Source organism: Coregonus clupeaformis, chromosome 24 (assembly GCF_020615455.1).
Source record: "Coregonus clupeaformis isolate EN_2021a chromosome 24, ASM2061545v1, whole genome shotgun sequence".
Classification (NCBI taxonomy): domain Eukaryota; kingdom Metazoa; phylum Chordata; class Actinopteri; order Salmoniformes; family Salmonidae; genus Coregonus; species Coregonus clupeaformis.
Window position 1 is genome coordinate 29,623,478 of NC_059215.1, and position 72,089 is coordinate 29,695,566.

At 42.1% G+C, this 72,089-nt stretch overlaps 2 protein-coding genes, 1 long non-coding RNA gene and 1 pseudogene across 4 annotated transcripts; 1 reads left to right on the forward strand and 3 right to left on the reverse strand.

Moving 5' to 3' along the window:
- Positions 1–9,051: 9,051 nt before the first annotated feature.
- Positions 9,052–33,202, reverse strand: LOC121537260 (annotated as a pseudogene).
- Positions 33,203–34,268: 1,066 nt separating this feature from the next.
- LOC121538346 (MRG/MORF4L-binding protein) lies at positions 34,269–38,232 on the reverse strand. Of its 2 annotated transcripts, XM_041846251.1 has the most exons (6): positions 37,823–38,232; positions 37,062–37,183; positions 36,851–36,932; positions 36,687–36,761; positions 36,376–36,531; positions 35,455–35,543 (listed from the first exon to the last, which is right to left on the reverse strand). In XM_041846251.1, exons 1-5 carry the CDS (start codon positions 37,956–37,958, stop codon positions 36,422–36,424), a joined length of 525 nt encoding a protein of 174 aa, XP_041702185.1. In that variant the 5' UTR covers positions 37,959–38,232; the 3' UTR covers positions 35,455–35,543; positions 36,376–36,421. The 2 variants fall into 2 exon arrangements, with proteins under 2 accessions (XP_041702184.1, XP_041702185.1); XM_041846250.1 differs by lacking the exon at positions 36,376–36,531 and having other exon boundaries at positions 34,269–35,543; positions 37,823–38,213.
- Positions 37,948–44,236, forward strand: LOC123481842. Its single transcript, XR_006657390.1, has 2 exons — positions 37,948–38,032; positions 43,678–44,236. It is a non-coding gene; the product is annotated as an uncharacterized LOC123481842 (long non-coding RNA).
- Positions 40,223–41,481, reverse strand: LOC121538348 (DNA-binding protein inhibitor ID-1). Its single transcript, XM_041846252.2, has 2 exons — positions 40,953–41,481; positions 40,223–40,802 (listed from the first exon to the last, which is right to left on the reverse strand). The coding sequence occupies exons 1-2, from the start codon at positions 41,295–41,297 to the stop codon at positions 40,767–40,769; spliced, it is 381 nt and encodes a 126-aa protein (XP_041702186.1). The 5' UTR covers positions 41,298–41,481; the 3' UTR covers positions 40,223–40,766.
- Positions 44,237–72,089: the final 27,853 nt, after the last annotated feature.

A 72,089-nucleotide genomic window follows, 5' to 3' on the forward strand; every position in this document is an offset into this window, starting at 1 on the left:
GTGTGTGGACCAGCTCAATTAAATTAAATCCAATAATATGTTATGCTTTATTAAGTTATTTACCCTCACTAACAGATTTAACTTTCTATATAGCTTTCAAAGATCAACTGCTGTGCTTTCTATACCGAGATACACAAATGTATAAATGCCATCTCGATGAAATATGTCAAACAGATGAGGACTTTGTTTGCCTCAAAGGCAAACAAACGCTAGTGTCCTCTGATGTCACATTTTGAAACAGCCAAGAGAAAATGAAACATTTAAAGTAAGAAAAAGCACAAGATCACAGAATTTGGGAGTCTAAAAAAGTTTGACATTTAATTTATCGAGTGCACATTCACATCGAATGCACATCAAGTTAGTATTCAACATTTGCGCATGCAAAGGTTTCTCTGAGTGAAACAAGTTAGGGCTCTGTTCAATCCGTATTGCGGAAGTTCAGCTTTACAGCATGATTGAAATTTAAAGGCAATTTCCCGCATTAGGGGAGACTGCATTCACGGTAAACACTGCATATGTAGGCTCAATCGGAAATTACCTTAACATTTCTATCGCGCAATCTGTAATTCTTCAGCAATATAGATTGAATAGAGTCCTTATACCATGTTTATGAAGCATAAGACACAGTAGAATGTGGGAGTCATAGACAGTCAGAGAACTGCCTCACAGGTTTTCAATAACAATAAATATCAATGTTAATTATAATTCCAAACCCCTTTCTCAGAGTACTGTTCTTGTCACAAGCTTCCCCTCAGAACCAAAGAGTAAGGGAGATTAAGAGGGAGAGTAGGTCTCTCAGGAGTATCATGCATGTTTTAATGGACAGAGAGAGTCCATGTGTTGGAGTTCCTTGTACACTGTAATTAATTATTTAATAAATAAGGCATGAGCTACCTGATCGTGGTTAATATGCTCTCAACACACACTCAGCTCTGAGAGATTGGCCAGGGTAAGTCTGTCCTTTTGTGCACTGATGATAGAATTAAAATAATATTTCAAAAGGCCCTTCTTCAAAAGAGCAATCTCCTCCAGCCTCCTGTGTTATTTTTATTGTTCACTCTCAACAGATCCAAGTTTCCTGCCCACCGTATGTTCACTTTGATTTATTTCATTATTTAAATTTTTTGGGATGGCCTGAGTCTAACTGCTGTCCCTTCTGGAGTGAAACGAGACAGAGAGAGAGAGAGAGAGAGAGAGAGAGAGAGAGGAGACAGAGAGAGAGAGAGAGAGAGAGAGAGAGAGAAGAGAGAGAGAGAGAGAGAGAGAGAGAGAGAGAGAGAGAGAGAGAGAGACTTTAAGTCGCCGTTCTTAAGTGACATGGCCACACCATCAGAAATGTTTCCTGGCTGCTCTATCCCTGCCTGTTGCTGCCACCAGTACCTACTACCTACTCCAACCTGACAGCCATAAAGAGGAGCGGGCAGCATGCCAGCAAGGAGACCTGTAAAATTGCCATGAAAACTAATTTGCCCCATGACTGGGCTGCTTATGAGCGATGCTAAAAAAAAATTTAAGCTAAAAAAATAAATAATCAAAGCCAGGAGCTGTAGCGTTTAGGCTAATCACTATTGCAACAAGCCAGAGGATAGAACACAGTGTTCGATGGGTAGGAACATGAATGCAGTCTTCTGGCCACAGGGGTATTATTTATTCCTGTATAGTACAGTCTGCTGTGTTTTAAATGGCCTCCAGTCAATATCAGAAGACTGAGAGGCAGGGCAAGGTCACTGGACATAAAGACTGGTTGTCAGATTAGGACTCCATTAATGTGCCTGACTGTCTTTTCCCAGGAGAGGTCCAGGACTGTATCATGTTTCAGGCATTATATCATGTTTCAGGCGTCAGCGCCAACCCATAACCAATCTTCACACCCATTCACATGATGGTTTCATATGTTTGTGTGAAGAAAAAAAGAATAACTTTTTATCCCAATCTCTAGCCATGATCCACTCTTATGCCTGTCTCTGTATTGCAGCAACAGATCCTTGGCGTTGTGTAAAGAAATGTGTTAATGACCGTAAACAGTGTTATTATCTCACCAGTTATTAATGATATTGATTTTCTTAGAAGCGGTTTGAAGCGAGAGAAACGCCCATGAACCACAAATGCCATTAAAGAGCAACTGAAGGCAATACACAACTTCTCTGGTACGGCCTATGTGGCATCGATATTAGACAGTAAGTTCAGCCCCCCCTTTAAGGTTCTGGCTCCGTCTTTCCATAAACAGTAACACCCAAATGACTGAAGCCCAGATCCAATTACATCAGCAGAGAGATACAGTATGTCCAACCAGATAACTGTTGCCTCCTCACCTAGTCTTACTCAGAGAGCAGAGCACGCTTCAATTCTTTGTCTTTAGAGTTATTCTCATAAGAACCGCACAACATAAATATACACTACAACATCTGTTACGTCTTTGTGTGTGTGTGGTGGCAGAGTGCTGGTATGGTAATAGAAATGGTGTGGTGGTGGTGTATGTGTTATGTGTGTGAGCTCATCGGCTAGTTGGAAGGGGTAGTGTGTGTTTGTGATTGTTAAATCAGTGGTAATGTGTGTGAGGTGTGTGCGGGATGGCATATACAGTGCTTTGGAAAAGTATTCATCCCCCTTGGCGTTTTTCCTATTTTGTTGCATTACAACCTGTAATTTAAATTGATTTTTATTTGGATTTCATGTAATGGACATACACAAAATAGTCCAAATTGGTGAAGTGAAATGAAAATAATTCTAAAAAATAAATAACGTAAAAGTGGTGCGTGTATACAGTGGGGAAAAAAGTATTTAGTCAGCCACCAATTGTGCAAGTTCTCCAACGTAAAAAGATGAGAGAGGCCTGTAATTTTCATCATAGGTACACATCAACTATGACAGACAAATTAAGAATTTTTTTTCCAGAAAATCACATTGTAGGATTTTTAATGAATTTATTTGCAAATTATGGTGGAAAATAAGTATTTGGTCACCTACAAACAAGCAAGATTTCTGGCTCTCACAGACCTGTAACTTCTTCTTTAAGAGGCTCCTCTGTCCTCCACTCGTTACCTGTATTAATGGCACCTGTTTGAACTTGTTATCAGTATAAAAGACACCTGTCCACAACCTCAAACAGTCACACTCCAAACTCCACTATAGCCAAGACCAAAGAGCTGTCAAAGGACACCAGAAACAAAATTGTAGACCTGCACCAGGCTGGGAAGACTGAATCTGCAATAGGTAAGCAGCTTGGTTTGAAGAAATCAACTGTGGGAGCAATTATTAGGAAATGGAAGACATACAAGACCACTGATAATCTCCCTCGATCTGGGGCTCCACGCAAGATCTCACCCCGTGGGGTCAAAATGATCACAAGAACGGTGAGCAAAAATCCCAGAACCACACGGGGGGGACCTAGTGAATGACCTGTAGAGAGCTGGGACCAAAGTAACAAAGCCTACCATCAGTAACACACTACGCCGCCAGGGACTCAAATCCTGCAGTGCCAGACGTGTCCCCCTGCTTAAGCCAGTACATGTCCAGGCCCGTCTGAAGTTTGCTAGAGTGCATTTGGATGATCCAGAAGAGGATTGGGAGAATGTCATATGGTCAGATGAAACCAAAATATAACTTTTTGGTAAAAACTCAACTCGTCGTGTTTGGAGGACAAAGAATGCTGAGTTGCATCCAAAGAACACCATACCTACTGTGAAGCATGAGGGTGGAAACATCATGCTTTGGGGCTGTTTTTCTGCAAAGGGACCAGGACGACTGATCCGTGTAAAGGAAAGAATGAATGGGGCCATGTATCGTGAGATTTTGAGTGAAAACCTCCTTCCATCAGCAAGGGCATTGAAGATGAAACGTGGCTGGGTCTTTCAGCATGACAATGATCCCAAACACACCGCCCGGGCAACAAAGGAATGGCTTCGTAAGAAGCATTTCAATGTCCTGGAGTGGCCTAGCCAGTCTCCAGATCTCAACCCCATAGAAAATCTTTGGAGGGAGTTGAAAGTCCGTGTTGCCCAGCGACAGCCCCAAAACATCACTGCTCTAGAGGAGATCTGCATGGAGGAATGGGCCAAAATACCAGCAACAGTGTGTGAAAACCTTGTGAAGACTTACAGAAAACGTTTGACCTGTGTCATTGCCAACAAAGGGTATATAACAAAGTATTGAGAAACTTTTGTTATTGACGAAATACTTATTTTCCACCATAATTTGCAAATAAATTCATAAAAAATCCTACAATGTGATTTTCTGGCGAAAAAAAATATCATTTTGTCTGTCATAGTTGACGTGTACCTATGATGAAAATTACAGGCCTCTCTCATCTTTTTAAGTGGGAGAACTTGCACAATTGGTGGCTGACTAAATACTTTTTTTCCCCACTGTATGTATTCACCCCCTTTGCTATGAAGCCCCTAAATAAGATCTGCTGTAACCAATTACCTTCAGAAGTCACAGAATTAGTTAAATAAAGTCCACCTGTGTGCAATCTAAGTGCCACATGATCTACCACATGATCTCAGTATTGTAGTGTATTCGACTGAGCCCGGTGAAGCACGAGGCTAGCTAGCTAACCCACTACCTGGACCATTAAAGCTAGCTAGCTAGCGGGTAGCAACACCGCAGCCACTGCTAGCTGGCCATCTATACCAGCTAGCAGTACTGTAGCAACTAAATACATTTCAGTGGAACGATTTGATTAGTGTAAAGTTAGCTAGCTACATAGTTGTCTTGATATCAAAGACAAATGTGTAATATAGAGAAACTATCGAGGTTAGCTAGCCAGCTACATTTTCAAACAGTCAACACCGCAGCCACTGCTAGCTAGCCAACATTACCAGCTAGCAGTACTGTATCATTTTAGTCAATGAGAATTTTGCAACATAAGCTTCACTTTCTGAACATTCGAGATGTGTAGTCCACTTGTGTAGCTAGCATGACTGACTTTGTGCTAGCTAGCCAACGTTTAATTACTTCTGCGTTATGAAAGGAACTAGACACGGACATGAATGATCCATTGGTAGTTTGTTGTAACCAAGTATTGGTGCTAAACTGTGTGTTATTGGTTGCTAGCATGCTAGTTAGCTATGGCGTCATAGGATACGGTGCCCTGGGTGGTTTTCACAGAAGAATACTGTACCAAGTTAGCTAGCTGAATAAACTAAGTTAGTCTATTCCTGGAAACATTGAACTACTGTAGATTACAGCAATTATAATTTCTAAAGTGGAAGTTGGAAGAGTTGTATTTGAGTGTTTCAGTGAAAGGTTAGTGAGGGAGGCCTCGTTTCCCCAGATGTTTAGTTAATTTCATTCCGATCTCCTTTGCATTAGTGTAGCCTTTTCTGTAGCCTGTCAACTATATGTCTGTCTATCCCTGTTCTCTCCTCTCCATACAGGCCATACAAACGCCTCACACCGCGTGGCTGCTGCCTCTCTTTCCACTCCTCTCCTCTTTTGACCTCACCCTCTCACCATCTCCCCCTACTCACAAGGCAGGCAATACGCTTGACCTCATCTTTACTAGATGCTGTTCTTCTACTAATCTCACTGCAACTCCCCTCCAATTCTCTGACCACTACTTTGTATCCTTTTCTCTCTCGCTCTCCTCCAACACTACTCACTGTGCCCCTACTCAGATGGTAATGCGCCGTCGCGACCTTCGCTCTCTCTCTCCCGCTACTCTCTCCTCTTCCATCCTATCATCTCTTCCCTCTGCTCAATCCTTCTCCCTACAATCTCCAGATTCTGCCTCCTCAACCCTCCTCTCCTCCCTTTCTGCATCTTTTGACTCTCTATGTCCCCTATCCTCCCGGCCGGCTCGGTCCTCCACTCCTGCTCCATGGCTTGATGACTCATTGCGAGCTCACAGAACCGGGCAGCCGAGCGGAAATGGAGGAAAACTAGACTCCCTGCCGACCTGTCATCTTTTCACTCCCTCCTCTCTACATTTTCTTCCTCTGTTTCTGCTGCTAAAGCCACTTTCTACCACTCTACATTTCAAGCCTCTGCCTCTAACCCTAGGAAGCTCTTTGCCACCTTCTCCTCCCTGCTGAATCCTCCTCCTCCTCCCCCTCCCTCCTCCCTCTCTGTGGATGACTTCGTCATCCATTTTGAAAAGAAGGTTGACGACATCCGATCCTCATTTATTAAGTCAAATGACAGCGCTGGTCCTGCTCACACTGCCCTACCCTATGCTTTGACTTCTATCTCCCCTCTCTCTCCAGATGAAATCTTGCGACTTGTGACGGCCGGCCGCCCAACAACCTGCCCGCTTGACCCTATCCCCTCCTCTCTTCTCCAGACCATTTCCGGAGACCTTCTCCCTTACCTCACCTCGCTCATCAACTCATCCTTGACCACTGGCTATGTCCCTTCCGTCTTCAAGAGAGCGAGAGTTGCACCCCTTCTCAAAAAATCTACACTCGATCCCTTCGATGTCAACAACTACAGACCAACAACTACATGACCTTCTTGATCCAAACCAGTCAGGTTTCAAGACTGGTCATTCAACTGAGACTGCTCTTCTCTGTGTCACGGAGGCTCTCCGCACTGCTAAAGCTAACTCTCTCTGCTCTGCTCTCATCCTTCTAGACCTATCTGCTGCCTTTGATACTGTGAACCATCAGGTCCTCCTCTCCACCCTCTCCGAGTTGGGCATCTCCGGCGCGGCTCACTCTTGGATTGCGTCCTACCTCACAGGTCGCTCCTACCAGGTGGCGTGGTGAGAATCTGTCTCCGCACCACGTGCTCTCACCACTGGTGTCCCCCAGGGCTCAGTTATAGGCCCTCTCCTATTCTCTCTATACACCAAGTCACTTGGCTCTGTCATATCCTCACATGGTCTCTCCTATCATTGCTATGCAGACGACACACAATTAATCTTCTCCTTTCCTCCTTCTGATTACCAGGTGGCGAATCGCATCTCTGCATGTCTGGCAGACATATCAGTGTGGATGACGGATCACCACCTCAAGCTGAACCTCGGTAAGACGGAGCTGCTCTTCCTCCCGGTGAAGGACTGCCCGCTCCATGATCTCACCATCACGGTTGACAACTCCGTTGTGTCCTCCTCCCAGAGTGCAAAGAACCTTGGCGTGACCCTGGACAACACCCTGTCGTTCTCCGCTAACATCAAAGCGGTGACCCGATCCTGTAGGTTCATGCTCTACAACATTCGCAGAGTACGACCCTACCTTACACAGGAAGCGGCACAGGTCCTAATCCAGACACTTGTCATCTCCCGTCTGGATTACTGCAACTCGCTGTTGGCTGGGCTCCCTGCCTGTGCCATTAAACCCCTACAACTCATCCAGAACGCTGCAGCTCGTCTGGTGTTCAACCTTCCCAAGTTCTCTCACGTCACTCCGCTCCTCTGCAGACTCCACTGGCTTCAAGTTGAAGCCTGCATCTGCTACAAGACCATGGTGCTTGCCTACAGAGCTGTGAGGGGAATGGCACCTCCTTACCTTCAGGCTCTGATCAGTCCCTACACCCAAACGTGGGCATTGCGTTCATCCACCTCTGGCCTGCTGGCCCCCCTACCTCTGCGGAAGCACAGTTCCCGCTCAGCCCAGTCAAAACTGTTCGCTGCTCTGGCACCCCAATGGTGGAACAAGCTCCCTCACTACGCCAGGACAGCGGAGTCACTCACCACCTTCCGGAGACAGGATTTTTTTAAAATATATATATAAAAATATATATATTGTAAAGTGGTTGTCCCACTGGCTATCATAAGGTGAATGCACCAATTTGTAAGTCGCTCTGGATAAGAGTGTCTGCTAAATGACGAAAATGTAAAATGTAAATGTCTACACCTGTTCTGAAAGGCTCCAGAGTCTGCAACATCACTAAGCAAGGGGCACTACCAAGCAAGCGGCACCATGAAGACCAAGGAGCTCTCCAAACAGGTCAGGGACAAAGTTGTGGAGAATTACAGATCAGGCTTGGGTTATAAAAAAATATCCGAAACTTTGAACATCCCACGGAGCACCATTAAATCCATTATTAAAAAATTTAAAGAATATGGCACCACAACAAACCTGCCAAGAGAGGGACGCCTACCAAAACTCACGGACCAGGCAAGGAGGGCATTAATCAGAGAGGCAACAAAGAGACCAAAGATAACCCTGAAGGAGCTGCAAAGCTCCACAGCGGAGATTGGAGTATTTGTCCATTGAACCACTTTAAGCTGTACACTCCACAGAGCTGGGCTTTACGGAAGAGTGGCCAGAAAAAAGCCATTGCTTAAAGAAAAAAATAAGCAAACACGTTTGGTGTTCGCCAAAAGGCATGTGGGAGATTCCCCAAACATATGGAAGAAGGTACTCTGGTCAGATTAGACTAAAATTGAGCTTTTTGGCCATCAAGGAAAACGCTATGTCTGGCATAAACCCAACACCTCTCATCACCCCGAGAACACCATCCCCACAGTGAAGCATGGTGGTGGCAGCATCGGCAGGGACTGGGAAACTGTAGAGAATTGAAGGAATGATGGATGGTGCGAAATACAGGGAAATTCTTGAAGGGAAATCTGTTTCAGTCTTCCAGAGAAGACTGAAACTAAAGCAACACTTGAGTGGTTTAAGGTGAAACATTTAAATGTCTTGGAATGGCCTAGTCAAAGCCCAGACCTCAATCCAATTGATAATCTGTGTTATGACTTAAAGATTGCTGTACACCAGTGGAACCCATGCAACTTGAAGGAGCTGGAGCAGTTTTGCCTTGAAGAATGGGCAACAATCCCAGTGGCTAGATGTGCCAAGCTTATAGAGACATACCCCAAGAGATGTGCAGCTGTAATTGCTGCAAAAGGTGGCTCTACAAAGTATTGACTTTAGGGGGGTGAATAGTTATGCACGCTCAAGTTTTCAATTTTTTTGTCTTGTTTCTTGTTTGTTTCACACAAAAATATATTTTGCTTCTTCAAAGTGGTAGGCATGTTGTGTAAATCAAATGATACAAACCCCCAAAAAATCCATTTTAATTCCAGGTTGTAAGGCAACAGAATAGGAAAAATGCCAAGGGGGTGAATACTTTCGCAAGCCACTGTAGGGCAGTAACAAAGGCTCTCTACTTCTGGCAGTCTTTGGCCATCTTCTCCACTGTGCGGCGTGCCCTAGCTCTGCTGATGTTGTTGGAGCTCAGTCTCGACTGTTCTGCACCACATTGCTTGGGCCTTCCCGTCTTCCCACAGAAGCCTATACAAATAGGAGAGATTACATATGTTTGTAAAATGTAGACAAACTTAAACAGGCGCTGACTTCTAAATGAACTTTTTTAAATTGGTAGAACCCAACTTTAAAAAGTTAAGCACCAAACAGTATTAAGGATTACCAGAAAATAAATTGATTTAGATCTACATTAAGCCTTGTCTATATGAATCCTGGTCATTTTCATGTAAAAGGACCCATGAGCATCAACGTGAAGATTATAGGAGCATATCAAATTTGGTGTGACATGAAAGCTAAGTGTCTGTATTTTTGGGATACATACATTTTTCAAACATTTCCTATCCTAAACATTAGGAATAAGCACACAGATGGAAAAGGGGTATTGAAAAACAACTTCTAGAAAAAGTATTTTAAATAAAATTAAAAATGAATTTTGATTGGCATATTTTATCATCTCAACCAATGCCATTTAGTAAAATTATCATGTGGTTTTCATTATCGGACTCCTGTATTTTTTTTAACACACATTCAAAGATGGTTGAAAACCAGGAAGTGAACGTTAGCATAACCGAACCTCATTAATCACACATTTTCAGTACTAATTGTGAATGAAATTGGAAATTACAAGACAGTCAAATGTCTTTGGAATGTTGTTGTTTTATATTTTTAAGAACTCTTAAAAAATATGCTCTACCAGGCGGTTGAGTTGCCAATTAAAGGAATGCAATTTAGTCAAAGCTAGCTATTATGGACAATGGAGAAATATTGTTAAGGGATTTTTTTGTCTGTGCAAATAAAAACATATTTTCATATTCATATCGGTATTTACTGTCTGCCTGCTATCTTCAATATGTTTCACAATATTATTCAGTACATGTCATTTTACAGATATTATGAGCATATAAACAGTAAACGCATTAATTTCCATATATTTGAACATTCATATTTTGACACACAAATGTATCATATTTCATAAATATTTGATATCAGTTCTCATTTAACTAGGCCTGTCTTCCATTATAAGTAACTGAAGCAGACATGATGTTAATTCATGTATCATTTTTTTGATGATTAAAAAGTCTATGCAAATTCTAATACGAAATTAGTTCACCCTAATACAACATTTGTTTACCCTAATTGGGCAACTCAACTGGCTGGTTGAGATGTTTGTGATGCGTTATCTATTTTAAGTCATGCAAATAAAAAATATTAATGTATGGCCTATATTAAGGTGAAATACACACATATACATTTATTGTTTTTGTTTTTATATGTATTTATTGGTGTGCCAGTTAAAGGGTTAAAAGGTATTTGAAATACATCAAAATTCAATCATGTTGAAGTAAAGGACCCTGCCAACTAATATCAGCATTTATATTTGGTTTTGCAGAAATGATTTGCCTTCTGTAAGTTTGAGAAATATTGCCTAGTGTCTTGTCATTCTGTTACCAAAAACCTTATAGCTTCAAAGCTAGAATCCTTAGTTGCTACATTGATTTTTGAACTGATAAATTAATTATATATACACACATTGATTCTTGAAGAATATAACTTACAAATGCCTAATGAGCTTAGTTCAACTGGCGTACCCCATGAGAACCAAAAATATAAGTTTGTTTTACTCCAATGTTTGTAAACAATGTAAATGTAAATAAACACTGTATAGCCTCAAAATATGGTTAAAACTATCATGTTGATATCATGGTCAGTCCTTGCATCCATAGCTCTGTCTATGAACTTGAGAGTGGTTACATTTCTCCAGGCCCATCACTCAGCTTTATACCAAAACAGAGGTAGGGTGAAGGCTTTGTTATTGTTTCAATTAAGGATTCTAGCTTTAAGTTATTTTATAATTTCTCTCCATCAAGCAGAAGGAGGATTATGAAATTTCACATAAGTAACAAGTAAAGGTAGACTTAACCATTAGTAATAGGGTTTTAACTGATAACAATAATTATTAAGTTATTAAAATGCGTCTGTGTTACCAAATCATTAACAGAGTGACAGCAATTGAATTGGCCACAATGGGAAATCATAGTAGTTACAAACCACAGTTTTAGTAGAGCCCATTACAGCACAGTCCATACAGTACAGCACAGTGCAGTACAGACAGTAGAGCACAGTAGAGTTCAGTACAGTAAAGTAAAGAAAAGTAGAGTATAGTTCAGTACAGTAGAGTTCACTAATGTACAGCAGAGCACACATTAGTAGAGTACAGTATAATGTAATATACTCTACTGGACTGTGCTCTACTATACTGAATTATACTCTACTTTACTGTACTTCATGTACAGTCATGGTCAAAAGTTTTGAGAATGACACAAATACTAATTTTCACAAAGGCTGCTGCCTCAGTTTTGATGATGGCAATTTGCATATACTCCAGAATGTCATGAAGAGTGATCAGATTAATTGCAATTAATTGCAAAGTCCCTCTTTGCCATGAAAATGAACTTAATCCCCAAAAAACATTTCCACTGCATTTCAGCCCTGCCACAAAAGGACCAGCTGCCATCATGTCAGTGATTCTCTCGTTAACACAGGTGAGAGTGTTGACAAGGACAAGACTGGAGATCACTCTGTCATGCTAATTGAGTTAGAATAACAGACTGGAAGCTTTAAAAGGAGGGTGGTGCTTGAAATCATTGTTTTTCCTCTATTAACCATGATTCCCTGCAAAGAAACACGTGCTGTCATCATTGCTTTGCACAAAAAGGGCTTCACAGGCAAGGATAATGCTGCTAGTAAGATTGCACCTAAATCAACCATTTATCGGATCATCAAGAACATCAGGGCGCCCAAGAAAGTCCAGGAAGCGCCAGGACCGTCTCCTAAAGTTGATTCAGCTGCGGGATCGGGGCACCACCAGTGCAGAGCTTGCTCAGGAATGGCAGCAGGCAGGTGTGAGTGCATCTGCACGCACAGTGAGGCGAAGACTTTTGGAGGATGGCCTGGTGTCAAGAAGGGCAGCAAAGAAGCCACTTCTCTCCAGGAAAAACATCAGGGACAGACTGATATTCTGCAAAAGGTACAGCGATTGGACTGCTGAGGACTGGGGTAAAGTCATTTTCTCTGATGAATCCCCTTTCCGATTGTTTGGGGCATCCGGAAAACACCTTGTCCGGAGAAGACAAGGTGAGCGCTACCATCAGTCCTGTGTCATGCCAACAGTAAAGCATCCTGAGACCATTCATGTGTGGGGTTGCTTCTCTGCCAAGGGAGTGGGCTCACTCACAATTTTGCCTAAGAACACAGCCATGAATAAAGTATGGTACCAACACATCCTCCGAGAGCAACTTCTCCCAACCATCCAAGAACATTTTGGTGACGAACAATGCCTTTTCCAGCATGATGGAGCACCTTGCCATAAGGCAAAAGTGATAACTAAGTGGCTCGGGAACAAAACATCGAAATTTTGGGTCCATGGCCAGGAAACACCCCAGACCTTAATCCCATTGAGAACTTGTGGTCAATCCTCAAGAGGCGGGTGGACAAACAAAAACCCACAAATTCTGACAAACTCCAAGCATTGATTATGCAAGAATGGGCTGCCATCAGTCAGGATGTGGCCCAGAAGTTAATTGACAGGTCTTGAAAAAGAAGGGTCAACACTGCAAATATTGACTCTTTGCATAAACTTAATGTAATTGTCAATAAAAGCCTTTGACACTTATGGAATGCTTGTAATTATACTTCAGTATACCATAGTAACATCTGACAAAAATATCTCATAACACTGAAGCAGCGAACTTTGTGAAGACCAATACTTGTGTCATTCTCAAAACTTTTGACCACGACTGTACTGTACTGTGTCCTACTGTACTGTACTGTGATGTACTATATTCTACTCAAGTATTTATTTGTTTTTTACCCCTTTTTCTCCCCAATTGGTAGTTACAGTCTTATCCCATCGCTGCAACTCCCGTACAGACTGGGAAGAGGCGAAGGTCAAGAGCCATGCGTCCTCCGCACTGCTCCTTGAAACACTGCTCGCTTAACCCGGAAGCCAGCCGCACCAATGTGTCAGAGGAAATAACATACAGCTGGTGACCGAAGTCAGCGTGCATGCGCCCGGCCTGCCACAAGGAATCGCTAGAGCGCGATGGGACAAGGACATCCCAGCTGGCAAAACCCTCCACTAACCCGGACGACGCTGGGCCAATAGTGCGCCGCCTCATGGGTCTCCCGGTTGCGGCCGGCTGCAACACAGCCCGTGATCGAACCCGGGTCTGTAGTGATGCCTCTAGCACTGCGATGCAGTGCCTTAGACCAATAAGTCACTCGGGAGGCATACTCAACTTTTCTTTACTTTACTGTACAGTGCTCTACTGTACTCTATTGCATTGTACTGTACTGTACTGTGCTGTGCTGTGCTCTACCGTGCTGAACTGTGATGCCCAAACTTTTGAAACATAGACGTCTATGATTGGTACAGATTTGGTTTGTCTGGACCAACCAAATTTGGTCTTGTTTGGGGGCGGAATAACAGCCAGTGTGTAGAATAATAGCCAAACATACAAAGGAGGATATTACATTTTTCTACCTTTGTGTACCTATTCAGGATACATCACCATGAATAGAAAGACATTCATAAGTATGCATTTCTGTGTAGTACAGATCAAGGACCCATGATGTAATTCTGTTACCGTCATTCTGTTACCAGATGTTGATCCACTTCACTAACTGTAGTTCAATAACCCCCCCAAAAAGAAATCTAACTCAAGATGTCATATCATAGCTGACACCCCATTCCTTCTGCAGACATCTTTTAATCTTAATTCGGAGTAGATATTTTAGAGTTTTTGGAGAACGTGGTCACATAAAAAACTGAGGGAGATTTTACTGTCATTCTGTTACCAAATTTCGCATCTGCACTGTTCCTCAAATAAATGTGTTTTAGTAAAATTGTAATTAAAAGTAGACTTCTGCGTATACTGTAGGTGTATGGTTTGTTAAACTTTGCAATCAATGTTTTTTGCTTGGCATACATTTTAAAACGTGAAAAAGTGAGTCTCAGCGTCACTCTGTTACAGTGGAATTGCCCTCCTACTTTTGAAACATCTCCTAGAGCAGGGTTGCCCAACCCTGTTCCTGGAGAGCTACCCTCCTGTAGGTTTTCGCTCCAACCCCAGGTGTTACTAACCTGATTCATCTTATCAACCTGCTAATTATTAGAATCAAGTGTGCTAGATTAGGGTTGGAGCAAAAACCTGCAGGACAGTAGCTCTCCAGGAACAGGGTTGGGCAGTCCTGTCCTAGAGTAACCAGGAGGCCCTTCCCTTCCTTCCAGTACCATCTTAAACCATAGGCCTACTGGTTAAATGACTGTGTAGGTTGTTAGCTAGCTAGATAGCATGACTGGACATGGGTGTCGAGTAGCCTAGTTTTAAATGGCCCGCGACGTGGTTTATGATTTTTTTAAATTAAATGTGCCTCTCTAATCGGTGATATCATTTTTTTTGTTGTTGCTCCGGTTATATAAAATATATTTTGAACAGTTTGGGCTTAAGACAAGCAGTTTTCTGCATTGTAAAGGTGCAACCATGAAGGTCTGATGCTGTGGTACAACAAAGCCAATCAGACTTGCCCATACTCATTGTTCTCACAACAGGTGAGTGCAAATGGAAGAACACTGACATTACCCCGCTCTCCAACCAAGGTGTATGAATTGAGGTGCAAACTGAAGTGAAGATGAATTCAGCAACTCTGGAGGACATTGAAGTCCTTTACTGTTAAAAGTAAAAACGTGTTTCCGCCTGCATCCTTCATCATCAGATTTCACAGTTTTAATGAAAACTGAGGAGGGTTTTATTTATGGTTTTATATAGCCTAGGTCTACTTTAAATGGCATCCTATCAGTTCAGAGACAAAAACATGATGTGATTGGTAATTTTTAAAATATGACCAATGGGAGGCCATTTTGAAATATATAAATTCTTTTTCAAACTGTAAAATCTTAATGAAGGGCGGAAAATGGGTTTGTTTTACTTAGAAAAATGAAGCACTTTTATCAACTTCCACTGTACTCTAAGAAATGATCGGCAAAGTTGTGTATTACAAATCAGTGTAGATCAATAACGCCACTGTTTATTGCTTATGAAGCGTAAACTGCAAATGCAATGACTGTAGCCTATAATATTCCATTGAAATCATCTGTTTTTGTAGCCGAGTCGTTCCACCTCAAAAAGCACAAGAAAGATGGGTAACAACCACCATCTCAGATTGTTCTGAAATTGTTTCTGTAGTTAGAAACAGATAAGATAATCATTCCTGCAACATTATTTTGTTGAATGATATCCAAAATAAATAGACAAAAGCCACCCATGGACCCCCCAAATCCCACACCAAGCCCACCTCAATGACTAGTATACAGTATCAGTTCTCTATGTTTGACAAGTAGTATGACGCTGCGGCTTGGAGTAATGTTTATTCATACTATGTGTTGTGATCCATTTTATTAACCCAACAGACCAGCGAAATTGATAAATGTGTGTGGCAGAAGCAGGAACAGCGGCATCTAGTGGGCAAAACCTGGTACTTTCACACTCATTTATGGGGAAAATGCAAGCGACTTCAATGGCTAATTTCTCTGAACAGGGGGAAAAAAATGTCACCAAATTCACTGTGAATACATTACATACATTAGGATGAATAAACAATACTCCAAGCCGCAGCTTCATACTACTTGTCAAACATAGAGAACTGATACTGTATACTGGCTGTTGTGGTGGGCTTGGTTTGAGGTTTGGGGTGGTCCGTGGGTGGCTTTTGACTATTGATTTGAAATCCTCGCTTCTTAATTATTTTTAAGAAGAGGTTTGGTCCAAATTGGATGTTGGGTACAATATATATGAATATTATTGTAAGGTTCTGTATTTATTTTCTTAGTTCACCTTGTGTTCTTGTATGTAGCCCTGTTTCTTTGTGTTCTATATTTTTTTTTTTTTTTTTTTTTTTTTTTTTTTTTTTTTAGGGGGTAGATCAGCTTTAATATTGCAGATATATTGTAACTTCCATCAATGTAATTGTTTGCATTACTTCCAATCGCCCATATGTTTTTTTTTCTCGCAAATATATATTGTGGCGTACAGCAGGTCAGCCAACAGGGGGAGACTCGTTGAGGCCTGGTAACAAATGGAGTATACATCACGAGGCAGTGGCTCCATCTGCTGGACATGCCAGGTCTCGACGGGCTCCCCGGACAGGACTAATTGGGGCTGATTGAGAGCTGGTGAGTAATTAAGGGCGGATTGCTCACCAGCTGTGCAAGGCCCATAAAGACGGTATCGTGGAGAGGGTCTCATGGGGGAGACCTAACCTTTTCTTTTGATTATTTTATTAATAAACACCCTTGAAACCGAGCTACTCATACTCTGTCCGTGTCTGATCTGTGTAAACATCTTGACCCAACCCCCTGATCTGCCACAATATATACACATACATTCATACATACATACATACATACATACATACATACATACATACATACATACATACATACATACATACATGCATATATACATTTCCTTTTAAAAAAGATATTTCCCTTTATTACTTTCCAACCCCACCACCCATTCCCTAATTGGAGTAAACTACTGAACAACAATGCTTAGGCCTCTACTTCCAGCTCATACATACTATATACATTTTATGGACACAGTCAATTTTACAATAATTATATTATGTTTGTTTTTACTCCTGAACGTCCTCTACCCTCAGTCTCTCCGATCATTTTCATGATGTCCATCTGGTTTGCTTCTATATGCCATATCTTTCTAACTGTGCTCTTTCACAAAAGCTCTCAACCTATAACCTATATACTTATTATGGACACAGTATGCTTACATTATTAGTTATCTTGTTGTTATTAGTTGTTGTTAGTTGTTATTAGTCCCATCCTTCAACACCACCCATCTATCTCTTAACACCATCCATATTGGATTTCTATTTGCCATATATTTTTCAACTGTACTGTGATGTTTTACAAAAGTTCTAAACCTTTCTATTCTCATTGTTTCTACAGATTGAAAATAATTTTTTTTGCTAAAAGTATTATTATATTATTGATCAATTGACTATGACTTTTCAGATCACCCAGTAATGCTATCTGCAAGGTTAGCTCCAGGTAAATATTGCAATCCTTTAGCCATTCCTGGACATGTGTCCAAAAACAAGCTACAAATGGACAGTACCAAAACAAATGATCTAATGATGCTCTCTTCGCAGCAAAATCTGCAGAGCTGGGAAGATGGTATCCCCAATATAAATAACATTCTATTGGTAGCAAGAACTTATATAATAATTTAAATTGAAAAATTTAAGTTTTGAATCCGGCGTCGTTTTGCGTATCAGTTCATAAACACTATGCCATGGGATCGGTACGTTAAAAATCTCTTCCCAACTATTTTGCTATCTATATGGGATGGCTGTCAATCCTTTGGTCCTTAAATGAAACTGGTATACTTTTTTATTTATCACAGTTTTCTTTAACCAACTTTTGTTCTTTAATGCAAGGCCGACAGACAATTTTTGTGGTAATGCTGCAATTATTTGGTTGTAATTTTGGGTAGAGCAGACATTTCCATATGTTTTTGTTAGCTGCATGTGCGACATAACTCCACCAGTCCTACCGATGATATAATTTACGAAGATTATACCTTTTTTAAACATTTTGTCAAAAAAAATGTTTTTTATCAATTAGTATATTTGAGTTCAACCACAATTTTTGTTGTATTATTTGTTCTGCCATTTCTGGAGGATTCAATTGAAATTGCAACCAACTTTCTATGGCTTGTTTTAGAAATAGTGATATTTGGGAGATTATTTCCTTTTCAAATAACTGAAAGTGTGAGGTTGTAATCTGAATAAAGGGAAAAAGGCCATTCTTGAACATTGGGTGAGACAATCTTACTAATTTGCTAGAGAACCAGTTTGGATTTAAGTGTAACTTTTGTATGACTGAAGCTTCTGTCTCTCACTGTTCAAATAAACCTACCATTAAAATTATAGACTGATAATTTCTTTGTCAGTGGGCAAACGTACAAAACCAGCAGGGGATCAAATACTTTTTTCCCTCACTGTAGTACATTTATCATAATTTGGTTGTAATACAGAGATTTTAGAAAATGTATCTAGATCCTCTATGAGGCTGTGGAGGGATTCAAGTTGTGGATTTAAAAGAAACTGTCGTATCGGATGAATGGTGGCCATTATTGCTGTCAACAAAGAGTCCGTTATGCTGCATCGTGTTAGAGGCTTTTATTAAAATCACGAGGTTACAGCATAAATGACAGGTGACATGACACCCGGGGAGCGACGCCTCCGAATGGCTGCTCGCTCTGTCTTCTTCTTCGTTTAACCCCCCTATTTATAAACAATGAAGCTCCCTCTTCTGGCCAATCCCCAGTCTCCCCTGTCTACAAGACACTTCCGGTCTGTTGGATGTGGCGTTACACCTAAAACATTCCCTCTTGATACTAACATAAACACCATTCCATTTCTTCATGAAAAACATTTAACAAAGGCATAATCTTCAGATACGATAAAACCATGAATCATCAGCGTACAATGACACTTTCGTTTTTAAGCCCTGGATTTCTAATCCTTTGATATTATTGTTGGTTCTGATTTTAATAGCTTACATCTCGATGGCCATAATAAATAGATATGCCGATAGTGGACAACCTTGTTTCGCTCCTCTTGACAGTTTAAAACTTTCTGAGAAATAGCCATTATTTACTATTTTACACCTAGGGTTACTATACATGATTTTAACCCATTTTATAAGAGATTCTCCAAAATTGAAAGGCTCCAGGCATTTATATATAAACCCCAGTCGTACTTTATCAAATGCCTTTTCGAAGTCTGCTATGAATAGCAGGCCTGGTTTCCCAGATTATTCATAGTGTTCTATTGTTTCCAGTACTTGCCTTATATTATCTCCAATGTATCTTCCATGTAAAAAACCTGTCTGATTAGAATGAATAATGTCCGACAATACCTTTTTAATTCTATGAGCAATACATTTTGCTAGAATCTTTTGCATCACAACACTGAAGTGTAAGGGGCCTCCAAATGTTTTAATGGACTGGATCTTTGTATTTTCCACTTTGTATCCTGTTTCAGTAATAATGAAATCAGAACTTCTTCTTGAGTGTCTGATAATCTACCATTTACATAGGAGTGGTTAAAACATGCTAATAACGGTCCACTGAGTATATCAGAAAAGGTTTGGTATACCTAGACTGGTATGCCATCCAACCCTGGAGTTTTCCTGGACATAAAGTCTTTAATTGCATCCAGAAGTTCCTCCTCTGTAATTTCACCTTCACATGAGTCTTTCTGTATGGCTGTTAATTTTACATTATCAATAGAAAAAAAATCTCTACAATTAGCTTCAGTTAGAGGAGATGGAGGCGACTGAAACGAAAACATATGCTTAAAGTACTTTGTTTCCTCCATCAAAATATCATTTGGTGAATCATGGGTGACTCCGTCATTTGTAACCAGTTTCAGTATATTCTTTTTAGTAGCATTCCTATGCTGAAGATTAAAAAAGAATTTGGTGCATTTTTCCCCATATTCAATCCAGTTTGTTTTATTTTTATAATATATTACACTTGATCTTTCTTGAATAAGTTTCTCCATTTATTTTTGTTTTTCCTCTAATTTATTCTGAGCCTCTATGTTACAGTTTTTATTGCTATCTACAGTGGGGGGAAAAAGTATTTAGTCAGCCACCTATTGTGCAAGTTCTCCCACTTAAAAAGATGAGAGAGGCCTGTAATTTTCATCATAGGTACACGTCAACTATGACAGACAAATTGAGATTTTTTTTCTCCAGAAAATCACATTGTAGGATTTTTAATGAATTTATTTGCAAATTATGGTGGAAAATAAGTATTTGGTCACCTACAAACAAGCAAGATTTCTGGCTCTCACAGACCTGTAACTTATTCTTTAAGAGGCTCCTCTGTCCTCCACTCGTTACCTGTATTAATGGCACCTGTTTGAACTTGTTATCATTATAAAAGAAACCTGTCCACAACCTCAAACAGTCACACTCCAAACTCCACTATGGCCAAGACCAAAGAGCTGTCAAAGGACACCAGAAACAAAATTGTAGACCTGCACCAGGCTGGGAAGACTGAATCTGCAATAGGTAAGCAGCTAGGTTTGAAGAAATCAACTGTGGGAGCAATTATTAGGAAATGGAAGACATACAAGACCAATGATAATCTCCCTCGATCTGGGGCTCCACGCAAGATCTCACCCCGTGGGGTCAAAATGATCACAAGAACGGTGAACAAAAATCCCAGAACCACACGGGGGGACCTAGTGAATGACCTGCAGAGAGCTGGGACCAAAGTAACAAAGCCTACCATCAGTAACACACTACGCCGCCAGGGACTCAAATCCTGCAGTGCCAGACGTGCCCCCCTGCTTAAGCCAGTACATGTCCAGGCCCGTCTGAAGTTTGCTAGAGTGCATTTGGATGATCCAGAAGAGGATTGGGAGAATGTCATATGGTCAGATGAAACCAAAATAAAAAAAATTGGTAAAAACTCAACTCGTCGTGTTTGGAGGACAAAGAATGCTGAGTTGCATCCAAAGAACACCATACCTACTGTGAAGCATCGGGGTGGAAACATCATGCTTTGGGGCTGTTTTTCTGCAAAGGGACCAGGACGACTGATCCGTGTAAAGGAAAGAATGAATGGGGCCATGTATCATGAGATTTTGAGTGAAAACCTCCTTCCATCAGCAAGGGCATTGAAGATGAAACGTGGCTGGGTCTTTCAGCATGACAATGATCCCAAACACACCACCCGGGCAATGAAGGAAGAAGCATTTCAAGGTCCTGGAGATCACATTGTATGATTTTAAAGTAATTAATTTGCATTTTATTGCATGACATAAGTATTTGATCACCTACCAACCAGTAAGAATTCCGGCTCTCACAGACCTGTTAGTTTTTCTTTAAGAAGCCCTCCTGTTCTCCACTCATTACCTGTATTAACTGCACCTGTTTGAACTCGTTACCTGTATAAAAGACACCTGTCCACACACTCAATCAAACAGACTCCAACCTCTCCACAATGGCCAAGACCAGAGAGCTGTGTAAGGACATCAGGGATAAAATTGTAGACCTGCACAAGGCTGGGATGGGCTACAGGACAATAGGCAAGCAACTTGGTGAGAAGGCAACAACTGTTGGCGCAATTATTAGAAAATGGAAGAAGTTCAAGATGACGGTCAATCACCCTCGGTCTGGGGCTCCATGCAAGATCTCACCTCGTGGGGCATCAATGATCATGAGGAAGGTGAGGGATCAGCCCAGAACTACACGGCAGGACCTGGTCAATGACCTGAAGAGAGCTGGGACCACAGTCTCAAAGAAAACCATTAGTAACACACTACGCCTTCATGGATTAAAATCCTGCAGCGCACGCAAGGTCCCCCTGCTCAAGCCAGCGCATGTCCAGGCCCGTCTGAAGTTTGCCAATGACCATCTGGATGATCCAGAGGAGGAATGGGAGAAGGTCATGTGGTCTGATGAGACAAAAATAGAGCTTTTTGGTCTAAACTCCACTCGCCGTGTTTGGAGGAAGAAGAAGGATGAGTACAACCCCAAGAACACCATCCCAACCGTGAAGCATGGAGGTGGAAACATCATTCTTTGGGGATGCTTTTCTGCAAAGGGGACAGGATGACTGCACCGTATTGAGGGGAGGATGGATGGGGCCATGTATCGCGAGATCTTGGCCAACAACCTCCTTCCCTCAGTAAGAGCATTGAAGATGGGTCGTGGCTGGGTCTTCCAGCATGACAACGACCCGAAACACACAGCCAGGGCAACTAAGGAGTGGCTCCGTAAGAAGCATCTCAAGGTCCTGGAGTGGCCTAGCCAGTCTCCAGACCTGAACCCAATAGAAAATCTTTGGAGGGAGCTGAAAGTCCGTATTGACCAGCGACAGCCCCGAAACCTGAAGGATCTGGAGAAGGTCTGTATGGAGGAGTGGGCCAAAATCCCTGCTGCAGTCTGTGCAAACCTGGTCAAGACCTACAGGAAACGTATGATCTCTGTAATTGCAAACAAAGGTTTCTGTACCAAATATTAAGTTCTGCTTTTCTGATGTATCAAATACTTATGTCATGCAAGAAAATGCAAATTAATTAATTAAAAATCATACAATGTGATTTTCTGGATTTTTGTTTTAGATTCCGTCTCTCACAGTTGAAGTGTACCTATGATAAAAAATTACAGACCTCTACATGCTTTGTAAGTAGGAAAACCTGCAAAATCGGCAGTGTATCAAATACTTGTTCTCCCCACTGTATATATATGTCTTATCATCAGGTGAATGATAATGGCAAGTAGAAGTATTTCATTTGGAATCAATAAAATGTATAGATTTGGTAGACAGTTTCATTATTTTGACCTCCCAACAGTTGATGGGAGAGGAAGTGTAAACTCTAACATAGCCTATTAGCTAGAAAGGTATCTTGCCAGTGGAGAGAAAATGTTGCTGTTGTAAAGAAAATGTCCTGCGATTATATTTTTTATTTTTTTATCCATTGAGCTGAGAGAAAATATTGCAGATTTGAAGGACATTTTCAGCACTTCTATACAGTTTGGCATGGAGTTGAGAGACAATTTTGCAGGTTTAAAGCTAATTTCCTGCTATTGTATGCATTTTTCCATGGCTAATGCTGTGTTCCTCTGCTCAAACATTATAACAAAATCAATGGGCCTTGAATGCCATTTTATTATTTTTTATTTTATTTTTCTGACTGTCTAGCTTTTATTTGATAGTTAGTTCTCAAAGATGGTATTATTAAAATATATATATATACAGTATAGTTCAATATCTTTTCTGCATGCTTTCTATCTGGTTTTGATCGTTTAAGTTGACCCTGGAACTGTTTTTCCATCCCGAAAATTACCACTAAGATGGCTCGCCTAAAAAAATTATATACAGAAAAAACCCTGTAATTAGCTCCAATGACTGTAATTTCCTCCATATTAAAGGGATAGTTCGAGATTTTGGTAATGAAGAGTCGTATGAACAGGAACAGCTAGCATGCTAACTGTTCCTGTAGTATTACTGTAGACTTCCAGTCAACGCTAGTTAGCATTGGTTCACGAAACTACCTCTAACTTCCTTCATACTGGACGCAGAGACATAAAAGTATCCACGATGGTATTCTGTTATAGCTAGCGATATTCATAAAAATCATTATTTCCCCCATTAAAAAACCCAATAAAATATTTTTCCCAAAAGAAATTAAAAACATTGCGTTACCTCAGATCCCAGTGATTTAATATCCAAATTAAACACATTATCACTTGGCTCTACCTTCAAGTACACAAAATGTGGAAACATAATGGTGATAACTTGGTGAGCCCTTCCCTCTACTGGCCAGTTAAACACATTGCACTATACTGACAGACCACCAACATACAGTAAGTAGGCCTTTTTCTGACAGAAATGTTTATTTGGCTGAGTCCCACCTCTGGTTTTAGACCTGTAGGGCCTATGTTTGCTTGTTAGTATCTGGAATAACATTGGAAAAAGAAGCACAGGAATTAGTAGGAATTTGTCCAGCTTATTGGTAAGTTATATATACCGGAGTTGGGGTCAATTCCATTTCAATTCCAGTCAATTCAGAAAGTTAACCAAATTCCAATTCCAAATTTACCTAATTGAAAAGCATTGAAGAGAATTGGAATATCAGTGTACTACTTCCTGAATTGACTCACAGGGATGCTGACCCATGTTGACTCCAATGATTCCAACTTGTGTCAAGTTGGCTGGATGTCCTTTGGGTGGTGGACCATTCTTGATACACACGGGAAACTGTTGAGTGTGAAAAACCCAGCAGCGTTGCAGTTCTTGACCCACTCAAACCGTTGCACCAATACCATAACCCCTTCAAAGGCACTTAAAACTTTTGTCTTGCCCATTCATCCTCTGAATGTCACACATACACAATCCATGTCTCAATTGTCTCTAGGCTTACAAAAATACTTATTTAACCTGTCTCCTCCCCTTCATCTACATGGATTGAAGTGGATTTAACAAGTGACATCAATAAGGGATCATAGCTTTCACCTTGATTCACCTGGTCAGTCTATGTCATGGAAAGAGCAGGTGTTCATAATATTTACACTCAAATCAAATCCAATCAAACTTTATTTACGCAGCACATTTCAGACATGGAATGCAACACAATGTGCTTCACAAAAACAATGAAAATAAAAAAGGAAATGTTTACTACACAACAAACATGAGGATATAAAACAAAAGAATAACAATACAAACTGAAGGACTAAAAAGCACCCTAAGGAAAAGCAAAACTAAAAAAGTATGTTTTAAGATCTCTTTTAAAAATGTCCACAGTTTAGGCCCCCCACAGGTTCTCTGGCAGGCTATTCCAGAGGCTGGGGGCATAGTAACTAAAGACTGCCTCTCCATGCCTCTTGGTCCTAGGCTTTGGGATAGTTAAAAGGCCAATGCAAGAGGACCTGAGGGACCTACTGGGTATATAACTTAAAAGCATGTCTGACATGTATTGGGGTGCACAATCGTGGATTGATTTAAAAACCAATAGAATAATCTTAAATGTAATTCTACAACTCACAGGCAGCCAATGCAGAGACCTTAAAACCGGTGTAATATGTGCTCTCCGTCTGGTCTTGGTCAGTACCCGTGCTGCAGCATTCTGTATGTTTTGCAGTTGACCAATGGCTTTCTTGGGTAGGCCAGACAGGAGAGCATTACAGTAGTCAAGCCTGCTTGTAATAAAAGCATGGATGAGTCTCTGTATCAGCCAGTGTATACAGTCATTGATTGGTACAGTTCATAAGTGACCTTACAGATGTGGACACGTGCTGCCTTTCTCTCAAGAACTTCCATTGCCACTGGCTGACAGATAATGTGTTACTACAGCGTATATGATCATGCCCAGACAATAGGTGATGATGCTACACTACAGTATTGGTTGTATTATGGAAAGGAAGGTCTGGCTGGAGATAAAGATGCCACCAGTCACTGGGATCTTCCACGGCTTGGTTGATTTGATTTTCTGACCCTTCTGGGCTGACCTGCCAGTACAACCCGTTTTCTTCTCCATGTTTTTGATGACGCCAACAGCAACAGTCTGCCACATGTCCCGGACAGCAAAACGACCTGTTTGCACACAAAGATAAGCAATGCACGCAAGCACGCACACACAGTGAAACAGATATTACTCATATTGTTGTTTAACATCACAATAATGTTAACTTTCACAACGATTCTATTGGCTCCTCGTCCTTAGTATTTAACATTGTTTCAGTATTCTGCTCTTGTCTTGCATGAGCTCTGATACTAAGCAGGCCTGTTGAAACCCAGCCATGCAAAAGGCTGCTTGTACCCAGGTACCACTCACAAACAGTACTCCCTCACTCCACCATTCTGGGCCTAACACACATGGGAGGCCACAAAACAGTCGTTTCACAGAGGACTGTGATTTCACGCTTCAAAAACACATGCAATTATTTCCTCCATTGTTTGCACACAGAACCGCGGCAAATATTTCCAATCAGGTCCAGAGAAATCCACCAAACCACTCCCTGGACTGCGGTATGTTACTACCTCACAATCATCAGAGAGAGAGAGAGAGAGAGAGAGAGAGAGAGAGAGAGAGAGAGAGAGAGAGAGAGAGAGAGAGAGAGAGAGAGAGAGAGAGAGAGAGAGAGAGAGAGAGAGAGAGAGAGAGAGAGAGAGAGAGTGTTTGAGATGAACCAGATGTCCAAGGGGGCTTCACCTTGGTGTGTGTAACCAAAACAGCCTCCCTTATGGAACTAGAACAAGATGTGGAAGACTTCACACACAAAAGGTGGATTCTTACAAGTACATCAGTCCCTGAGATTTGATTACAACCAATGTATTGACCACACATGGGCTGCAGAGGGACGTGAACGAATTAGAGGGCAGCTAGCCAAGCAAGTCTGGAAGAGGGAGGTATATGCATAGAAATATTGTCTCCCGAGTGGCGCAGTGGTCTAAGGCACTGCATCGCAGTGCTAGCTGTGCCACTAGAGATCCTGGTTAGAATCCAGGCTCTGTCGTAGCCGGCTGTGACCGGGAGACCCATGGGGCGGCGCACAATTCGTCCAGGGTAGGGGAGGGAATGGCTGGCAGGGATGTAGCTCAGTTGGTAGAGCATGGCGTTTGCAACGCCAGGGTTGTGGGTTCGATTCCTACGGGGGGCCAGTATGAAAAATAAAAAAATAATGTATGCACTCACTAACTGTAAGTCGCTCTGGATAAGAGTGTCTGCTAAATGACTAAAATGTAAATAGAATCCTGCTGAGGACAGTGGATGTTAGTTAGGCTGAACAGTTACGGTTACCAGGTGGATGTATACTAACCCTGGGGTGGGTATTTGGAGAAGCTCTCCACACACATGGGCACCCAGGAACCATCTATACGATGACAGCATCCCCAGACATTAGGGCCTTGGGGTTGTCTTCCATCTTTTTCAGAGAGCGGCGGATTATCTTCTCTCTGAGCTCAGCGAACTTACAGGCGATCGTGTGGCAGTCAATGACCGGGGAATAGCCTGCACTGGGTGGCTCAGGATAATCACCTGAGAGAGGGAGAGACAGAGAGAACAAATTAATTCATGTAAATAGGTAAATGAAATATTTATACCAGGCTTTAGTACTGCATGTGTCTGAGATGTCCAGAGGGATGACCTTTGACCCTGACCTGTGAACCCAGCGGCCTCTTGGGGCGGGTCAGACTTGCTGTCCCCACACATGTTCCCTCTGCGGATGTCCTTCACAGATACAGTGCATTCGGAAAGTATTCAGACCCCTTGACTTTTTCCACATTTTGTTACGTTACAGTCTTATTCTAAAATTGATTAAATAAAAAATGTCCCTCATCAATCTACACACAATACCCCATAATGTCAAAGCGAAAACAGGTTTTTAGACATTTTAGCAGATTTATTAAAAATAAAAAACAGAAATACCTTATTTACAAAAGTATTCAGACACTTTGCTATGAGACTCGAAACCGAGCTCAGGTGCATCCTGTTTCCATTGATCATCCTTGAGATGTTTCTACAACTTGATTGGAGTCCACCTGTAGTAAATTAAATTGATTGGACATGATTTGGAATGGCACACACCTGTCTATATAAGGCCCCACAGTTGCATGTCAGAGCAAAAACCAAGCCATGATGTTGAAGAAATTGTCCGTAGAGCTCCGAGACAGGATTGTGTCGAGGCACAGATCTGGGGAAGGGTCCCAAAAAATTTCTGCAGCATTGAAGGTCCCCAAGAACACAGTGGCCTCCATCATTCTTAAATGGAAGAAGTTTGGAACCAACAAGACTCTTCCTAGAGCTGGCTGCCTGGCCAAATTGAGCAATAGGGGGAGAAGAGCCTTGGTCAGGGAGGTGACCAAGAACCCGATGGTCACTCTGACAGAGCTCCAGAGTTTGTCTGTGGAGATGGGAGAACCTTCCAGAAGGACAACCATCTCTGCAGCACTCCACCAATCAGGCCTTTATAGTAGAGTGGCCAGACGGAAGCCACTCCTCAGTAAAAGGCACATGACAGCCCACTTGGAGTTTGCCAAAAGGCACCTAAAGGACTCTCAGACCATGAGAAACAAAATGATCAGGGTCTGATGAAACCAAGATTGAACACTTTGGCCTGAATGCAATCGTGGCGTCTGGAGGAAATTTGGCACCATCCTTACGGTGAAGCATGGTAGTGGCAGCATCATGCTTTGGGGATGTTTTTCAGCGGCAGGGACTGGGAGACTAGTCAGGATTGAGACAAAGATGAACAGAGAAAAGTACAGAGAGCTCCTTGATGAAAACCGGCTCCAGAGCCCTAAGGACCTCAGACTGGGACGACGGTTCACCTTCCATCAGGACAACGACCTTAAGCACACAGCTAAGACAACGCATGAGTGGCTTCAGCTCAAGTCTCTGAATGTCCTTGAGTGACACAGCCAGAGCCCGGACTTGAACCCGATATATCACCTCTGGAGAGACCTAAAAATAGCTGTGCCGCGACGCTCCCCATCCAACCTGACAGAGATTGAGAGGATCTGCAGAGAAGAATGGGAGAAACTCCCCAAATACAGGTGTGCCAATCTTGTAGCGTCATATCCAAGAAGACTCAAGGTTGTAATCGCTGCCAAAGGTGCTTCAACAAAGTACTGAATAAAGGGTCTGAATACTTATGTAAATGTCATATGTCTAAAAACCTGTTTTTGCTTTGTCATTATGGGGTATTGTGTGTAGATTGATGAGGGGGAAAAACGATTTAATCTATTTTAGAATAAGGCTGTAACATAACAAAATGTGGAAAAGGTGAAGGGGGGTGGGTGCAAATCAATATTAGGAAGTGTTCTTAATGTTTTGTACACTCAGTATATATACAGTGAGGGAAAAAAGTATTTGACCCCCTGCTGATTTTGTACGTTTGCCCACTGACAAAGACATGATCAGTCTATAATTTTAATGGTAGGTTTATTTGAACAGTGAGAGACAGAATAACAACAAAAAATCCAGAAAAACGCATGTCAAAAATGTTATAAATTGATTTGCATTTTAATGAGGGAAATAAGTATTTGACCCCTCTGAAAACATGACTTAGTACTTGGTGGCAAAACCCTTGTTGGCAATCACAGAGGTCAGATGTTTCTTGTAGTTGGCCACCAGGTTTGCACACATCTCAGGAGGGATTTTGTTCCACTCCTTTTTGCAGATCTTCTCCAAGTCATTAAGGTTTCGAGGCTGACGTTTGGCAACTCGAACCTTCAGCTCCCTCCACAGATTTTCTATGGGATTATGGTCTGGAGACTGGCTAGGCCACTCCGGGACCTTAATATGCTTCTTCTTGAGCCACTCCTTTGTTGCCTTGGCCGTGTGTTTTGGGTCATTGTCATGCTGGAATACCCATCCACGACCCATTTTCAATGCCCTGGCTGAGGGAAGGAGGTTCTCACCCAAGATTTGACGGTACATGGCCCCGTCCATCGTCCCTTTGATGCGGTGAAGTTGTCCTGTCCCCTTAGCAGAAAAACACCCCCAAAGCATAATGTTTCCCACCTCCATGTTTGACGGTGGGGATGGTGTTCTTGGGGTCATAGGCAGCATTCCTCCTCCTCCAAACACGGCGAGTTGAGTTGATGCCAAAGAGCTCCATTTTGGTCTCATCTGACCACAACACTTTTACCCAGTTCTCCTCTGAATCAGTCAGATGTTCATTGGTAAACTTCAGACGGCCCTGTATATGTGCTTTCTTGAACAGGGGGACCTTGCGGGCGCTGCAGGATTTCAGTCCTTCACGGCGTAGTGTGTTACCAATTGTTTTTTTGGTGACTATGGTCCCAGCTGCCTTGAGATCATTGACAAGATCCTCCCGTGTAGTTCTGGGCTGATTCCTCACCGTTCTCATGATCATTGCAACTCCACGAGGTGAGATCTTGCATGGAGCCCCAGGCAGAGGGAGATTGACAGCGCTTTTGTGTTTCTTCCATTTGCGAATAATCGCACCAACTGTTGTCACCTTCTCACCAAGCTGCTTGGCAATGGTCTTGTAGCCCATTCCAGCCTTGTGTAGGTGTACAATCTTGTCCCTGACATCCTTGGAGAGCTCTTTAGTCTTGGCCATGGTGGAGAGTTTGGAATCTGATTGATTGATTGCTTCTGTGGACAGGTGTCTTTTATACAGGTAACAAACTGAGATTAGGAGCACTCCCTTTAAGAGTGTGCTCCTAATCTCAGCTCGTTAACTGTATAAAATACACCTGGGAGCCAGAAATCTTTCTAATTGAGAGGGGGTCAAATACTTATTTCCCTCATTAAAATGCAAATCAATTCATAACATTTTTGACATGCGTTTTCCTGGATTTTTTTGTTGTTATTCTGTCTCTCACTGTTCAAATAAACCTACCATTAAAATTATAGACTGGTAATTTCTTTGTCAGTGGGCAAACGTACAAAATCAGCAGGGGATCAAATACTTTTTTCCTTCACTGTATATGTATTTCCGGGGGCGTACAACAGGAGGGCCACGGGCTGCATGTGACCCGCCAGTTGCCCATCCCTGCGAGAGTAGCCTATTACTTCTGTTTAGTGTTAGAGTAGCAACTCTACCTCGTATCTTGTAGACGTCTTGCAGGGGCAGGCGGAGGGTTTTGTCTGTGGGCCGTGTCGGAGGCATGACGGTGTCTAGAGCCTCCAGGAGACTCACCCCGTTGGCATGGTGCTCCTTCCTGTCCAGCGTCCAGCTTTTGAACCAAGGCATCTGGACAGAGTGACAACACAGAGTAACAACATAGATTTCTGTGTGATGAATTTGTTTGGAAGTTGGTGTATCAGTTGATTGAGCAACAGGAAAATGCATTTTATATGGGCAGGAGGCCATCTTGTGGAGCATTGAGGAACTACATACTGTCTAGGGACTATAGCTTTGAGAATAGACCGGGAGTTCAGGACAACCAATGTTTTAATGCTAAATAAAATAGTTAACACAATGTGATGTAATTCAGGCCTATAGACAATACTCACATTTGGGGAGGGCTCCAGCATGTTGTCCTCATGCCAACCGGAGATTGGCATAAAGGGCACAGCATTGGGGTTGTAGCCAATCTTCTTGATGTAGGCACTGACTTCCTTTACTATCTCATCATAGCGCTTCTCACTCTAGAGCGGCTCTGTGGAGTCCATCTTGTTGAGCCCTACAATGAGCTGCTTGACCCCCAGAGTGTAGGACAGGAGGGCATGCTCCCTTGTCTGACCGTTCTTGGAGATGCCCGCTTCAAACTCTCCCACTCCAGCTGCCCCATGATCAGCACTGCACAGTGTGCCTGTACAACACTGCAGGCATGGGGATTATTCAGGCTCAGTGACATCAATGAGTTTGGGTTTAGAAGAATGGTTAGGGTGAGGATGAGGAATGGTAACATTAAGGTGAAGGTTTTAACCTCCTTACCTGGGAGGTTCCTGTGATCATGTTGTTGATGAAGTCTCTGTGCCCTGGGGCGTCAATGATAGTAATGTAATCCACTGAGTGTACAAAACATTAGGAACACCTTCCTAATATTGAGTTGCACCCCCTGTTGCCCTCAGAAAAGCCTCAATTCATCGCAGCATTAACTCTAAAAGGTGTTGGAAGCATTCCACATCTTGACTCCAATGATTCCAACTTGTGTCAAGTTGGCTGGATGGCCTTTGGGTGGTGGACCATTCATGATACACACGGGAAACTGTTGAGTGTGAAAAACCCAGCAGCGTTGCAGTTCTTGACACACTCAAACCGGTGCGCCTGGCACCTACTACCGTACCATGTTCAAAGGCACTTAAATATTTTGTCTTGCCCATTCACCCTCTGAATGGCACACATACACAATCCATGTCTCAACTGTCTCAAGGCTTAAAAATCCTTCTTTAACCTGTCTCCTCCCCATCATCTACACTGATTGAAGTGGATTGAACAGGTGACATCAATAAAGAACCATAGCTTTTACCTGGATTCACCTAATCAGTCTACAATACATTACCAAAAGTATGTGGACACCTGCTCGTCAACATCTCATTCCAAAATTATGTGTATTAATATGGAGTTGGTCCCCCGTTTGCTACTATAACAGCCTCCATTCTTCAGGGAAGGCTTTCCACTAGATGTTGGAACATTGCTGCGGGGACTTGCTTCCATTCAGCCACAAGCATTAGTGAGGTCAGGCACTGATTTTGGGCGATTAGGCCTGGCTCGCATTCAGTGTTCCAATTCATCCCAAAGGTGTTCGATGGGGTTGAGGTCAGGGCTCTGTGCAGGTCAGTCAAGTTCTTCCACGCCAATCTCAACAAACCATTTTTCTATATGGATCTCGCTTTGTGCACGGGGGCATTGTCATGCTGAAACAGGAATGGGTCTTTCCCAAACAGTTGCCACAAAGTTGGAAGCACAGAATCGTCTAGAATGTCATTGTATGCTGTAGCGTTAAGATTTCCCTTCACTGGAACTAAGGGGCCTAGCCCGAACCATGAAAAACAGCCCCAGACCATTGTTCCTCCTCCACCAAACTTTACTTGGCACTATGCATTCGGACAGGTCGCGTTCTCCTGGCATCCGCCAAACCCAGATTTGTCCGTCGGACTGCCAGATGGTGAAGCATGATTCATCACTCCAGAGAACGCGTTTCCACTGCTCCAGAGTCCAATGGCGGTGAGCTTTACACCACTCCAGCCGACGCTTAGCATTGCGCATGGTGATCTTAGGCTTGTGTGCGGCTGCTCGGCCGTGGAAACCCATTTCATGAAGCTCCTGACGAACAGTTCTTGTGCTGACGTTGCTTCCAGAGGCAGTGTTGCAACTGAGGACAGACGATTTTTACGCGCTACGCACTTCAGCACTCGGCGGTCCAGTTCTGTGAGCTTGTGAGGCCTACCACTTCGCGGCTGAGCAGTTGTTGCTCCTAGACGTTTCCACTTCACAATATCAGCACTTAGAGTTGATCTGGGCAACCCCTTGTTATAATAACAGTGAAGCATAGATGGACAGGCTTCCTCCTCATTGTGTGGTTTAGCAGAGCTGTCAAGCACTGATTATGCAGAGATACTAATCCACACAGGCCTCACCTCTGCAGTCTCTTTCTCAAACTTCTCAGTGGTCCTCTTGTCGATGCCCCCACACTTGTAGATGAGGTGTCCAGTGGTGGTGGACTTCCCTGAGTCCACATGACCAATCACCACAATGTTGATGGGACTTTCTCCTTTCCCATCCTGGAATGTCAGGGGATGGACTGCAGTAGGGGAAAGAATGGATAGTGAACACATCAAACATTACAAATGCTTTTTTTGGTGAAACTTGGTTGAATTATGTGTCTTGCGATAGAGATCCGGGATTTACAAAATGACATTGATTGGCCCAAGGCGGGAGCTATAGTAATTAACTGAAATTAAATTACTGATACTATCTGAGTGCTTCTAAACCTCACTTTGCAGTTGGTCAGTAGGTCATTTAAGGACATTGTGATGCAAGATGTCATGCAAGATGTTAAACAGGGTCATATGAGGACACCAGTGACATCACTGTGTTTATCAGATGCTCTTAGGGATTGAACTGTCATTAAAAGCAATTATGTATTTTTTATATTTTTATTAAAAACATTACACAATATCAGACATTGTGTAATAATTTGCATGTTCTAATCTTATTGGAGAAAGACATTTTAGCATTTCAATGAAGCATATCTTTAAACTATCATGCTCATCTTTATGCGAATGAAAACACTGATTAGACATGGCAACCCTCAATACGCCACTCAAACGTGAGCCGTAAAAGGCAGGTAAACACATATTGTCCAGCTTCTTACCTATAGCAGTAGCTGCCGACAGAGAAGACTGCTTACTTCTGCCCTGCTGCTGTTTTGCTTGAAGGAGTTGGCAGAATTGGGCTATGCTGCCCGTTCAATTTGGGCACCCCCTCCCTACCACTTTGGGTACAGCAATGTGGTAGGAGAGATGGAGGGAGAGGCACAGCCTGCAGAGAGGCACTTGTCTGCAGCAGCTCAAAATGGATTAGAGTGGACAGGGAAAACGAGAGAGAGAGATTATAGAGATAAAAAGGAGAGGAAAGAGGAGCAATAAGACAGGGAGAGCAGCCAGCAAGAGGGAAAAGAGAGGGGGTGATACCAGATATCATACTGGAAAGAAACTCAAAAAACTGTGTAATTCCTTATTAGTCATGTAAAATCAGTTTTGAATTAGTATCAATTCATTACAATGGTATGGCACACTACAATTAGAGTCCCAACAACCAAACCTACTTAGATATTCTGCTGCAAGTTGATGTGGTATCAAAGATTCATGTGTGGTACAGAGAAGTGTGTAGTCACTGGCCTATCACTCTGACAGATACTTGTTCAATAAAAACACAGTCATGTTGCTTAGTAAATGCCTCCCGAGTGAGCACCGGGAAGTTCAGAGCCAAGACATACTAAGGGAAATACTTTTTGGGAGATATCAATGAACAAATACTACACATCATAACACTCCATTAGAGTACACTGTTGAATTAATGAACCATTCACAAACTTAGTCAAAACTCATATTTAATGGGAATTATGCCTTAAAATGGAATAGGTCAAATAAATAGACAAAAAACGAATAAATCTCACATGGAAGGATACTACAGCTACACCTACACATCGTTTTATTTTATTCTGAAAAGTCAGTCATTGAGACAGACAGAAAAATACATTTGAGCAATTACCAAAAAATGCAGATTCGATAATCCCTAAGGACAAAATTACGTAAAACAATTACTGTAGAAAAAAGGGGGAAATTACCAACATTTTGCACCACTGGCAACTACAGTTTATACAGATATAACGAGGCACAATGACAATCTGGTTGGCAATAACTGGAAGAGGTGGACAAGGTAAGCTACCAGAAATAGCTCTATACATGTGTTTATAACCACTTGTAACAGTTCAGAACTAGAAAAATGACAATCAATTAATACAAGCGTCCAGCCAGTCACATACAGCGTATTGCTGTGATTTAGTGGTCCAGCATTTCTCCAACGCCAAACAAGAGAACTTCACATAACACAAGCCTGAACACAAGCATTAGTACCATTACACTTATTCTGATGTCAGTGCAGAAGCATTGATATGCGTCAGCTTGAATTGTGTCAATATTACTAAACTGGGATGCTGGCCTCTGATCCACAGCACAGCTGAGGACAGGAGGGAGGGGATGGTCCAAATATACCAGATGCTGTGACAGTATATTGATCATCATGACCGATACGATTCAGTGTTGTAGTCATCGCATTGCTATTGCGGTGTGGCTTTCAGAGATTGTGTGACAATGGGGAATGCTACATATTTCTAGTTGTTCTGAGAAAACACAACATACGTCTAAAATTGCAGCTTCCATGGGGATAAAAGTTCTTCATGAGGTATCCTGGATACCTGTCCACAAATTCAGCATTGTCCAAATAGCTCTATTATCTATTACTCATAAAATGTCACTCTCCTGTCATTCTCTCCCCCACGCTTCACAGATGAGTCTCTCCAGTCCCAGGTCTCTCCTCCTCCCCCTGGTGTCTCCTGCTCTCTGCAGTGGCTGATATCTCGGGGGCACCTCCTGGTGGCTTGGCCTATGTCCTTCTCCGCTTGGCTCCACCGGGGCTGGAGGGGTTGCTGCTGGAGTTGAGCACCTTCTCAGTGGCACGGTTCCTCTTCCTCTTGTCTGCTGCCTCCTTCCCTGGGCCGCCCTCAGCGGAACCCTTCTCTCGGTCTCTTTCTCTGTCCTTGTCTTTGCTGACCGCCCTCTCTGTCATCTTCACCGAGGAGTTGCTGCCTGAGAGAGACAAGAAGGAGAGAAAGAGAAGATGAGGGGGAGTTTTCAGGTAAGGGGAGGGAGGTTTTGCAATTGATTGACTGTTTAAAAGATTCTGTATCACTCAGTCCAAGGCATAAAGTGACTGCTACTACTAGGGCCGGGACAATACCAGTATTACAATATTTTTTCCATGGTAAAAATGAAAACACAAAGAAAACCAAACTCTTTGGCCCTTTAAAAACCTGCTGTATGTAAAATATTGTGTGCTATAGCTTGGAAAATAAATAAATGGGACACTGGATGACAACATAATTATATTTGTTTGCAACATTAGTGCTGTTATCCTAAAGAAGTTAAATCTGCTTCGTGTTTTATTTCCTTGCAACGATACTATTGCGATACTGGTATCGTCCCGGCCCTAGCTACTACAGTGACTTGGTAGGGTATGGTGGACTCAAATTAAACCAGTTGTTATTCTAGTGTCAGGCGGTACTGTTTGCTGGGTACATCCATTAACGATATCATGTACAATAGACCAGGGGCATAGTGGTGGATAGAGGACCAGAGTGGAGTTCAACAGAGAGATGACATTCAAATAGTCTTAAGAAAAGGATAGATGATAGAAGAGAGAAAAGGCTGGTTCAAGAGCACTAAGTGATAGCCTCCATTTCCCATCACCACCCATTTGAAGCATGCAATTATATCTTCTGTCTTATGTAATCAAATTCCATCAAAACAAAACAATATAGAACTATAACAAAAATCGACATGCCATGCTTGAAAATGTCCTCAAAACAAAACAAAAGTTAAAAGGAGAGAAAAAGAGAAACTGAGAAAAATAGAGACGCACATTTTTCTGTGCACTAGGCGGGTGGTCACTCTAAAGAAGCCTCTGGTTATGAGCTGGTCTGTACTGGGGTCAAGCTGGAGTTTTGGAACAGATCGAAAGAGTCCTTCTGTCCATACCTCTCAAAATCCTGGCCAGCAGCCATACTGGGACTCAGACCTTTAAAAACGAGACACAAACGACCAGGGTGAGGGATGTCGCTTTTTGTGCCAGAGGAGAAGAGATGCATGGACTCACGTCAGAGAGAAAGAGGAGAGTAAGAGGGGAGCATAGGAGGTGAAATATAGCTAATGTAATTGAATGAGGGAGAGAACCTTCTTCATGCATGGCTGGGGGGTCTCGATCTTCTTTAAAATCGTCTTTCATGTCGTCCTCGGATACCAGTTTACCTGTTCGAGGCAGAAAGAGAGATAGTATGGACTTTCCAGTAGTTCAGCATTTTGGTAAGTTTAGTGGATTCTGAAAAAATAGACTTTACCTTCTTTTACCGCTTCAATAATCTCGTCTGGAAGATTGAAGCTCTTCTCTGAGTTGGGAAACGGCAATATTTCGGACTCATGCTGCAGTGGACAGAATGTGTGACTTTATCATTAGTATTCAGTGTTACATAAAAACAAAGATTATGGCTGACTGTGACTCTATAACAATCTATTACATATGCCAGACAAAGATTATGATGCTCTCCTCACCAAGGCTGACATGTCATACATAGTTCCCAGGTGGTCCCAGATCACCTTTGATGACACTTGCCTCCCAATATTCTGGCTGAATTTATCCCGAATGCAGATCATGTGAAAGTGACGATTTACCCCTGCAGAAAGAAATTCCAGACACAGTGGTAGGTTGACAATCTGATTCAATATTCCATACGCAGACCATTCAAATCCAGTTATAGATCATGACAAAGAACCCTGCATTACCTAAGCTAATTAGGCAATATGTTGCCCAAAAGTAAAACTAGAGATCGCTAGTTTACTTCTTCTGTAGCTAATACAATAAGCTAACGGCAGATAAAAAAAGATAATGCAATTGATTTTGGCAGAAGAAGGTGTTTGTGTTATGATTTCCAGATGTTTATGTCAGACCGGAAGTTCAATTGGCTCGCTAGCGAACGCTATCTCAGTGAAAACATTTTACCAACAGACTTTGAGACAATAACATGCAGACGTTTAGCTAGCTAGCCAGCAAGCTAAAATGGTCAAGGATTGTGTGAGTTCATTGAGATGTGTCATTGTCTGGCTATGAGTAGATAGCTAGCTGTTAATAGCTGGCTAGCTAACTTGTTGGGGGGTTGTTGTGCTTGTGGATGGCGGGCTCTTGTCTCGTCTTCCGCGTCACGTCTCCACTACAACCTGAGGCTTTCAGGCCTACATGATCAACACACAGCTCGTTAGCTAACGTTTGGTTAGCAAGCTACCATACGATTAGCTAGCTAACTTTATATTCTTACCTACAGGTTTGTGACCTAGCATTGCATGGAACAGGCACACCTCGACTTCTTGACTCCATACCACCGAGTTTTCGATGGGATTGATCCCCGAGTCTGCCTGTTTTTCGTCGGCTGGAACAACCTCGGCTTCCCCCATGCTGTTGTCCTCTTTCAATAACAGAACACTGCAACCAGGACAGAGAACAGCGCCCCTATCACTCTGCTAAAACGGTTAGCCAACTGGGATGCTCTTTCACCCAGATGTTTGATAGAATACTTTGATAGGCTAGCTATAATAATATAGTTTTTGTCATTTATTCTATTGCAGGTGCACAAACTGAGGTAAAGTGGGCCTAAAATGTGTCTCTGTGACTTAGATACACCAGGCTACATTTAGACAGGGCATTCCATATTTGAGGCCCTCCTCGTGCACACAAACTGTGGACTGAGGGCATGTCATGGGTAGCAGCATGCCCCTGCTTACGGTTACAATGTTGCACTGTGTCCAGTCTAGACTCGATACATTGTATCACTCACTTTATTACCAAATGATTGGCTATGGAAAGAAGATAAGGGGCTGCCTGTACAATCCATGTATCACCACAAGAGAGCACTATACGACCTTGCATCTTCTTGCTTCACCAGGCCTATGAGTTTCAGCGCAGTAGAATTAAATACAATGGAATTGACACTATTGAATAGCACGACTCATAATAAGGTAGTATGAGAAAATTACTATTGAACAGAGAAAAAATACTATTGAAAAGAGGACCTGCATGTCAGATGTATTGAATAATGTATAATGATTTAGTCTTAATGCCACATTGCTTTTTATTTTAGATTGATAATTGGCTACATTTCTTAGTTATGTTCATAGAGTAATGTATAGCCTACAAAGAGTAAAGAGTTATGCCAAGTGTAAAATTATCATGAATTCCCAAAGTCTCATGGTTGGCATTAGATAAACTAACAAACAAGGTTAACTTGTAATAGGTTAGGCCTACTATTGCTCAATTGGATATTATACAGTAATACGAGATGACAAGTCATTTATACGGATTATTTTTCACTGTTTCAGCTTTTGACAGTACATTATAATAACACATTAGTTTGTCATGTTCATGGCTCATTCATGGAATTCAGTAACACAAGTTAAAATAGCTCAACATAACTCGGGAGACAGGACAAATCTATGGTAGATAGTAGGCTCTATTCAACAGTTGTATTTATTTCCACTCCCAGATGTAACGCGGCTCTAAATCCCCTGCAGTGCAGTGTGCACAGCTGCGGCTCTAATGTTTTAAAGCCGAGTCAGTGTGGGATTGTGTTTGTGTGATAGCATCGTGCCAAGGGCAGGAAAGGGCAGGCGGGCCCAGACTGAGCGGCGCCGCCGCACACCTGGGGAAGTTCAGGTTAAATAGCCTCACATTCCTCGGCGCACAGCTGATTGAAACATTAACAAACAGTAATCCGTGAGCCAGGCTGCAGATGGGCCGGGATCGCAGCCAAGAAAGGAGACACGCTGTGTGTGTGTGTGTGTGTGTGTGTGCGCGCGAGAGAGAGAGAGAGATCATGAATAGTAGGCTAAAGTTATAATAACTGTGAATATGAGAACATAAATAGTATTGGATAATATTGAAAATGAATAATTCTCATATAGTCTAAAACAAAATAATTCTGTATATATCATGAATATTCATTAACCACTTTTGAGGGCTATGCTGAATGCCTTTGTAGGTTATTTCAATTAGGTGGTTTTATAGTTAAATTATAAGTAGGCCTATAGTGGTACACAACGGTGTAGGTATATTATGGAAACGTCAATAGATTAGTGTATGTTGAATGCTCGCTTATTAATTGTAGAATAGTTTGGATAACATCCAAGTGTTATATGCTGTGTAAATAACTAACATTAAGCTGTGAATTAGTGGAAGTAAAGATCCATCTATTCAATGTGGCGGTGAGTTGTCATAGAATGACATAAATGTTATATTACGCATACTACTATCTTCTGCTTACTTTTTTTTTTTTACTTTAATTATATTGATATTTGTACTGCACTGTTGAGGGAGCTTGCAAGTAAGCATTTCGCTGTACTGTTGATACCTGCTGTGTACGCGACAAATTAAACTTTGATTTGATGTCAATATAGTAATTGTCATCACCTTTATAGTGCATTTTCAATAACGTTGTCATGATTTGGTTGCTTAGTAGATCCAAAGACATGCTTCTGTGAATTGATTGAACTCATTGTAATTTTCCATGCGGGCCAAAACGACATTATATGTGTGGAAATGTAACTAAGTGCTAAAAGTGAATGACCCTCAGTTCAAACCAAGATAGTAGGCTACAGCTATCAACATGAGTGTGTTGTGAATAAACAAGGTTCAAACTCTAAAGAATGAAGAAAAATGAACAGGAAACATTCTCATCTACCATATCTGTTTTAATAAAAACACCATAAGTACATTGTTATAAAAACAATATTGGGGATCACATTTGAATCATTGTAATATACAATACAAATATAGCTCAGCAATCTGAGAAATTGACATTTTTTTGCAAAAAAATATATAAATCTTTTCTAGGTATGAATTGAACAAAATACAGAAAATCGAATTCGAACAAGGAATGAAAGATTCTTTCACATAAAGTCCAACATGTATCAACATCTAAGAGCTCGTTGGGTTAGGATGCTTTGTTGTTGATGGTCATCCTCTCAGGTCGACCAGCACACTTGTCTTCATGGCGCGCACCGCTCTTCTTGGTGACAGCAGGACACCTGTGGCTGCTTGGGGACAGCTCCGCTGACCTGACACTTCGTAGTTTCAACTCCTGAATGTCTATCTATGCACATCATGGACTTCCACTGCTGGATGCAATACATAAGATGCGACGAAATGTCATGCATGGCTGGCAACATCGTTCTTCCTTCTGCTAATGATTCGTTCTGTTGCTTCCTTGATCAACGGCAGAGAATTCTGTCATCTGAGCATCCGTTCTGTGAAAAATAAGAGGGATGGATAATGGTAAGTTTTATGACACAGAACTTGATTTTAACTTTGATTTTTACACTTGAATCTGTCACAGGGCTACATGGCAACAATACATTTGCTGTAATTGCTCTGATGGAATTGCTTTGCACACATACCTCCACAGAGATGCTGGCGAGTTCTGCATTGAGGGTTGTCAGAGGGGTGCGGGGTGCACCTGGGATCTGCTGCTTGCCCGGTGTGTCCAGCTCGACCTGCAGGTCCCAGATATAGTCGATGACATGTTGCAGAATCTCCATCTTACTGGCTTTCTTGTTGGCTGGCAGAGTGGGCACCAGCTCCTTTAGCTTGCTGTAGCAGTTGTTCATGTCCTGCAGAAATACACTCATCTGCTCGTCCAACAGTGGGATCTTGCACTTGGAGATGGCCATACTCTGCTCCGAGAGACAACGGACCACGTCCTCGGTGTTTTTCAGGGCGCAGGTAGATCCGACAACTTTCATTTTTTCTTGTTTTGACGTCTTGAAGAGTGGAAAGCAAAAATATAGGCTATATATTGCTGCTACAATATACAACAAAAAATAAGTAAATACCTGCTAATTCTGTTAGTAAAGTTCAGGTGATATCCTCGTGAGCGTTTTCAAGCGTTAAGTTTGTAGCGTACTTGACAGTTTGTGAAGGATGTGTTCTCGGGCTGAATTTATCTTCCCAGAGGGTTCGGGGAGTGACCAAAGCGGGAAAACGTGAAGGGTTGGACCAATGAGAAACTCCCGACTGCAAGGGAAGGGCGGGCTTCCAGTCCTCTCTCTACCAATAGAGACCGGGTGTTTATCAATCTTTACAATCTGCTAAATGATGTGTTACAAATGGAAACAAATGTGTGTGTTTTTTTCAGGGTGTCCTGTGTGGGAACCCAGCTGTTCGTCGCCCGCGGACTCTGCAGGTGTAGAGACCGCCCAGAGACGTGGGTGGGAGGCATATTCATGAAGAATGCTGCAATTACTAGATGAATAGGTTTTTAATTGTAGCCTTAACCGCGTAGACCAATCGAACTCAATCATACGGTAAATAGCCAGACCTGTCACAACAATATCGTTTTTTTATTGGTGATTTATTTTTACTTTTTAAATTCCAGTTCATTTATAATCTCGAAGAAATAGAGTAGCCAACCTAAGCATTCTGCTCATCCCAGCTGTGCAGAATCCTTTCCTACCCACAAATCAAAGTGCTTATTTTTTAATTTGCTTATGTAGAAATATGATGTCTTCATCAACTGGAAAAGTGCATAATAATATAAAATGTATTATACACAAAAATTGCATCATCATATGGCTGTTCAACAAAGCCTACCCAGCTGTGCAGAATAATTTCCTACCACCAAATCAAAGTCCCTATTTTTTAATTTGCTTATGTAGAAATATTATGTTTTCATCAACTGGAAAAGTGCATAATAATATAAAATCTTATTATAAACAAAAGTTACATCATCATATGACCTTTCAACAAAGCTTATCCGATATAGGCAAAGGAATCAACTAAATTGGCAGCTTGATTTTGTAATATTCTATGCAAATTATGACTTGAATTGTAGGATAAAAAAGTTTACATCTATTTAAAATTGCATTTCATTAGAAGAGGAATCTCATGGATCCACATAGCTTAGCCTATGCATTAAATCTCTTTCAATTTACAAATCGCATATTTTATACATTAAGCCCTAAATCCTCCCGCCCCTCTTAAATTAGTCTTCCAATGAATCGTTTTACAGATTCTTTCACATGTTCCCAATGTGCGCTGGGCGGTGTGTGAGTGCAGCATTGAAATAGCATTGCTCTGCTCTGAACTGAATCTTCCCCAGATTGTCCAAACAAGCCGAAGCAGACTGGCAGGCGCCAGTGCCGTGACGTCACCCATTCAAGCAGTCCCTGACGGCTGTCAACCTGGCGCCGCGCGGGCGGTGTCCATGGAGACCGCAAACAACGGGCTTGCACTCCCCCATTCACCTGCGCAGCGCAAACCCTGAGAACTGGCTGCCCAACATCGGCATTCATTTTCATTTATCAAGTTAAACCACTCTGAAGAGATTACCGCCCCACACCTGCAAACTGCCATTGTCACTAGCTTGCTCAAGTTCCAAAGGCTAGTGAAATAAAAAAGACAGGGCTTTCAATTTGCATTGATAGTTCCTGAATTCCTTCAGTTAGGTCCGCCCCTTATTTTTTCTAAGAAAATTCCTTAAGTAGAACGTTGTATCCATGCATAGGCTACATTGTATTTTTCACACATAAAACAAGTTACAATGTTGCTATTTCAGTGTCTCTCTCTCTCTCTCTCTCTCTCTCTCTCTCTCTCTCTCTCTCTCTCTCTCTCTCTCTCTCTCTCTCTCTCTCTCTCTCTCTCTCTCTCTCTCTATGTCTCTGGCTGGCTGTAGAGTCCACCAGAGTGAGATGTCTGCATGATAAAAATAAAATAAAAAATCAACTATGTGTATATTGTGCTGAGTATACAACAAATGTGCAATTCATTTGGAGACAGAGAACCAAACAAGAGAAGCCATGAAAATACAAAGTGAAAACTGAGAAAATTGTTAGCATATTGCTTCCTTGAGTAATTCAGCGTGTTAAATACTCAAATAATGCACTGGAAATATGGCATGAGAAACTTTCATTTTTTACCAAAGCACGCCTCCTTATAATGTGCATGTAACTGATTATGCAAGTGTAATTAATATGTCATATTTTCTCCCCTGGACAACCCTCTTTTAAACAAATTCCCTGCTTTTGCTTATATTAGTTGTGTAAAACTCTTCTTCTTCACCAGCATGCAGAGAGAGCTGTGCCTGAGGAGAGTGACATCCTCTTCTCCCTCCGTCCTCTTTCTCAGGTCATGTTGGGGATGGGGAGCGCCAGTGGTCTGAAACAATGGGAGTGCAGAGCAAGGATTGTGGGGGAAAATCTTGTCTGGAGCCAGTGAGTCTGGAGCGCCCCTCTGCTCTCTCATCCAGCTTTTGTTCAGCTGCAACAGCTATCAGCACTTCCTACTGACACCAACAATAACTCCACACAGCTGGGCCCTTTTAATCTTGTTTACTGCACATCAAGGCGAGGGGGAGGGCCAGGGGAGGGAGACAGAGAAAAGTGAAACAGATTAGATCCTGATTTTAACTGACAGAGAGGAGGTTCTTTCTGTAGTGATTCACTACAACTGGCTACTACTAATTGAGGTGTAAAAATGTTTTCTCGCTCTCTTCTCTCTCACTTCCCTGTTGTTGGAGCCTCCCAGAGTTGTTGTGACACACTGTGGTTTGGAAGCAGTTGGTTGTTTGTTGAATTATATGAATTGTCTGTGGTGGAAATGTGGGGAATTGTGGTCTCTCAACCTCTTTATTTCTGATTTTTTTTTTTGACGGAGCAACACCCGGCTGCAGACTGTGGACAGGAAACAGAGAGTGAGAGAAGCTAAAAGCGTCCAGCATGCTTCCCAGCCTAAACAGTTCAGAAAAGTTTGTTCATATATTATGATTACATTTTGTGAGGTTTTGGACTTCGGTGAGGTTTTTTTCAGCTGTTCGGTCACACAAATGTTTTTCTGGAGGCAAGCCGAAGTTGGGAGCCGAAGTCTACGCCCCTTCGTCGGTGATTGGTCAACAGTAGGGATTCTTGAATAAAGTCTTTGTTGTCCTTCAACGAGAGACGACTCGTTTTCATGCAATTTTTTTCATTGAGAAATACTGCACCAAACATCTTAATTAGATGTAAAACTGCGCTACTAAGATCTCCTCGGCAAAAACTTCAAATTAATGACAGATTTCTTGAGTTATCTTAGATTAATTCAGACTATTTTGAGGAAGTGATTACTGGGTACGGCTTCTCAAAATGGACAAACAGTACTTTTGCAAAAAAAAATCGTTTTTCAAGCGAAGGTCTTTTAAGGGAGTACGCGTGCACACTAGTTCGGTTCAGCTAGCCGAGTTCGGCTAGGCGCCAGCCGAACTGAAGCATGCTGACGCCTTAAGCAACAGGGGTTGACGATAAGGAGGAAGGACATTCCAGGAATGTTTTGCCAGTTGCCACCTTCTCCATTCACAGCCATTTGTGTTGGCCCTATCTATTACTTTCACTGTAGTGATACCTTTTATCCACAGCCTTAGTTTGTGTTCATATTTCAGCATAATTTCAATAAATCTAATGGAAGGCAAATTGTTTTTGAATACTGGTGTACTGTAGACTGATGATGCTTTGCTGGTGTAGGAATGTAGAAAGAGGCCCTTCCTGTTGCATAGACTTATCTAGCTCCTTATGTGCTGAGTGACTTGTAGTGGAGTGCTGTGATGGGGGTACAGGCATGGATGTCTGATGTACAAAGTGACATAGTGTAGGGCTGCTAGGGATGAGTGGGTGCTTGAGGTCATACAGTAGTATACACTGAGTATACAAAACATTAACAACACAACTTTGATGGGGGTGGGGGCCACAAAAAATCTGAACTAATCATGAGTGGCCACATGGGGCTAGAGAGTAAATGTTTCAGTTGTATTACTAATTTAATGGAATTCTACTCATTTTGACATGGGGCAGAGAGAAAATGTTGCAATTTTATATCAAATGTCATGCAATTCTACTCATTTTACCATGGGGTGGAAAGAAACATTTGCAGTTTTACAGCTAATTTCCTGCAATTCTACACATTTTTCCATAGGGTGGAGAGAAATGTTTGCAGTTTCTTTATTTTTCTTTATTTTTCTTTCTTTATATTATTTTGTCATTATTTTATTGTACTTTTACCCCTTTTTCTCCCCAATTTTGTGATATTAAATTGGTAGTTACAGTCTTGTCCCAACGCTGCAACTCCCCTACGGACTCGGGAGAGGCGAAGGTCGAGAGCCATGCGTCCTCTGAAACACGACCTTGCCAAGCTGCACTGCTTCTTGACACAGCCGCACCAATGTGTCGGAGGAAACACCGTCCAGCTGGCGACCGAGGTCAGCTTGCAGGCGCCCGGCCAGCCACAACGAGTCGCTAGAGCGCAATGGGACAAGGAAATTCCGGCTGGCCAAGTCCTCCCCTAACCCGGACAACGCTGGGCCAATTGTGCGCCGTCTCATGGGTCTCCCGGTCACGGCCGGCTGTGACACAGCCTGGGATGTTTGCAGTTTCTAATATGATATCTGAGGGAAAGTGACTAACAAAATCAATGGGGGGCCCCCGGTCCGTAATTCAACCATGATTACTACACGTTTAGATAGCTGGCCGCTAGACTAATGTACCAATCTAAAAAATGTTAGCTGACATGGGCTAATTGAGAGACAGCGAGTGACTGACATAACCGAAAAACTTGTGCACAACCACATTTCAAAATTGCACCTTGTGTATTCTACTATTATTCTATATACAGTGCATTCGGAAAGTTTTCAGACCCCTTCCCTTTTTCCACATTTTGTTATGTTACAGCCTTATTCTAAAATGGATTAAATAAATAAAATCCTCATCGGTTTTTAGATCTTTTGGCAAATTTATACAAAAATAAAAAACAGAAAAACCTATTCAGACCCTTTGCAATGAGACTCAAAATTGAGCTCAGGAGCATCCTGTTTCCAATGATCATCCTTGAGATGTTCCTACAACTTGATTGGAGTCCACCTGTGGTAAATTACATTAATTGGACATGATTTGGAAAGGCACACACCTGTCTATATAAGGTCCCACAGTTGACAGTGCATGTCAGAGCAAAAACCAAGCCATGAGGTCGAAGGAATTGTCCATAGAGCTCCGAGACAGGATTTTGTCGAGGCACAGATCTGGGGAAGGGTACCAAAACATTTCTGCAGCATTGAAGGTCCCTAAGAACAGAGTGGCCTCCATCATTCTTAAATGGAAGAAGTTTGGAACCACCAAGACTCTTCCTAGAGCTGGCCGCCCGGCCAAACTGAGCAATCGGGGGAGAAGGGCCGAGAACCCAATGGTCACTCTGACAGAGCTCCAGACTTCCTCTGTGGAGATGGGAGAACCTTCCAGAAGGACAACCATCTCTGCAGCACTCCACCAATCAGGTCTTTATGGTAGAGTGGCCAGACAGAAGCCACTCCTCAGTAAAAGGCACATGACAGCCCGCTTGGGACTCTCAGACCATGAGAAACAAGATTCTCTGGTCTGATGAAACCAAGATTGAACTCTTTGGCCTGAATGCCAAGCGTCACGTCTGGAGGAAACCTTGCACCATCCCTCCGGTGAAGCATGGCGGTGGCAGCATCATGCTGTGGGATGTTTTTCAGCGGCAGGGACTGGGAGACTAGTCAGGATCGAGGGAAAGATGAACGGAGCAAAGTACAGAGAGATCCTTGATGAAAATCTGCTCCAGAGCGCTCAGGACCGCAGACTGGGGCGAAGGTTCACCTGCCAACAGGACAACGACCCTAAGCACACAGCCAAGACAATGCAGGAGTGGCTTCGGGACAAGTCTCTGAATGTCCTTGAGTGGCCCAGCCAGAGCCTGGACTTGAACCCGATATAACATCTCTGGAGAGACCTGAAAATAGCTGTGCAGCGACACTCCCCATCCAACCTGACAGAGCTTGAGGGGATCTACAGAGAAGAATGGGAGAAACTCCCCAAATACAGGTGTGCCAAGCTTGTAGCGTCATATCCAAGAAGACTCAAGACTGTAATCGATGCCAAAGGTGCTTCAACAAAGTACTGAGTAAATGGTCTGAATACTGTTTTATTTTTAATACATTTGCTAACATTTCTAAAAACCTGTTTTTGCTTTGTCATTATGGGGTATTGTGTGTAGATTGATCAGGGGAAAACACAATTTAATCAATTTTAGAATAAGGCTGTAACGTAAGAAATGGGGTCTGAATACTTTCCGAAGGCACTGAGTGTACAAAACATTAAGAACACCTGCTTTTTCCATGACATAGACTGACCAGGTGGTGAATCCAGGTGAAAGCTATTATCCCTTATTGATGTAACTTGTTACATCCACTTCAATCAGTGTAGATAAAGGGGAGGAGACTGGTTAAAGAAGGATTTTTAAGCCTTGAGACAATTGAGACATGGATTGTGTATGTGTGCTATTCAGAGGGTGAATGGGCAAGACAAAAGATTTAAGTGCCTTTGAACGTGTTATAGTAGTAGGTGCCAGGCGCAACGGTTTGTGTCAAGAACTGCAACGCTGCTGGGTTTTTCATGCTCAACAGTTTCCTGTGTGAATCAAGACTGGTCCAGCACCCAAAGGACATCCAGCCAACTTGACACAACTGTGGGAAGTATTGGAGTCAACATGGGCCAGCATCCCTGCGGAACGCTTTCGACACCTTGTAGAGTCTATGCCCGACGGATTGAGGCTGTTCTGAGGGCAAAAGGGGGGTAGGGGGGTGCAACTCAATATTAGGAAGGTGTTCCTAATGTTTGGTATACTCAGTGCATTGTATATTGGACTGGCCTCTGGGGGAAATCATTTATTCCTCATGCTAGCCTTGCTGACGCATGACCCACTTGACTACACAGCAAGCTGTGACTTCGAGAGCTGGTGTCAGCCGGACTAATCTCATGCTTGCTAACCATTTCTGCTTATAATTTTTTGTGGGTGTCTGACTGTCTCACTAGCCCTCCATAATTGGTCAAAGTTCAACCCCAGCTGAGACTTTACCACAGTTTAGCCTCTGTGTACAGTATATCAACATGTCAGTAAACAGCCGTGACAGAGCTGTTAGGCATAAAGATGCGTTTTGAGGCATGTCCCATTTAGCTGAAGGCTACATCTGTGTTTTTCCTTTTCTCACCATTCCTTCTTGACTGATAACATCACCTGTGAGCAGGTGTGCTGAGCGTTCTGAGGGGGTGGGGCCTTGAGCCTCGCCCATGGCCAAACTGAGGCCCTGGGAACCTGGCCTTGGTGGAGACAGCATTAACATGCTGCGATTATTCTCTTCGGTTTTAGCATATTACTCTGACATTTGGGGGGGAGGGGGACAATGTTCCCCCTAATTTTTTCTGGCGCTGAGCAAATTTCAGGTCTGCTGAGCGCAAACTTGAACATTGTGAAAATTCGGTGCGACTTCTGGCGCACGTTTACTGTGAGCACTCAGGCTGTACCCGCTTTAAGTTACAGTTTTAATAGTGGCCAAGTAGGCTGCTCTGGCTATTTGATCATAAATAGGTCTATGTTGTGTTGTTTGATGCAAGAAACCACTTTACAAAATTAAATGCATTATTATTCCCATGCCATTATTACAGAGAATCAGACAAATTATGCTACCCTCTGCCTATTGGCTACTTAGCTTATTCAAGACCGTCTCAAAATACAACATTGCCCCTTTAAGACATAACAAAAAGCTCTTTACCTGACTTGCTTTTTAAAGATGGCTAGAAATGCACACATTTTGTGCTCTTGTAGGAAGCAACCACTCCCCCATTGTTGACTTGAAATTAGCTATAACTGGGCTAATAACTCACTAACTAGCAAAGAATATGAACAAATGTTCACAGGTGGCTACATGCAGCTCTCGCTTTGATCTCAAAACAAGCGCATCTACTCGCGACCGCTCATGCTGTAAACACAGTATAGTTCAAAGTGAATGGCACAGATCCATACATGGCAATGGCTATTTGCATATAGGCCTACTGCAGCTCTGATTGGTTATGGTGCACCGGTCCGTGTAGAGTACGGGCTGAGTCGTGCCTGTCAATACAATTGAATCCTACTCCAATGCGCTATGCCTACAATGCATTTCACTGCACCTATCGGGTGTATGTGACAATAAAACATTTATTATTATTATTTTTAATTTTATTATAGTGAAAGATAGCTGTAAAGGCCTGCAAATATAGGACAGGATATGAACACAATACTGCATAGTGTAAATGAAGTGTTCTGTCTTTACAATACATTACTCCCTGTGTATATCCTTAGTGTCGGATTTAAAGATAAATGTTTGCGTAATCAAATAGAATAATCTCATCCAGAACAATGTCTTGGTCTGCATTGATATTTATCTCTGTCCCACAATACACTCTGGTGTGATGGACAGGGCATAACAGGAACCCACTGCTCCCTGACCAGTTATTAATTTGTATTACATAAATCAGTAGTTACATATAAGCCAGACACAGAGGTGTAAAGTAACAAATTACAACTACTCTTGTTACTGTAATTGAGTAGCTTTTCCGAGTACTTGTAATTTGTAAAGTCAGTAATATTACTTCTACTTGAGTAAAATGTCATTAAAGTAACAGTACTTCTACTTGAGTGGGATATTTCATGGATATGTCCAATCTTATCATTCATGCCAAGTTTAGACATGAAAAAGGTTATTCTATCAATCTGAGTTCTTCAGCAATCTGATATGCTTTAGAATCGGGCATAAATGCCATGGCGTTATTACATTAGATGCCATCTTCAGCTGAATCTGATGCCATTGTAGCCTGGTATCCAGTTTGTTTGAGTTATTATTCCAGGCTAATGCGTTTGCCAGCTGATAGGTGATAGGTTTCCACTGAGCCCTGAAGATCACCATGCAGGCAGCAGGCGGCCCTCTGACAGGCAGCTAATGAGCATCCTCCTGTGGCTATGCTGTGACCCTTGACCCCTGCCAACCATCTCACTGATGCTGTCTTAGTGGGTCAAGCCCAGTTCAGACCCACACAGCACAGTGCCTCACCCCCACCCCCTGAGAGCTGTGTGGTACAGGATATATTATACTTGGGTATGTGAAAGTATGCAGCCCCAACTTTGCCCCCCACTATGGCACTCACTCAGGCATAATGGAAAAAACCCACAAATCAACCAAAATCATACAAAAACAGTGTCACCTGGTCTTCCCAGGGTGACCCCTCTCTCCTCATGGTGCCTGGTTCCACAGGGCTGCCCCCTCTCTCCCACACCCAGCAGGGCGAGGCTTTGGTTGGGGCAGTGGCCACAGCTTGAGGGCCCTGAGCACCACTCTCAAAGCCCTTAATAGCTTCTAATTAGCTCGCCATCTGCTAGTGACAGTGCACCAATGGCACGCAAAGATCTATTGAGAGCATAGACATTGTGCAGTGGGATCCTTTCCACTCCAATGGCGAATGCTTAGAGAAGCCCAGGACCTGAGGGCCATACTCAGTCAGGGCCCACACAATAGGATACAATGTTATAGCTTGTAGCAAATCTAATAATGCCTGGGGACTTTAAAGTGATCTGGAAAACCCTGTCCAACCTACCCCTCTGCTACTGCTCTCTGACCCCCTCCTCCATCACCCCAGCATTAGCTAAAGCACTGCCTCTTCTTTCAGTCAGTGCATACCATATTATATGCAGTGGAATGTGCCAGGCAGACCTGGCCTCATCTGCATGTTTAGAAGTTGTAACCAGTTCCTCCATTGCAGCTGCTGGTGGCATGTATGGCACTTCAAACCCATTCAAGCCCATTGGTAATATTGTGCTCAAGAGTAACAGGTGGATAAGAAGTTGGAAGTCATCTTATGAGCAGGTAGTTGTCATTGTGGAAATGGTCCTCTGTGGCTCAGTTGGTAGAGCACGGTACGTACAATGCTAGGGTTGTAGGTTTGATTCCTGCTGAGGCCAACAATATGAAAAATGGATACATGCATGATTGTAAGTTGCTTTGGATAAAAGTATCTGCTAAATGGCATATATTATTATATATTAGGTGTGGGGGTGTTGTAAAGTGGTACCCCTCCATTGATGCAAGCAGCTTGCAGTCCATTATTCAGCCCTACTGCTGAAAATGCTAATTCCTACCGCCATTGGGTTGAAAAAGGAGGGAAAAATTATCCTTTTCATCCACAGCTCTATTCTGTTTTTGTTAGCCAACACTCCTTTGAAATCGAACATCCCTTTCAATATCCACAGCTATTGAGTGGGAGAGGAAAGGTTTTAAAATCAGATTTGACAATCGCATAGAGCCCAGAGAGGGAAAATATCCACAAAACCTACTCAAGAAGCTTCAAGTTTTTATTTTTTTATTAGGTAAGAAGTTACAAAAATTAACAAACTCCAACCAAGTATAGCTTTAAATAAAAAAATAACTTCCAAAAAAAATGACTACTCTTGGCTTCCAAAAAGTGATCCTTCGTCAGGCAATGTGACAACAGATTTGTCAGTGCTAAGTGACTCTGGAGACATGTTAACTAATTTACACTGAGACAATGGCCCCTCTAAAACAACTGTTTTCCCAAACACCCCCAGATGAGCTCAACAATGAGGCCGTGTCTCTTCTGCTGCACCCATAGAAAGTCCCCGGGTGGTGCAGGGGCTTCCCTTTAGAGGGACCAGCTGTTCACAGCTGGCCAACGGCACCACAGCGCCTCATCCTCAACCAGCCTGAGATTAACAGCCAGTCGGCAGCTGTCACCCCCTAAAGAGACAGGGAAGGAAAGATGGAAAAAGATGGAGAGCGACAGACAGAGAGCGAGGCCTCCCCTCTCATCACATTCCCTCTCAGTCCTCCTCTGGAGAAAAAAGAGAATTGCCCATGTGGACAGCACCAATAAGGTATAATTGTAACTTCCCCTGTGCTCACCACAATAGTATTTTAGTGTTCAGGTGAGAGGGACCTGGGGAACTTTTGAACAAACCCCTTTAAAACCCCACAGTTGATCTACTCACTCACACGCTGAGCAAACAACCTTTATCCAGGCTGACCTACATAGCTTACATTTTTACACATCATCCATTTAATCAGCTGGACATACATTACACTGAGGCAATATATGACCTCGCCCAACCTCCACAAAAAGCACAGAGTATCCCACCAGGGATGGGAATCAGTGGTCCGTGTTTAGTTGGGCCGTAGAACAGGTGTTTCAAGGTTCTAGACACAAAAAAGCCTTCCCCTTGAGAAAAGACTGCTACAGGCTGATAGGTAGTCTGTTGTCCCTCTGGATACTGTGGTCTCAGGTGCTCTGGCAGCCATACAGATCACACTCTGGGATCTGGCAGTCACTCTGACCTTCCTGTTTCTGGGAACGGCCTTACACACACACACACACACACACACACACTCCTCAAACAGACCGAAACCAGCCGTAGGTACACTGGGGTGTGTCCCAGGATGTGGTGAGGCTGCAGGTGTGAGTGGGTTGGGCATGCTGCAGCACTGACAATAGACCCACATTGTGCCTGTTTGTTTTTGTTTTTTTTACAAACATGACCTGGCTGGGCAAAGTGTTAAAACGGCCACCACACAAAAACAAAGCTGAAACCCTCTATAATGAGGCCATGGGAAAACACAGTGCTTTTGTAGGCTGGTGCAGAGCCACCTGCCTAGCTGCTGTATGGGCTGCTTTGTGAGGTGACTGGACCACAACAATGTGCACAAAGCCCCACCCTCCATACAAACCCTGGGAACAGACAACAGGTGTTTAGTCCTGGCCAGTCGCCTGCATCATGGTTACATAGCACACAGCACACACAGAGAGAGAGAGAGAGAGAGAGAGAGAGAGAGAGAGAGAGAGAGAGAGAGAGAGAGAGAGAGAGAGAGAGAGAGAGAGAGAGAGAGAGAGAGAGAGAGAGAGAGAGAGAGAGAGAGAGAGAGAGAGAGAGAGAGAGAGAGAGAGAGAGAGAGAGAGAGAGAGAGAGAGAGAGAGAGGGAGGGAGAGAGGGAGAGAGGGAGGGAGGGAGGGAGGGAGGGAGGGAGGGAGGGAAGTAGGGAGGGAGGGAGGGAGGGAGGGAGGGAAGAAAGATAGGAAGAGGTAGAGGGCAGGGCCAGTGGGAGAGATAGAGACCATAGGGGGCAGGAGAGGAACAGAGAGCCAGAAAGAATGTTGATAAAAGAGTGACCTTTCAATGACACTCATGACAATTGAACAGCAGTAGCATTCCATTCTTGCAAGTGCCATCTGTACTGCTGCTGCGCATCCAAACACATCTATGATGATTGGGCAAAATCAAGCCTGATGGTCAATACCAAGGCCTGTGTGTTTTACTACCAGGACACACAGTGTCCAATGGCAACAAAAAAAAGAGCCATCTGTCCCAGTGTGCACCCCGCCTGTGTTCTCATAATAAAGGCATTAGTACCCTCTGTCTATATCCTGCTACCTCCCTCAGCCCCCCTCTCTAAAGGCGCAGCGTATTTCTCTGAGCTAGAACTCTCTGTCATATAGAAATTATTCAGTAGCCCTTTGTTGGAATTAGAAGATATGCCTTATTTTTTTCTCTATATAGAACAGTGAAAGACTTGGGGATGGGAGGGGATTAAAAGAGGAAATATAGCCAGAGGGATGGAGTGATGGAGAGAATGACAGGAAGGCAGGGAAAGTAGGGTAGGTGGGAGACAAACAAAAATTCCTCCCTGTGCCCTACTGAGGTACTTATCCCGCCCTTTTTGTCCCTGGCTAAATCAAACAGGTGGTTTGCGCTTGACTTGCAACCTGCTGTGGCCAGAGGTGGGCTGGCCCAAAGGCTCCGTGGACTATGTAAAGGACTTCAGGCCAGCTGTAGGCCCACAGAGAGTGAAAGAGGAATGGCTTGATTATCATGTGAATTCTGGGAACTACAGTGCCTTCAGAAAGTATTCTCACCCCTTGACCTTTTCCACATTTTGTTTTGTTACAGCCTGAATTTAAAATGGATTAAATTGATGTTTTATCATTGGCCTACACACAATACCCCATAATGTGAAAGTGGATTCATGTTTTTAGAAATGTTTACATATTAATTACAAATGAAAAGCTGAAATGTCTTTAGTCAATGTGCAATAATAGTGTTTAACATGATTTTTGAATGACTACCTCATCTCTGAACCCCACACATACAATTATCTGTAAAGTCCCTCAGTCGAGCAGTGAGTTTCAAACACAGATTCAACCACAAAGACCAGAGAGGCTTTCCAATGCCTCACAAAAAAGTGCACCTAATGGTAGATGGGTAAAAAACTAAAAACAACAACCTGACATTGAATATTCCTTTGAGCATGGTGAAGTTATTAATTACACTTTGGATGGTGTATCAATACACCCAGTCACTACAAAGATACAGGCGTTCTTCCTAACTCAGTTGCCGGAGAGGAAGGAAACCACTCAGGAATTTCACCATGAGGCCAATGGTGACTTTCAAACAGTTACAGAGCTTAATGGCTGTGATAGGAGAAAACTGAGGATGGATCAACAACATTGTAGTTACTTCACAATACTAACCTAAATAAAATAGTGAAAAGAAGGAAACTTGTACAGAATAAACAAATATTCAAAAACATGCATCATGTTTGCAATAAGGCACTAAAGTAAAACTGCAAAAAATGTGTTATGTGTTATGTTTGGGGAAAATCCAACACAACACATTACTGAGTTCAACTGTCCATATTTTCAAGCATAGTAGTGGCTGCATCATGTTATGGGTATGCTTGTAATCATTAAGGACTGGGGAGTTTTTCAGGATAAAAAAAGAAATGGAATGGAGGGATGTAGCTCAGTTGGTAGAGCATGGCGTTTGCAATGCCAGGGTTGTGGGTTCGATTCCCACGGGGGGCCAGTATTAAAATGTATGCACTCGCTAACTGTAAGTCGCTCTGGATAAGAGCGTCTGCTAAATGACTAAAATGTAAATGTAAAATGAGTTAAGCACGGGCAAAATCCTAGAGGAAAACCTGGTTCAGTCTGCTTTCCACCAGACACTGGGAGATTAATTCACCACAATAACCTAAAACACAAGGCCAAATCTACACTGGAGTTTACCAAGAAGACAGTGAATGTTCCTGAGTTAAAGTTTTGACTTAAATCTACAAGACTTAAGAATGGTTGTCTAGCAATGATCAGCAATCAATTTGACAGAGCTTCAAGAATTTTGAAAAGAATAATGGGCAAATATTGTACAATCCAGGTGTGCAAAGCTCTTAAAGACTTACCAAGAAAGTTTCACAGCTGTAATCACTGCCAAAAGTGATTCAGGGGTGTGAATATTTATGTAAATGAGATATTTCTGTATTTCAATAAATTTGCCAACATTTCTATAAACATGTTTTCAAATCAAATCAAATCAAATTTTATTGGTCACATGCGCCGAATACAACAGGTGCAGACATTACAGTGAAATGCTTACTTACAGCCCTTAACCAACAGTGCATTTATTTTAAACAAAAAAAGTAAGAATAAAACAACAACAAAAAAAGTGTTGAGAAAAAAAAAGAGCAGAAGTAAAATAAAGTGACAGTAGGGAGGCTATATATACAGGGGGGTACCGTTGCAGAGTCAATGTGCGGGGGCACCGGCTAGTTGAGGTAGTTGAGGTAATATGTACATGTGGGTAGAGTTAAAGTGACTATGCATAAATACTTAACAGAGTAGCAGCAGCGTAAAAAGGATGGGGTGGGGGGGGCAGTGCAAATGGTCCGGGTAGCCATGATTAGCTGTTCAGGAGTCTTATGGCTTGGGGGTAGAAGCTGTTGAGAAGTCTTTTGGACCTAGACTTGGCACTCCGGTACCGCTTGCCGTGCGGTAGCAGAGAGAACAGTCTATGACTAGGGTGGCTGGAGTCTTTGACAATTTTGAGGGCCTTCCTCTGACACCGCCTGGTATAGAGGTCCTGGATGGCAGGAAGCTTTGCCCCAGTGATGTACTGGGCCGTACGCACTACCCTCTGTAGTGCCTTGCGGTCGGAGGCCAAGCAGTTGCCATACCAGGCGGTGATGCAACCAGTCAGGATGCTCTCGATGGTGCAGCTGTAGAATTTTTTGAGGATCTGAGGACCCATGCCAAATCTTTTTAGGACAAAACAGGACTGTTTTGCTAGCACAGACTGGAACATGTTCCGGGATTCTTCAGACAGCATTGAGGAGTACACCACATCAGTCACTGGCTTCATCAATAAGTGCATCGATGATGTCGTCCCCACAGTGACCGTACGTACATACCCCAACCAGAAGCCATGGATTACAGGAAACATCCGCACTGAGCTAAAGGGTATAGCTGCCGCTTTCAAGGAACGGGACTCTAACCCGGACGCTTATAAGAAATCCCGCTATGACCTCCGACGAACCATCAAACAGGCAAAGAGTCAATACAGGTCTAAGATTGAATCATACTACACTGGCTCTGACGCTCGTCGGATGTGGCAGGGCTTGAAAACTATTACAGACTACAAAGGGAAGCACAGCCGCGAGCTGCCCAGTGACACAAGCCTACCAGACGAAGCTAAACCACTTCTATGCTCGCTCGAGGCAAGCAACACTGAAGCATGCATGAGAGCACCAGCTGTTCCGGATGACTATGTGATCACGCTCTCCGTAGCCGATGTGAGTAAGACTTTTAAGCAGGTCAACATTCACAAGGCCGCAGGGCCAGACGGATTACCAGGACGTGTACTCCGAGCATGTGCTGACCAACTGGCAAGTGTCTTCACTGACATTTTCAACATGTCCCTGACTGAGTCTGTAATACCAACATGTTTCAAGCAGACCACCATAGTCCCCGTGCCCAAGGACTCTAAGATAACCTGCCTAAATGACTACCGACCCGTAGCACTGACGTCTGTAGCCATGAAGTGCTTTGAAAGGCTGGTCATGGCTCACATCAACAGCATTATCCCAGAAACCCTAGACCCACTCCAATTTGCATACCGCCCCAACAGATCCACAGATGATGCAATCTCTATCGCACTCCACACTGCCCTTTCCCACCTGGACAAGAGGAACACCTACGTGAGAATGCTATTCATTGACTACAGCTCAGCATTCAACACCATAGTGCCCTCTAAGCTCATCACTAAGCTAAGGATCCTGGGACTAAACACCTCCCTCTGCAACTGGATCCTGGACTTCCTGACGGGCCGCCCCCAGGTGGTAAGGGTAGGTAACAACACATCTGCCACACTGATCCTCAACACGGGGGCCCCTCAGGGGTGCGTGCTCAGTCCCCTCCTGTACTCTCTGTTCACCCATGACTGCATGGCCAGGCACGACTCCAACACCATCATTAAGTTTGCCGACGACACAACAGTGGTAGGCCTTCACTTTGTCATTATGGGGTATTGTGTGTAGATTGGTGAGAAACTACATCTATTTAATCAATTTCGGATTCAGGCTGTAACACAATAAAATGTGGGATAAGTCAAGGGGTATGAATACTTTCTGAAGGCACTGTATGAGTGGAGAGAGAGAGAACCTATCATTCCTAAACCACCCCTCTCCAACCCCACACCCGCCTCTGCACCCCGCCTCAAAGTGACACTGCGTAGCTGCCCATATGCCTTGGCTCCCTCACTATCAGGGCAGCGTGGGGAAGGGATCATGGACACTTCCATAGTGAAGCCGTGACCTCACTTAACATTTATATCAAAGGAAGAGCGTCAAGACGTCCTAAGTCCCAGTGTCTTAGCAACTGCCCCACAGTCCTCTGACAGAGGCCTGGAGGACCACATGGAGGAGGGGAGATGGTCACCACCACAGCCTCCTGGTGGGGTACACACCGATGCCTGGTTAACGTGGCCCACCAGACCCTCAGAACATACCAACTGGCTTGGTGTCGTGCTAGTTTTGGCTGTTTATTTGTATGATTTGTCCTTTTTGGAAGGAAGCACTCTACTCCATTCATGCAAACCTAACCATATAACATTTACATTTTAGTAATTTAGCAGACGCTTTTATCCAGAGCGACTTACAGGGGAAATTAGGGTTAAGTGCCTTGCTCAAGACAGACTTTTCACCTAGTCAGCTCGGGCATTCAAACCAGTGACCTTTCAGTTACTGGCCCAACGCTCTTAACTGCTAGGCTACCTGCCGCCCCACACACACACACACACACATACACACACACTCCTCTCTCTCTCTCTCTCTCTCTCTCTCTCTCTCTCTCTCTCTCTCTCTCTCTCTCTCTCTCTCTCTCTCTCTCTCTCTCTCTCTCTCTCTCTTTCTCTCTCTCTCTCTCTCTCTCTCTCTCTCTCTCTCTCTCTCTCTCTCTCTCTTTCTCTCTCTCTCGCTCTCTCTCACTCTCTCTCTCTCTCTCTCTCTCTCTCTCTCTCTCTCTCTCTCTCTCTCTCTCTCTCTCTCTCTCTCTCTCTCTCTCTCTCTCTCTCTCTCTCTCTCTCTCTCTCTCTCTCTCTCTCTATCTCTCTCTCTCTCGCTCTCTCTCTCTCTCACTCACACACACACACACACACACACACACAACTTATATATACAGTATATACACTACCAGTCAAAAGATTGGACAAACCTACTCATTCAAGGGTTTTTCTTTATTTTTACTATTTTTTACATTGTAGAATAATAGTGAAGACATCAAAACTATGAAAAAACACATATAGCCACCCTTTGCCTTGATGACAGCTTTGCACACTCTTGGCATTCTCTCAACCAGCTTCATGAGGTAGTCACCTGGAATGCATTTCAATTAACATGTGTGCCTTCTTAAAAGTTAATTTGTGGAATTTCTTTCCTTCTTAAAGCATTTGAGCGAATCAGTTGTGTTGTGACAAGGTATACAGATTATTATTATCTATTTGACAAAAAAACAAGTCCATATTATGGCAAGAACAGCTCAAATAAGCAAAGAGAAATGACAGTCCATCATTACTTTAAGACATGAAGGCCAGTCAATCCGGAAAGTTTCTTCAAGTGCAGTCGCAAAAACCATGAAGCGCTATGATGAAACTGGCTCTCATGAGGACCGCCACAGGAATGGAAGACCCAGAGTTACTTCTGCTTCAGAGGATAAGTTCATTAGAGTTACCAGCCTCAGAAATTGCAGCCCAAATAAATGCTTCACAGAGTTCAAGTCACAGACACATCTCAACATCAACTGTTCAGAGGAGACTGTGTGAATCAGGCCTTCATGGTCGAATTGCTGGAAAGAATCCACTACTAAAGGACACCAATAAGAAGATGAGACCTGCTTGGGCCAAGAAACACGAGCAATGGACATTAGACCGGTGGAAATTTGTCCTCAAACCGCTGTGTCTTTGAGAGACGCGGTGTGGGTGAACGGATGATCTCCGCATGTGTTGTTCCCACCGTAAAGCATGGAGGAGAAGGTGTTATGGTGTGGGGGTGCTTTACTGGTGACACTGTCTGTGATTTATTTAGAATTCAAGGCACACTTAACCAGCATGGCTACCACAGCATTCTGCAGCGATACGCCATCCCATCTGGTTTGGGCTTAGTGGGACTATCATTTGTTTTTCAACAGGACAATGACCCAACACACCTCCAGGCTGTGTAAGGGCTATTTGACCAAGAAGGAGAGTGATGGAGTGCTGCATCAGATGACCTGGCCTCAACAAACCAATTGAGATGGTTTGGGATGAATCAGATGGCAGAGTGAAGGAAAAGCAGCCAACAAGTGCTCAGCAAATGTGGGAACTCCTTCAAGACTGTTTGAAAAGCATTCCAGGTGAAGCTGGTTGAGAGAATGCTAAGAGTGTGCAAAGCTGTCATAAAGGCAAAGGGTGGCTATTTGAAGAATCTCAAATATAAAATATATTTTGATTTGTTTAACACTTTTTTGGTTACAAAAAAGGGGCAAAGGGGCGGCAGGTAGCTTAGTAGGTAAGAGCGTTGTGCCAGTAACCGAAAGGTCGCTGGTTCTAATCCCCGAGCCGACTAGGTGAAAAATCTGTCGATGTGCCCTTAAGCAAGGCACTTAACCCTAATTGCTCCTGTAAGTCGCTCTGGATAAGAGCGTCTGCTAAATGACTAAAATGTAAATGTAATTCCATATGTGTTATTTCATAGTTTTGATGTCTTCACTATTATTCTACAATGTAGAAAATAGTAAAGATAAAGAAAAACCCTTCAATGAGTAGGTGTGTCCTAACTTTTGACTGGTACTGTATATATATATATCTAACTTATACTGTATACCCATCCCCCTATAACTGGTTGTGCAAATGTGTACGTGTCACAAATGTACTGTTTGTATATGGCACAGTGCATGACTGAACCCAGCTACAAGAAAACTCTCAACCGGACTTTCAACTCGTAACTGACAGCCAGCTGCATAGGGAAAAGTTCCAGTGTTTCTATTCCTTCCCCCTAAACCTGCTCCACTGGTTTGAGGTGACATAATGTTACACACACTAATAATAAACCAAGCTGCGTTCCCTCATGTAGAGAACACACACACACCATCTGCTCTCGAGAACCGACTGCCTGTAAACCTGGTTCCACACCAGCGGCAATTGTTGCCCAATTAAACCCCCTAATATTCTAGTGGTTTTCTTCTATTTGTCACACAGAGCATGACTAGGCTTGGCAGACATTCAACCCCCATATCGCTCTACAATGAACAGGGCAAGAGCAGGGTTTTTTGTGATGAAGCATTTATGGAAAGCTTATACATTTGATTGCATGCATGTGTGTTACTTTGTTTGCAGGCACGAGTCATGGGTGTTTGTGTGCATGAGTGAGTGACTGTATTGTGGATGTGATGTTTATGTGTACACAGACAGACAGACCTCCATGGAGCAGCTGCCAGCTGGTAAGAGAAAGGCCCAGCGGCCCATGCTGCCTCTGCCTGACCCCCACTGGTCTGAGTGCCCTCTGCTTTGCTCTGCTCTACACACACAGCTGGGCCACAGGACGGGAGGCCCATGTATCTACCACACAGACATAAACATACATACATGTACACACGCACGCACGCAAACACACTCACTCACACACACGCACGCACGCAAACACACACGCACGCACGCACGCAAACACACACACACACACACAAAAACACACACACAGAGATGCACACTCATCGGTTCCAAAGTTAGGTAATTCTGATGTATCAGCAATAACATACAGGTATAGGATCTTTTTAAAATTATTTTAATTAAAACAACAATACTGTACAATACAAAGACAATACGAATGACCGCTCCCATCAGTGGGTGCTCCGGTCAGTGGGTGCGCTCGCCCCCACCCGCCCCGAGACGCCGGCAGGGTGAAGCCCCAAAGGGATTTTCCAACGGCAGAAAGGACCAAGCACCTCCCGATGCCCTGGCAGGAAGCAAGCGCACCCATAAGTGAACAGCAAACCTGGTTTCAAAAAACAGATAAAGCAACACCTCACGGCACAACGCCTCTCCCCTATTTGACTAGATCGTTTGTGTATGTGTTGATATGTAGGCTAAGTATGCCTTTTGTATTTGTATTTATTTATGTAGTTCTGTCCTTGAGCTGTTCTTGTCTATTAACGTTCTTTATTATGTCATGTTTCATGTTTTGTGTGGACCCCAGGAAGAGTAGCTGCTGCTTTTGCAACAACTAATGGGGATCCTAATAAAATACCAAATATTTATACTGTGCATGTGTGTATTTATTTATTCTAACTCATTAATTCTAACCTTCAGACAGCCACAGATCAACCCATTTTTCCCAGTAAATCATCATTCTACCATTTCGTTCTACCATGGTGTCTCACTAGGGACTTCCCATCTGCAACATTTCTACCGAAATGCCCCAAAAATGAACATTTTACCCAAGAGCACAATGATATTTCCTATTGACTGACTGTGGTCCTTCACATCCCCCAACAATACAGTTTACTGTATATTATGATATAACAACCATTCCTGGACCTGACTCCAAAAACAAGCCACCAATGAAGAGTACCAAAAGAGATGGGACTAAAAATATATTAAAAAAACAAGCTAACTAATATATACTGTGTCCATAAAACATATATAGTATGTACAGTGGGGAAAAAAAGTATTTAGTCAGCCACCAATTGTGCAAGTTCTCCCACTTAAAAATACGAGAGAGGCCTGTAATTTGTATCATAGGTACACGTCAACTATGACAGACAAATTGAGAGAGAAAAAATCCAGAAAATCACATTGTAGGATTTTTTATGAATTTATTTGCAAATGATGGTGGAAAATAAGTATTTGGTCAATAACAAAAGTTTCTCAATACTTTGTTACATACCCTTTGTTGCCAATGACACAGGTCAAACGTTTTCTGTAAGTCTTCACAAGGTTTTCACACACTGTTGCTGGTATTTTGGCCTTTTCCTCCATGCAGATCTCCTCTAGAGCAGAGATGTTTTGGGGCTGTCGCTGGGCAACACGGACTTTCAACTCCCTCCAAAGATTTTCTATGGGGTTGAGATCTGGAGACTGGCTAGGCCACTCCAGGACCTTGAAATGCTTCTTACGAAGCCACTCCTTCATTGCCCGGGTGGTGTGTTTGGGATCATTGTCATGCTGAAAGACCCAGCCACGTTTCATCTTCAATGCCCTTGCTGATGGAAGGAGGTTTTCACTCAAAATCTCACGATACATGGCCCCATTCATTCTTTCCTTTACACGGATCAGTCGTCCTGGTCCCTTTGCAGAAAAACAGCCCCAAAGCATGATGTTTCCACCCCCATGCTTCACAGTAGGTATGGTGTTCTTTGGATGCAACTCAGCATTCTTTGTCCTCCAAACACAACGAGTTGAGTTTTTACCAAAACGTTATATTTTGGTTTCATCTGACCATATGACATTCTCCCAGTCCTCTTCTGGATCATCCAAATGCACTCTAGCAAACTTCAGACGGGCCTGGACATGTACTGGCTTAAGCAGGGGGACACGTCTGGCACTGCAGGATTTGAGTCCCTGGCGGCGTAGTGTGTTACTGATGGTAGGCTTTGTTACTTTGGTCCCAGCTCTCTGCAGGTCATTCACTAGGTCCCCCCCGTGTGGTTCTGGGATTTTTGCTCACCGTTCTTGTGATCATTTTGACCCCACGGGGTGAGATCTTGCGTGGAGCCCCAGATCGAGGGAGATTATCAGTGGTCTTGTATGTCTTCCATTTCCTAATAATTGCCCCCACAGTTGATTTCTTCAAACCAAGCTGCTTACCTATTGCAGATTCAGTCTTCCCAGCCTGGTGCAGGTCTACCATTTTGTTTCTGGTGTCCTTTGACAGCTCTTTGGTCTTGGCCATAGTGGAGTTTGGAGTGTGACTGTTTGAGGTTGTGGACAGGTGTCTTTTATACTGATAACAAGTTCAAGCAGGTGCCATTAATACAGGTAACGAGTGGAGGACAGAGGAGCCTCTTAAAGAAGAAGTTACAGGTCTGTGAGAGCCAGAAATCTTGCTTGTTTGTAGGTGACCAAATACTTATTTTCCACCATAATTTGCAAATAAATTCATTAAAAATCCTACAATGTGATTTTCTGGAGAAAAAAAATCTCAATTTGTCTGTCATAGTTGACGTGTACCTATGATGAAAATTACAGGCCTCTCTCATCTTTTTAAGTGGGAGAACTTGCACAATTGGTGGCTGACTAAATACTTTTTTTACCCACTGTATAAGCTGGAAGTAGAAGCCTAAGTATTATTGTCCATTAGTTTACTCCAATTAGGGGAGGGATGGTGGGGTTAGGGGAAAATAATAAAGGAAATATATTTAAAAAATATATATATGTATATATATATTTACCAAAAATATATGGGGGATTGGAAATGATGCAGATAATTACATTAATAGATGCCACAATCTATCTAAAATATTAAAGCTGATCTACCCCCTAAAAACAACTGAGAGATGCTCTTTTGATTATGTTTCCGCGTGGCATAGTCTGCACAGGGCTCACTGTTCAATGCCCCATACTGTATACTGAGCATTCTTTTTGTGGCGAGAATTTTATATAATAGCTTAAATTGAAAAGAACGAATAGATGCATCAATTGTTGTTTTGTATATCAGTTCATAAACCCGATGCCATGGCATTGGGACATCTGTTCCCAACTATCTTGAATTTTATGAGGCATTGTTTTCAACCCCCTTGACCGATAATGAAACTGATACATTTTACAATTTATATTGGTAATTTTAAGCCATTTATGATTTTTAATTGGTGGCAGACAAACTAATTCATTCCTTTCTGTTTTAAGTAATTGCCTCTTCCATTTTTGTGGCAGAGCTGCGATGAGTTAGTTATAATTTTGCAATGAGCATACATCGCCATGCACCTTGATTCATTGCTTGTGTGACATAATTCTACCGTCGTTGTTTATAATGTCATTCATAAACATTATACCTTTCTTATACATTCTCATCAAGAAAATTGGTTTATCCTCTATCATTACATTGGAGTTTAGCCATATTATTTGCTGTAAAATATGTTCTGCCTCTCTGGAGGATAAAATTGGAATTGTAGCCAACTCTGGATGGCTTCATTTAAAAATAAGGATACTTTAAACAGGGTTCCATTGTCAATCCACTGGAAATTGATAGTTTTAATCTGTATCATAGCAAAGAGCCTTAATTTGATTTTAATTTGATCACCCTGTTGCAGGAGAACTTTCCTGCAGTGCAGGACATTTAAAACTTGTAGTGTATTTGAGGTTAAAAAAGTATTCTGAAGTTTTTTAATTTCCACTTTGAAATTTCAGTCTTGATTTTCCCTTACAAAAAATGTATCAACCCCAACAAACATTTTCATTAAATATAATCCATGTAAAAATTCACATTTCCTGTTGCTGCAGGATTATTTTCCTGCTGTAGCAAACAGGCTCAAATTAACCTCTACGGGATCGATGTCCCGTATATGGGACGGTTGAGCTAACGTGCGCTAATGTGATTAGCATGACTGTTGTAAGTAACAGCATACTTTCCAGGACATAGACATGTCTTATATGGGCAGAAAGCTTAAATTCTTGTTAATCTAACTGCACTGTCCAATTGACAGTAGCTATTACTGTGAGAAAATACCATGCTATTGTTTGAGGAGAGTGCACAACAATAAAAAACGTATCACGGCAACTGGTTTGATACATTCACCTCTGAAGGCAAATAATGTACTTACATTCAGTAATCTTGCTCTGATTTGTCATCCTAAGGGTCCCAGAGATAAAATGTAGCATTGTTTTGTTTGATAAAATAAATTGTTATATTCAAATGTAGGAACTGGGTTCTACAGTTTGAACCCCTGCTGTCTCTGGCTCCACACCCACCCCACCCGGCCATCTAGATGTGTGAAAGTTAGTGTATAAGATAATCCATCATGTATGACATTCCTGGGAGTGTGTAAACTTACATTTTGTATTACCATATCATTTGTGTATGTTCTCTATAGTTATGTACTTGAAAATGTATCAATTTACCAATTTGGCACATTTGGGCAGACTTGATACAAAATAGTCCAGTATTACAATGCTTCACTGGATCAATCTGAAACTTTGCACACACACTGCTGCCATCTACTGGCCAAAATCGAAATTGTGCCTAAACTGCAATATTATATTGTGGCCTTTCTCTTGCATTTCAAAGATGTTGAAAAAAAAAAAAATACCAGATCTAATGTGTTATATTCATCTACATTAATTTCACATTTCCACAACCTTCAAAGTGTTTCCTTTAAAATAGTATCAAGAATATGCATATCCTTGCTTCAGGTCCTGAGCTACAGGCAGTTAGATTTGGGGATGTCATTTTAGGCCAAAATTGAAAAAAAGGGTCAGATCCTTAAGAGGTTAATATCCTACAGCTGTACCCTCTGCTGTTATTATGCATTGTTCAGTCAAACCTTAGAAATATTCAGTCAAACCTAAGAATCTCCCATGGGCAAAGAAATTCAAAAGGGGTGATGATATTAATTAATAGTAATTTCGATCCGAATGTGCAAATTGTCCAAATAGATACGCAAGGTAGATGGATTATTTTAAATATGGTATTGGACCATAAACAGATATGGCTCATTAACCTTTACGGACCAAATAATGATGATCCACAATTCTTTGACAATATATATAATAAATTATCAAGCCTGCAAGCAACTCAAGACAATATTATTATGGTGGGGGATTATACTACTGTTGTAAATAGCTCAATGGACCGAAAAGGAAATCACACCACAAACAATCACCCACATGCTCTTAAGGAAATTGTGAATGTCATGGATACATTAGAACTAGTAGATATATGGAGGCTTAAATATGCTGATCTAGTGAGATATACATGGCGGAGATTGAATCAAGCTAGTCGTCTTGACTTCTTTCTTATCTCATTCTCGTTGGCACCAAAAGTAAAAAAAGTGTTGATAGGGGACAGAATGCGGTCGGACCATCATATAATAGGCATATACATTACTCTGACTGAATTTCCACGTGGGCGAGGATATTGGAAATTTAATCAAAGCCTATTGGATGATAATTTATTTATAATTAGAACAAAGGAATTTATAACTGACTTTTTCCAACATAACATAGGTACAGTGAATCCCCTTATTGTATGGGACACCTTTAAATGTGCCTTTAGAGGCCATGCAATTCAGTACTCATCTCGAAAACAAAAGCAATTTAGGTCAAAAGAGTTTATACTAAGAAAGGAAATAGAAAGTCTAACAGAACAGATAGATGGCAATAAAAATTGTAACATAGAGGCTCAGAATAAATTAGAGGAAAAACAAAAAGAAATGGAAAAACTTATTCAAGAAAGATCAAGTGTAATATATTATAAAAATAAAGCAAACTGGATGGAATATGGGGAAAAATGCACAAAATTCTTTTTTTAATCTTCAACATAGGAATGCTACCAAAAGAACTTAATGAGACTGGTTACAATTGACGGAGTCACCCATAATTCACCAAATGATATTTTGAAGGAAGAAACAAAGTACTTTAAGCATATGTTTTCTTTTCAGTCGCCTCCATCTTCTCTAACTGAAGCTAATTGTAGAGATTTTTTTCTATTGATAATGTCAAATTAACAGCCACACAGAAAGACTCATGTGAAGGTGAAATTACAGAGGAGGAACTTCTGGATGCAATTAAAGACTTTAAGTCCGGGAAAACTCCAGGGTTGGATGGCATACCAATCGAGGTATACCAAACCTTTTTTGATAAACTAAGAGGACCGTTATTAGCATGTTTTAACCACTCCTATGTAAATGGTAGATTATCTGACACTCAAGAAGAAGGTCTGATCTCATTATTACTGAAACAGGATACAAGTGGAAAATATAAAGATCCAGTCCATTTACAAAATTGGAGGCCCCTTACACTTCAGTGTTGTGATGCAAAAATCCTAGCAAAATGTATAGCGCATAGAATTAAAAAGGTATTGTCGGATATTATTCATTCTAATCAGACAGGTTTTTTACATGGAAGATACATTGGAGATAATATAAGGCAAGTATTGGAAACAATAGAACACTATGGAAAATATGGGAAACCAGGCCTGCTATTCATAGCAGACTTCGAAAAGGCATTTGATAAAGTTCGACTGGGGTTTATATATAAATGCCTGGAGCATTTCAATTTTGGAGAATCTCTTATAAAATGGGTCAAAATCATGTATAGTAACCCTAGGTGTAAAATAGTAAATAATGGCTATTTCTCAGAAAGTTTCAAACTGTCAAGAGGAGTGAAACAAGGTTGTCCACTATCGGCATATCTATTTATTGTGGCCATCGAGATGTTAGCTATTAAAATCAGATCCAATAATAATATCAGAGGATTAGAAATACAGGGCTTAAAAACAAAGGTGTCATTGTACGCAGATGATTCATGTTTTCTTTTAGATCCACAACTAGAATCCCTCCACAGCCTCATAGAGGATCTAGATACATTTTCTAACCTCTCTGGATTAAAACCAAATTATGACAAATATACTATATTACGTATTGGATCACTAAAAAATAAAAATTTTACATTACCATGTAGTTTACCAATAAAATGGTCTGATGGTGATGTGGATATACTCGAATACATATCCCAAAGGAAATAAATGATCTCACTTCAATAAATTTTAATAGAAAGTTAGCAAAAATAGATAAGATCTTACTACCATGGAAAGGAAAATACCTGTCAATTTGTGGAAAAATCACCCTGATTAACTCTTTAGTATTATCCCAGTTTACCTATTTGCTTATGGTCTTGCCTACGCCTAGCAAACAGTTTTTTAAATTATATGAGAAAAAAATATTCAATTTTATTTGGAACGGCAAGCCAGACAAAATTAAAAGAGCATATTTATATAATGAATATGAATTCGGAGGACAGAAATTATTAAATATTAAAGCATTAGACCTATCACTAAAATCTTCAGTCATCCAAAAGTTATACTTAAATCCGAACTGGTTCTCAAGCAAATTAGTAAGATTGTCTCACCCACTGTTCAAGAAAGGCCTTTTTCCCTTTATTCAGATTACAACCTCTCACTTTCAGTTATTTGAAAAGGAAATAATCTCCCAAATGTCACTATTTCTAAAACAAGCCATAGAAAGTTGGTTGCAATTTCAATTTAATCCTCCAGAAACGACAGAACAAATAATGCAACAAATATTGTGGTTAAATTCAAATATACTAATTGACAAAAAACCTTTATTTTTTGACAGAATGTTTAAAAAAGGTATAATCTTCGTAAATGATATCATCGGTAGGACTGGTGGAGTTATGTCGCACATGCAGCTAACAAAAACATATGGAAATGTCTGCTCTACCCAAAATTACAACCAAATAATTGCAGCCTTACCGCAAAAGTGGAAGAGGAAAGTTGAAGGGGGAGAAAGTAAGGAACTTGTCTGTCGGCCTTGCATTAAAGAACATAATTGGTTAAGGAAAACTGTGATAAATAAAAAAGTATATCAGTTTCACTTAAGGACCAAGGGATTGACAGCCGTCCCATATAGATTGCAAAATAGTTGGGAAGAGATCTTTGACGTACCGATCCCATGGCATAGTGTTTATGAACTGACACGCAAAACGACACCGGATTCAAGAATTTGAATCTTTCAATTTAAATTATTATATAAAATTATTGCTACCAATAGAATGTTATTTATATGGGGGATACAATCTTCCCAGCTCTGCAGATTTTGCTGTGAAGAGACCGAATCATTAGATCATTTGTTTTGGTTCTGTCCATTTGTAGCTTGTTTTTGGACACAGGTCCAGGAATGGCTAAAGGATTGCAATATTTACCTGGAACTAACCTTGCAGATAGCATTACTGGGTGATCTGAAAAGTCATAGTCAATCAATCAATAATATAATAATACTTTTAGCAAAAATGTTTATTTTTAATTCACAATCTGTAGAAGCAATGAGAATAGAAAGGTTCAGAACTTTTGTAAAACATCACAGTACGGTTGAAATATATATGGCAAATAGAAATCCTATATGGATGGTGTTAAGAGATAGATGGGAGGTATTGAATAGAGTTGAAGGATGGGACTAATAACAAATAACAACAAATAATAACAAAGATAGCTAATAATGTAAGCATACTGTGTCCATAATAAGTATATAGGTTGTATGTTGGGAGCTTTTGGGAAAGAGCACAGTTAGAAAGATATGGCATTTAGAAGCAAACCGGATGGACATCATGAAAATGATCGGAGAGGTTGAGAGTAGAAGAAGTTCAGGAGCAAAAAAAAATATATATATATATATATATATATATATATATATATATATATATAGAATTATTGTAAAATTAACTCTGTCCATAAGGTGTAGATAGTAAGTATAGACCGGAAGTAGAGGCCTGGGCGCCGTTGTTCACTAATTTACTCCAAGTAGGGAAAGGATGGTGGGGTTGAAAAGTAATAAAGGGGAATATATATATAAAAAATAAAAATAAACATGGGGGATTGGAAGTGATGCAGACAATTACATTGATAGAAGATACAATCTATCTGCAATATTAAGCTGATCCATTCCCCCAAAAAAAAGAATAGTGTGAGAAGCTATCATGACATCACATGCTGCTAATGCAATGGTTGGCTACATGTGTTTTTGGCAACGTTGAGCAAGAGCTTTGACAGGATGTCCAAGACGCTTCAAGATTCAGACAGAGGTCGTATAGTGCATGCTGCCACACTGCCTGAAAATAGAGTGAGTCCTTTCTTTCATGCGTGGGCCTCACTCTCTCCCTTGGACTATTAATAAGAGCACAGCTGAACACAGCTGCCCAATGGCTGTCTGCATAATGCATTGTTGATCAGCCAGCACTAGAGCAGCCCAGAGGCCCTTAGTGACGTTAGCTGTGGAGGGTTACAGCTCCTGGCTGAGAGAAGAGGAGAGGAGAGGAGAGGAGAGGAGAGGAAAGGAGAGGAGAGAAGAGAAGAGAAGAGAAGAGAAGAGAAGAGAAGAGAAGAGAAGAGAAGAGAAGAGAAGAGAAGAGAAGAGAAGAGAAGAGAAGAGAAGAGAAGAGAAGAGAAGAGAAGAGAAGAGAAGAGAAGAGAAGAGAAGAGAAGAGAAGAGAAGAGGAGAGGAGAGGAGAGGAGAGGAGAGGAGAGGAGAGGAGAGGAGAGGAGAGGAGAGGAGAGGAGAGGAGAGGAGAGGAGAAGAGGAGGGGAGAGGAGCATACCACCCTGCATCCTACTGCTGGCTTGCCTCTGAAGCTAAGCAGGGTTGGTCCTGGTCGGTCCCTGGATGGGAGACCAGATGCTGCTGGAAGTGGTGTTGAAGGGACTGTAGGAGGCACTCTTTCCTCTGGTCCCCCCAAAATCCCAATTCCCCAGGTCAGTGATTGGGGACATTGCCCTGTGTAGGGTGCTGTCTTTTGGATGGGATGTTAAACGGGTGTCCTGACTCTCTGTGGACACTAAAGACCCCATGGCACTTATTGTAAGAGTAGGGGTGTTAACCCTGGTGCCGTTGCTAAATTCCCAATCTGGCCCTCATACCATCATGGCCACCTAATCATCCCCAGCTTCCAATTGGCTCATTCATCCCCCTTCCTCTCCCCTGTAACTATTCCCCAGGTCGTTGCTGTAAATGAGAATGTGTTCTCAGTCAATTTACCTGGTAAGAGAGGAGTGGAGTAGAAAGCCCTGGCTTGAGGAGTGGCCTTGGGTCTTGAGGCACACAACACCAGCCAACAATTAACAGAGCCAGGTGTTGTGTTGTAAAAGGACAGAGAGACAAAACACAGACACACATTGGCCAAGGCAAATGAGCGAGTGGAAATGCAACAACATCTGGGCCAGTGGTGATGACGTTGTGTTTATCAGCTCAGAGGACATCTCATTGGATATATCTGGTTATCTCTGCTGCAGACAGCCACTACTCCATCATGTTATGTGTGCCCTTGCAGGTTGTACTATGGTGAACCAGAATACTAATGACTTAACATCACACTGTATAAAGGCCAAAATGCTCTGTCATACAAAGCATCATGCTGGCTTGCTCATAAATCTAGAAATGTTTTGTTTTGGCCTTTATGTACTTACTAAAAAACAAAGCCAGGAGGATTTTGGAACCCAAAAGATAGGGCAAAGCACATGCAGTGAGTTACGAGCATTACCCTCATTGACCAATGCTGAAAACATACTGAAAAGAATACACATTTACATTTTAGATTTTAGTCATTTAGCAGACGCTCTTATCCAGAGCGACTTACAGTTAGTGAGTGCATACATTTTCATA

What these genes read in the sequence shown, in the direction of transcription:
- LOC121538346 (XM_041846250.1), bottom strand. Translation starts at nt 37,958, where the DNA reads ATGGGGGAAGCCGAGGTTGTTCCAGCCGACGAAAAACAGGCAGACTCG. An exon ending in TATTGAAGCGGTAAAAGAAG is followed by an intron (nt 36,762 to 36,850) that starts GTAAAGTCTATT and finishes TGCCTCGAACAG; the next exon opens with GTAAACTGGTATCCGAGGAC. An exon ending in CCCAGCCATGCATGAAGAAG is followed by an intron (nt 35,544 to 36,686) that starts GTTCTCTCCCTC and finishes TGTCTCTCTCAG; the next exon opens with GCAGCAACTCCTCGGTGAAG.
- LOC121538348 (XM_041846252.2), bottom strand. Translation starts at nt 41,297, where the DNA reads ATGAAAGTTGTCGGATCTACCTGCGCCCTGAAAAACACCGAGGACGTG. An exon ending in TCGCCAGCATCTCTGTGGAG is followed by an intron (nt 40,803 to 40,952) that starts GTATGTGTGCAA and finishes TATTTTTCACAG; the next exon opens with AACGGATGCTCAGATGACAG.